Consider the following 72,089-nt stretch of genomic DNA (forward strand, 5'->3'; position numbering starts at 1 on the left):
ATTTATAAGTATCACTACGTAAATAAATTTGGGAATAAATAAATACCTAATGTCTTCAACAAGAACACAAAAACAAATAAAATCATCACCAGACCAGCCCCTACAAAACAACGCCCAGTGAAGGTGATCTCTTCCTGTGGTGGGCGAACCTTGTTCGCAAGACCAATCTAAAACGGATATTGTTTATCGACATATTTGCGACTGTTATGTTATTTGATCACTTACCCAGCCACCGTTTACGGAGATCCAAGTGACGAGTTCGTCTTCGATAACATCCGCCACTCCTTCAATCAGTTTAGGAAGATACTCAGGATGTCCTTGGCGAACACAATCTACCGATAACCCCCCGGCGATTGCGAACAGTGACACAATTTTGCCCCAGGTTATGTCAGGTTTGAATAAATCTCTTGCTATTGCACTGAGCAGGACGGGAGCTGTCTCGGGAGTCTTCAGTTCACCGCGACCTAAGCGGGTAAGTTGGCGTGCCACACCGTTGTACAGACGAGGGTACATTCGTTCGAGCTCTTCGCCGACCTGCGGTAGTGTTAATAGATATTATGTATATTATACTAGAACACGTTCGAGTTAGTACACTTAACAACGCCGGGAAGACTTCGCGAACCACGTGGATGGATGGGGTCCCAACGATACTCCGGATGCGCTGCAGTCCTAGCTTCCGGTTGAACACGCCGGACTTTTTCAGTCTACATCGAATGTACTGGCCACAGAGACACTTGCCTTGGGTTATGATGTCTTGCGAAGGAAGGGCAGGTTGTTTCCAGCCGATTGTGCTGGATAACTTTCGAGAGACCACATCGCTTACATTGCTAAGTCTTCGTCTAGCTGCTGATGCTGCCGTGCTCGTTGGATGTAACGATCCAGAGCTGATCGAACCAGGAGGATCTCCCAGCAGCGCAGTAGAGTGGAAACTGGCAGGAAAACTGAACTTCCGTCGCGGCAATACCGGAGGGTTTAGGCGTTCGGATAAAACATGACTGTTGTGAGTGGTTGCGGGTTCGGTGGTCAGCATGGTGAAAGATACTGAAATAATAAGAGAAAAAATATTGTTATTACAATATTCATTTTCAGGTATCAGATATCTGAATGCTAAATATGTTTTCAAAATGAATTTGTTTCTTTATCATCAATTGATACCAATTCTAACAAGTTCTAATGCATAAACTTCAAATCGCATCATCGCCATACTGTTCATGATGATGTTCAAACAATCATTAAGAAGATAATCGTTTAATTGAAAACAGCAGAATAAGCTGCATGAATATTGAATCATTTTCATTTTACTCGTTCATATCACTTCTGTTGATCTATAGTTGTTTTATCCTTTCGCTCCATGCATCCCACGCTAGTTCTTGTGAGGCGGAGCGAAAATTGAAATATCTCATACGCGATCTATCAGCAGAGAAGAGTTGCCGATGAATGGAAATAACGCTGGATGCTGTAAAGCGTGGGCACAAAACAATCATCATGTGGTGCATAAAGGGTACTTTGGATCGTGTGTTGCGGTAGATCGATGATTATCTACTCGCTCGCTTCTAGAGGGCGTGTGTTTAGGGTTGAACATCTGAGAATGGGCAGCGTGTTCTCCATGGCAACAGCTGCATTCATTAGGGTGCCATTGAAAATAGTGATTTTTCGGTTTCCAAAAAACTTGAATTTTGTCGTCTGCGACACTACCGTAAACAGAAAACAGATCTAAACTTTATGCACAGGTATTATTTGTTTGATATTTTCAATAAATTAGTTCATTTGTGCATTTAAGCTTTCTACTTTGGTACCTATTTGACTGGAAACATAAAAAAAATCATCGAATAAAATGCTTCTCGAATGAAGCGAATAAAAATCAAACTTCGGACACTAAATCAAATTTCGGACAGATTGAATTCAAATTTCGCGCACTTTATTTTGTATTTTTTTGTACGAAAATTACATTACACTTGATTATATTTTATAATAAACTGCGAAATACTTACCAAGCAAACACAGTAAACTGTTAACGATGATGAAAGCTAATGAAACACGGGAGAAATTTAAATATGAACGAATAAATTCTACGTTCTCACGCTAAGCAAACGTCAAACACAAACGATAATGAGTAGTGTTGTCAGATTTTTGCCGATAATGTTAAAATTTAAATGTAGTTATCATATGAAATGATAGTGAAACCAAGGGATTACTCTAAAGAAGCAATTGTGATATTAATTTCATAGTTTTGTCATCAGTGCATTAAGCATTTCAAGATATTAGAACAAAGTAACCGAAATATGATGTTGTTCGAAATATGATCGATCCAGAACGGTAGTAAATAACTAGTAATTTGAGCTAATATTTTGCATTGGGTATTTTATCGTGTAAGTTGACATTTTGCATGAACTTCCATATGAAAAAATCGAGATGACCATTTTCATTGGCACCCTAAACCGTACGTTTTGCCTTGTATTTCGAAAAGTCCCAGTGGGTCGATTTTTGACAAAAAAAATCGAGATGACAGTAGATGTTTCATGCAATTTAAAGACATTTGGCATCAATTTTTTGAAATCACGATTTTCCCCCTTTGGGTGTTTTTTCTATTTTCAAAAACCTTAAACTTTGATCGCTTTGCGCCACTTCCCATTAAGTTCGATTGAGCTGAACTTTTGCACAGGGTGATGAACGTGTCACGAGGTGATAAACATTTTTTATGGAGTAACTTTTTGAAATTTTAGGGTCGATTTTTTCCCATAAATTCATTGGCACCCTAATGTACATATTAGGCTGTCAAAAAAGTCCTGCGGTATTTTTTTTAAATTTTCATTTGTTCATAAAATTAGTTACAATCATCTGTTTTAAGTCAAATATGCGCCGTTTTGTTCGATGACTTGTTCCCAACGAGATGCCAACTTCATAATACCCCTGTTATAGAAGCTCGCTTCCTTATTGGCAAAAAACTCGGTTAGCCAATTTTCACAGGCCTCTTTTGTGGCTAACTTCTGACTACCTAGCTCGTTCGCCATGGACAAAAACAGGTGGTAAATAGTCACTTGGTGCAAGGTCCGGACTATACGGCGGATGCAAAAAAAACCTCCCATCCGAGCTCCCGGAGCTTCTGGCGCGTCACCAAAGAAGTGTGTGGCCTGGCGTTGTCCTGATGGAAGACAATGCGGCCTCTGTTTATCAAAGATGGCCTCTTCTTCATGAGTGCTACCTTCAAGCGGTCCAGTTGTTGGCAGTACAGGTCCGAATTGAGCGTTTGGCCATAGGGAAGCAGCTCATAATAGATTATTCCTTGACAATCCCACCAAACACACAGTAGAACCTTCCTGGCCGTTAATGAGGGCTTGGCCACCATCTGAGCCGCTTCAGCGGGCTTCGACCACGACCGTTTGCGCTTCACGTTGTCGTAAGTGACCCACTTTTCATCGCCAGTCACTATCCGCTTCAGAAACGGGTCGATTTTGTTGCAATTCAGCAGCGATTCACATGCGTCGATACGGTCAAAGATGTTTTTTTTGCGTCAACGTGTGTGGCACCCATACATCGAGCTTCTTTGTGAATCCAAGCTTCTTCAAATGGTTAATAACGGTTTGATGACTTATCCCCAGCTCTTGGCTGATACTACGGCTGCTACTATACCGGTCTTTCTCGGCTAATTCAGCGATTTTGTCGCAATTTTCGACGACAGGCCTTCCGGAGCGTGGTGCATCTTCGACGACCTCAACACCAGAACGAAACCGTTGAAACCATCGTTGTGCGGTGGAAATGGAAACTGTATCGGGTCCATAAACTGCACAAATTTTATTGGCAGCTTGAGATGCATTTTTGCCTTTGTTATAGTAGTACTGTAAAATATGTCGGATTTTCTCTTTATTTTACTCCATATTTGCGACACTATAACTCACGAACGACTTAACCAAACAAAACTGTCAAGGACTATATTATAGCGCGCAAAAATACCTTTCTAACAAGCTATAGTATGACTCGATACAATGAATAAAACTAGAACTACGCGCTTACAACGACACCTCGCGGAAATACCGCAGGACTTTTTTGACAGCCTAATATAAAAAGGTTCGTGCTAGTTGAACTTCTAGGCATGAATCCATGTTGTTCCTCGGCTATATAATGTTTACAAGTATGGGAGATAATTATCTCGAACAATTTAGATACGCACACATGCGATTTTTCTGTGGCTTCTGGCATCTTTTTTACTGCCTTTTTTTGAAAACAGGGAAAACGTATGATTGTTATTAAATTTACATATTTGTATTTTAAAAACGCAGTCATGGAGATATTTGAGTTACTTTCAAATAGAAATCTTCCAACAGTAATGCAAAAATAAAAATACTTCATTTGGTAACAAAAAGACGGGTGGGTAATGTCGGGGACATAACCGGAGTGACGTAGGACTATACAAAGGGGACAGCTTTTGTTAAATATATATTTTAAATATATTGTTTTATTTTCTTCTCCTACGTGAATACCTACCAATCTACCTTAAAAATGGATTAGTTTACTGTTTACTCTTCATGAATATGTTGATGGTTCCGAAAAGAACCTTTGGTGTTGTGTTTTTGTTATCACTCGATATTCCCATCTTGTTCGGTTAAACCTACCTGTTTAGCTATTGCGTTTGTCACTCGCCACAGCTTTCACAGTTGGAAAATTTCTTCCCATCCAGCTTGTGACATGTTGTTCAGTAAATTACATTTGATGCGACGTGCCGGAGAAACACTTTGCCACTCACTGAAACTAATTGTTGCCTTGATGAGCGCCGAACCGAAGCTGCTCTGTTCTTGATGCGGGTTTTCTGATTGTCGTGAGCAGCTTTGCAAGCCAATTCGAGCACTCCGACGGCCGAAACTCTATAATCGCTGTTAGGTATACTGGTGCTCCGGCACCAATCCGTTCGGCCTAGTTACCCTTGCGGAGCAATCAGTGAATGCGACCAACAGGGAACTGGAGACTTGCACGGTTCGAGTGAGACTTTGCCTTTCCCTTAACTTGTCATCCTTTGTTACGTCCACGATGCCGATGCCGTACAACCACACGGGTTTACGGTTTCAAAGAAAATAAGATATTTTTTTGGGGTCCGCGTGTTTTATACTCTAGCAGTACACACTCACAGGATAGAGACAAATCGGCAGACTCAGCCAGAGGGGCGAGTCCAACGAGACGAACGAATGAGCGTTAAAAGGGAGCGATGGCAAAAAAATACATTCATTACGATTTGTTCGCTCGTTGGATTCACATACAGGCTAAAAAGGGTCCTTTCCAGGATCACAAAATTATCTTCAATCTAAAGAGTTTATTGTTTTGTTATCACGCGATATCCCCATCTTGTTCGGCTAAACCTTGCTGTTTAGCGATTGCATTTGCCACTCGCCACAGCTTTCACAGTTGGAAAATTTCTTCCCATCCAGCTTGTGACATATTACAGTAAATTACATTCAATGGCACTTCGCATTACCACCACTCAGTATCGGATTGGAGGTAATTTTAACCTGTAATTGAACATTTGCGATGACAGTGGTACAGTGTCGACCTTCAATGTGGGGTCATAATTTGGACCCCGAACTCTATGTTTACAAAAAAGTCCAACTAAATATGTCGCATTACTGGTCCGTCCAATTAGCTAAATGTCGAGATAAGTGTAAATTACTGTACTTTCAATCTAGAAGCAATTTAAGAATTGGTGAAAATCAATAAGCTCAGAACAACTGCCAAATTCACATACTCATCATATCCTGGCAAACAAATTATGAAAAAATCAATTTGTGTTTTATTATTATTTTGGATATTGTCTTAGAAAGCATTGAACTGTATTTCCTGAACTCTTTTTTAGAAGGTTTAATGGCCCTGAAAAGCGCCTTGTTTTATGGAATGGTTCCAATTTAGAAAACTTAGTATACGTGGTCTTGAAAAAAACCATTTCGAAGGCCCTCGATGCCGCCTTGTTCTGGATTTGCCACCAAAGCAGTGTGTATAAAGAACAAACTTTTTTCTTCTGCTACCTGATGCCGTTTTGCGATTGCGTTTGCCACTCGCCACTCGCTGCAACTGCCTGTTGTCTTGATGTCCACAGAACCGAATGTGTTCTGTTCCGAATGCGGGTTTTCTTATCGTCGCGAGCAGCTTTACCAGCTAACTCGATCACTTCGGCGGCCGAAACTATATAACGCCGGCTAGGTGGACTGGTGCACTGGTACTAACGCGCTCGGCCTAGCTACCCTTGCGGGGAACTCCAGATCAACACGGTTCGAGCGGGATTTTGCCTTTCCCTTCACTTTTCCTCCTTTACCATGTCCAGACATGGCTGCTTGGGTTGGTTTGTTGATGTGTTGTGATGCGAACCGATGTGGTGTACGGTTTGAATGAGAATGATCGTTACGGAAGGAAGGAAGGAAGGTCTTGTATTATAGAGACTTTAAACTTTTGCAGTTCATTCGTCTCTATCCTGAGATAGGCCCTTTGAAAACTCTACTCTACTCTATTACTCTACTCCAGCGCTACCACCTCCGCCCTCCTGCCTTGAGAAAGGCACTCGATCCCTCGCCGTCCAGCTCGTCCAGCAACGATGTTGTCCAGTCGGTGTCCACACGAAGAATGATCGTTACGGCAGCGGAGCGGGGATTTATAAGCTGACTGGCTGGCTCGAGAATTACGCATGTATGAGACTGCGACCTGCGGTTTCGTTCATTTTTTTCTTTTTCCTTTCCAATCGTGGTTCATTCTATTTCGCTGCTGCTCTGGTTGCCCGTTTTGGTCGGTTCGATTTGAGGAGCACAAAACGGACCAATCAAAAATGGGCACATAGTGCATTTTGACAATGCTTGATATTTCACAATTATTCAATTATTTATCTCAAGAAAAATGAAATGTTATTCGTTATGATAGATGCGTAGATATATTTCCTATCAATTGATGCAAAAACCTTTGCGATCTATTGAGAAATGCTCGAGTTATAAGCGTTCCAAATCTTGCATTTTTTCCTACTTGTTCAGTGCCTAGATTTCCATTTCACCCCCTATATCTTCCGGTTAGACGTAGTCCTACGTCAAAATAATACCTTTCTCACGAGGGTTTCTCGGAAACTAGCATTTAATCAATTTTCTGGAAGCCGCTTCGAGAATCAAGGTGAATCCAAAAGGACAACTGTTAAGAAGTAACAAATAGTATACAGTGATCGGATCCACCATGCCGATCTCTTTTCCCTTCTTTTGAAAGTCGAAACAAAGCATTCGGATTATTCTATTTAGATAAAGTTATAGTGTCATATGAGAGTTAAAAGGTTTGCTTTCTGTTTTCAGAATAATGGTTTTTATTTCTCTAAAAATTGCGAATGTATGTGCTAATGTATGAAAATTGACTCAAACTCATAATCGTACGCTGGTTGAAATCTCTACTCGATTTCGAAGGCGTTGCCTAGGAATGTCCAATGGTGTATAGGATCAGAATGTTTCAAGCTTTGCCAAGACAATGACCCAGAGCTCAAGGCATATAAAGTTCGTACATAGTGTTGCGTTTAGAGGGAGAAACGACTGAAACACGTATTTACGTTATGACTTTCGGATATCTAAGCGATACTTATTATTCTGTCTGTGACATTTATTCGCGTTGTGTCGACATCTGGATACGAAATTAGTTTGTGTGAGGCCAACTATTCTCTATCAAATTAGTCGACCCTGAGGCAGTTTTAAATTGCTAAAATTTGTATGAAATTTTTTTCTTGCCGTTATTTACCTACTAGAAGTACGTTGTTCTGACCCCAATTTAAACTATTTTCTATGATTTTTCAGATATTCTCTCCAAAACTTACCATTATAATATAAAAATATCTATTATTCCAAAAGCTTGTTTTCGATTTTCAAAAGACGGGAGAAGATATCTGCATGGTGGAGTACGAATACGGGGTTGAGTCACTATAACTCGCCAGAAATCTAGTGTTGTCATTGAAAAAAAGAAAGAGCCCAGAGAAAATGAGCTGCAGCATGAAGATCTTGAGGACTGACAAGTCCCAGTTTGAGCTTTTGAACAAGAAAAGGTATGATGTAAACCGAGAGAGAAGATTCAGCGTGAAACTCTCGATGTTCCATTGATTAAAACCGATGTGAAAAACCAGTTTGTATTTCAGCAAGACAATAACCCAAAACACAAAGTGAAGAAAGCCAAGTTGTTCTTTTATTCATTCCCTGAAATGACCCCCAAAAAGTCTAGATAAAAACCCTATCGAGCAAGCAAACCATTTGTCATGACAATTGTCATGCGAAAATGCGAAAACAGAATAGAAACTGAGAGAGGTTGGCGTCGACATCATGCCTCATACTGTATGTTTCTATTCTGTTTTCGCATTTACGCATGACAATTGTCATGACAAATGGTTTGCTTGCTATCGAGATCTTTTTCGAGCCATTCTCGTTCTTGATATCCTCGTCGATAAAACAGGTGTCTCAGATAAATAATACGATTTGCAAGTGCAACAGTTTGTTCCAAGCGCTATTTGAGCTCCACCCAAATTCGAAACAATATATGATTAGCACTTAATCCGAGCCGCCGTCTACTTGTGAGTACTCAACCATTCACAAACGGTTTGAGTCCCGGGTAATCAATACCCACCGCGTTACACTATCATGTTGACCTGCCGTCGTCGAACGGGCAGAAAAAAAAACGATTGAAGCACAAAAAGCTAGACAGATTTTTAAAAATAACATTGCAATAATGGATTGAGGTTAATCATATTTTATCCCATTTTACCTATTTTATTCATATAGTGTTATGATAAATAAATAACATCGTTTATCTTTTTCTTCTTAAAGCACAGAAAATGTAAATTCCGAAAGTGTACTTACACTGTCGTGAAAATTAATTTCCTTTGGAAGTTTTCTTCAAATGAATTGAAAATGCACAGCTCAAAGCAAAAAGAAGGGATTAAATCAGTTCAGGAAATATTGGAGCCCGAACCATTGAAAATGCACCCGCTCTTTCTGGAATCCGTCGTTAAACATTACCTAGAGAGATTCAACGGTAACGGTATTGAATTAAAGAGACTTTAAACTCAGAGAGTTCATTCGTCTCTAGAGAGATTCAATGGTAATGGTAATGGTAATGAATTAGAGAGACTTTAAACTCTGAGAGTTCATTCGTCTCTAGAGAGATTCAATGGTAATGGTAATGAATTAGAGAGACTTTAAACTCTGAGAGTTCATTCGTCTCTAGGAGATTCAACTACGACCGAAATCCAATTCTACTGTTTTGAGCTACGTTTTGCTATCGATTGTTGAATTGAACGAAACAGACTGAAACACCTGAATTTACTTAGATTAATTCGGACACTAGAAAACTTTGTCCTACCAAGAATAATACATGAAATCTGATGTTCCAGGACCAGACTTTGGAGATCTAGAAAAACATCTGAAGATATCTACGTAGGTGTTTTTTTTCCAAAATATATATTTTTATCAAGGCTCATATGGCGTTAGCCTGACGGGGCCGGAGTTCAATATTTTGACAGTTTTTCTTATTATCTATGTTAGTAATATGTAACCGATTACTCGCGGTCGGCTCGAGGTTAGTATTACAAGTGTTCTCGTAATTGGGATGTTGCTGTCTCCAATGCTCTGTACGTGTGCCCGACACGGGATACTTCCTATTGGGATGCAGCTGACCATTAATCAGCAACGCCCCCCCCCTAGTATGTACCCCATATCTAGCGTGGTGCGTCTTCTCGACTCGAGGAATCCAGGATAGAATGGTCACTAACCGGCGCAATCATCAGCTCGTATAGAGTTGTCATGAGCGGTACAACCTTTGGCTTTTGTTGAATGATCAGTGGACTGCACAACCTTCGGCCCGTGCATCTGTAAAGAGTGTGTGTATACGTAGGTGTTGAAAATGCAGAAACAGAGGCTACTGAACTGGGCGAGAACAAAACAATAGTTTTTAGGACCATTTGCTGAACCATCAAATGGTTGGACGTTTATAGTTTGAATGAAAAATAGAAATAAAATAAAATCAAAACTTTGAGCGCTTTGAGGCACCCTCAACTCATGTCCGATTGAGATGAAACTTTGCACAGGTTATTTTTTTGGGCCAATAAACAAAATGTACATGGTCGGTTTTTGAAATTTGAAATGACCATTTTCACTGTCACCCCAATGTAGGTGTAGTGGGCGAGCTGCCTGAATTCGAGATTATTCAGTTTCAAGGAATATTCAAGCCAGTTATCATAATTAATGTGGACGGAGGACCAGACGAGAACCTGTTTCAAAAAGGTCATAGATATTTTCGATTTTTCATTCAAATCAATTGAATTTTGATCCAATACAGATGCACAAATGGACGCAAATGCTCCAGGACGCAGTGCTTTCAATCGTTGAACGTCGTATGGCTTCTCTTCTGTTCAAAAATCGCATTTTAGCGTTACGTAATTTTTAGCGTTACGTAATATTAACTCGTGAACAGGTTCACCAGACATTAGGATTCGTTAAGAAAAAGTCTAAATTGAAACATGGCTGAATAAAGTATAAGATCAGTACGATTCCTTGCTGTGGTGGCTGAGAGCAGCCAAACGACCAGAACGGTTAAAAAGGTATGGTGGCTGAGAGCAGGCAAGCGACCGCAAAGAGTTAATCTGCCGGACAGGTCCGTCCAGCGGGCCTTTTTTATGCATTGTGGTCTATCCTATGGCTACTTAGCTGCAGAAGCCATCGGCCACTAGAGGTACGTGCGGACCCCGCCATCTTTGTCCGGTTCCCCTATAGTATCTGCCATTACAAACAATCACTGGTAAAGACCTACAAAGACTTCGGAATAGCCACATCATTCAGCTTAGGACCTATAGCCACAGAGATACCCAGAGAAAAACCCACACAAGTATCATGGGACGGTATAATAAATTTGTCTAAACAATTTTATTTCTATTGTATTTTAGCTTAATGTATGTATTTATTCATTGCAGCGTAAAGATAATCCCATTAGGTTTCTTTTCTAATCAAAACCTAGAGGAAATTGTGGTTCGCCAATTCGGATTTTAGCTTCCTGAAGCTTTCTGTAGCTCTCCGATACCTATTGCCGCAGTACTTGAATTAAGCTATCAGAACCGGCCGAATCGCTAGGTTTCTCATTAGAGATGTTGATGGTGCTACTCCCGATTTCCTTTGACGGAATATCCCTCTTGGGATAGTCATGTTTATGTCAATCAGGACCTTTCGGCAAGCCTTCCGGATTTGATTTCCCGAGGCATGAGAATCGTAGGCCTTTCTGTCATTCAATTGATGCTGATTTTTCCTGATTTTTGTACTCTTTAAATTATTCGTAATAAATATACTGGTTTCGCGTTAAATTTATTCGTAATAAATATAATTTTTCTGTCATGATAGATCTCTGGTTCGCACTTGTATATATCTTACATTACGTTTAACTGTGTACTTAATTTTTGACGTGGGACTACGTGGAGGGTAAAATGAAAACCTAAACACAGAACATGCAGGAAAAAATGAAAGATTTCGAATGCTTATAGCTCGAACATTTCGTACTGGATAGGAGAGATGTTTGCATCACTTGATAGGGAATATTTCTACGCATCTATCGCAACTAACAAAATGTTGTTTTTCATTAGATACACAATTGAATAACTGTAAAATATTAGGCGTTATCTAAACGCCCTAACTGCATCGTTTTGATTGGCCCGATTTACGGTTTCCCTAACACATCAAAACCATCAAAACCAAGCAGCCTTGGGGAAATCGGCATTGCAAATACATGAAAGTAGGGGGACTTTTGTTCTCATCGAAAAATGTTCCCTAACACAGACTTTAAAACCAAGCAGCGAAATCGGCATTGCAAACACACGAAAGAGCCTAGAGGCGAGTGAACTGAAAAGTTTAAACCTTCTTAAAGCCAAAAAGAAGAAAAAGAACACACGAAAGTAGGGGGAGCTAATAGAGATTTCTAAACCAAGGTGCCTGGAGAAATCGGTATTTCAAATTTATGCAAGTCGGGGGTATTTTTGTTCCGACTGGAATGTGTTTCCCTAACACAGACTTCAAATCCATGAAGCGTGGGGAAATCGGCATTGCGAATTCATACAAATCGGGAGTATTTTTGTTCCGATTGAAATGTGTTTCCCTAACACAGACTTCAAACCCGAGGTTTCTGGGGAAATCGGGTCTGCAAATAAATGCAAACTGCGAGTACTTTTGTCCTCGCTTGCCTTTGTGCAGAGTGGAATATGTCTGTCCTAACATGATCTTCTAAACTTAGGAACCTGGGAAAATCGTGCAGCCACTAGAAGCGAATGAACTTCCCAGTTTCAAGCAAATTCGAGATTCGAGAAGTATGTACACTTCAGAGGGAAATGTAAAATAAAATAATCGTTTGATAATTTTTTTTTGTCTTTATTGGAAAGATTTTCAGCCTTAGGCTGGTTCATCAAACGTTTGATAATTCTTCCGTACATATATTTTGTTCTAGTCATCATACCAAACGTAAAAGGTCCGTCATTAAATTTACTTGTAACGAAGAACAATCAATCACAATAAATGAATTGACTTTACACGGCATTTGTTCATTTTTTTCACTCACAGAGCAAATATATTGAACTCAATTGAATTTGGAAACTGTTTCATTCAATCAAGAATTTAATCAATACAAACGAATGATTGCTAAGCTAAGGTAGTTCCACGTGAACCTTGCGGTTATATCATAGATATAACCCACTCATTTTTTTTTATCTCTACCGTCAATTGTTTCGTGGCTCCCCAAAGCAGTACTAGAAAATTTCATGAAACCAGATTGTCTGACGAATTTATGAAATTACAACGAGAATAAGTTTGAGGAACAACATTGCTTTATTGAAGATAATTTGTATGTAGATGTATTCTCAGAGTTATTAATATAGGAATACGTTTCAGAGTGTAAAATTATTCAAAAGAAATTTTTTGAATCCACAGTCAACATAAAAAGATTTTATTTGTAATTTGTTCGTTTGATTAAAACTTTAATGATGGGACCATGGAAAGTATATATATATATATATAACCGTACTGAATATCATAAAAATTAGGGCAAATTCAACAAGTCTTCCACTGCTGATATATTTTCCTCATTTGTTGAGTAAAGATTTATTCCAAAGAATGGATGATGAATTCAGTGAAAATTTGTATATTGATTTCTGTGCAATTGACTGTAGTGATGCTGTAGGTTTTCTGGAAAAAATATAAACGATCAAAAAGTCAGGCGAAACATTAGCATTTCCGCTTATGCGAGGATTTATACCATGCTTATTATTTTTTTTACATATCCGGTCTTCGCCCGCAGGAAGATACGAGGGTCATTCAAAAAATTAGTTTCAGTGCCTCAGACATCGCGGAGAAATAAAGTTAGAACAAAAAACAAGGTGATTTTCCTAATCTACGTTTTATTTTCTATTTTTCTACATAATCGTTCGAGGCATTTTTCATAGCGTGGCACGAGTTTTTCTATTCCGAGCGCGAAGTGCGTAGCGTCCAACTTTTTGAAGTACGATTAACTGCGTCACGAATTTCTTCAGTGTTATCGAATTGCAGACCGCCAAACTCCTGTTTCATCACCGTACTATTTTGAAGTTCTGCACCGAACGTTACGGTGATTATGTAGAAAAATAGAAAATAAAACGTAGATTACGAAAATCACCTTGTTTTTGTCCTAACTTTATTTTTCCGCGATTTCTGAAGCACTGAAACTTATTTTTTGAACGACCCTCGTATACTCTGTTTATGGTGGGATTTGGAATGGATTCTGTGTTATGAGCTACTACCAAGCAACCTGTTTCTCACATGTATGGCTCGCAGCAGTTTTCGATGAGGGAGCAAACATGTTCTGGGAGGATAGAATATTTAAGCTGTGTGAAAGTTGGCGAAAGATTGTGAAACAGAACTATGGATATAAAATATAACTATAATGTTTTTGTTTTCCCAAAAATCGACATTAACTTTTCGGAAAAACCCAATATGAGCTATCCTGATTTGTCGTGATTGTTATTTTCATTCTTCCTGATTCTTCCAAATTATAGTTGGGAACCCTGGTAGGAACAGCTAAAATAAACTATTTTATGCACTAATTGTATAACCTGGATTTGTTTAAATTTCACACAGAACACGCGGAAGGCGACAGGACACAACACTTATGTTTTCTGCAACGAATCTTGAACGGTTTTTTTCTGATATGTATTTTCCATTACAATAATGATATTTTGTGTATATATTGAAATTATTTTGATACTGGCCAAGTAAAAGTAAGTACTACGAATTCAAATAAGCAGAAAACCTCAATCAATTATTTTCATTCAAGAATAAAAGAACTAAGAACTGTCTTTAGGGATAATAAACCTGTATGTCTTACCTATTTGACGACACAACAGTGGTACTTTGTGAAGCAGTGCATTAGGCTTCTTTAGGCATCTTAGTAAAAATACAAGTTCTGGATTCTTATGTATATCCGAGGTAATTTAGCATATTGCTGTATGAAAAAAAGATTTTGGAAAAGGATGAAGCTGCGCATAGAACACCAACATTATCTCGCATGGAAGCATCTCCAAACGCTGGAGGGAAATTATCTGGCGGAGTGGTAACATCCGTACCTTTCAAAGTGACGAACCAGCCAAAGGTGTTGAATATAATATAGAAATAAAATTATAGGAGGTTGTGTTCAAGACACGACCGCATTGTTGACGTAGAACTACGCTGTAGTTTAATTCATGTCACTTGTTTATAACTGCGGATATTATTTTAAAATACTACGAAAATTTTGTAATAACCATTCTATCAGTTTGGTCGCCCTGAAATGTTTTTTTTATTGTAGAATCAATTCACGATAATTGTTTGATGATTCATTCTTGTGCTCGCAGAACAATACATGCTCGAGATAAGCGCAGCTATCATCTTTAGTGGAGAAAGTTTTGCTACTGGCAAGCGAAACCAAATCACATGCAACATTTCAGAACGACATTTATTTTCTTTGTGACTAAATAAACGCAATAAACTCTATCTGTTAATCTCTACAACCTCGAAAAGAGTAGCACTACTTCATTATGATCAAGATTAGCGCAAATGCAATCCTAGTTGAAAGCAGTTTCGCGACTGGCACGTGAGCGCAAATAAATTAATGACTTAATATAACTTATTGAATAACTTGGTACTGCCCCGAATAATTTTTTGATGCATTTATTTTCTTGATGAGCTGACGATAGCCTAGCTTGATGATTACCCACACAATTGTGCAGCAATGGCGTCAGTTTGATGCAATGATTGCAATGCCAGAGACACCTGCGAGTGAGTAATTGGATCGCGTCCACAGTCCAATCAGAAACGAAGACATGTTATCTATCGCCGTCCAGATCGCCCAGCAACGATGTTGCTCAGTCGATTTCCTCACGAAGAATGAAAGTTTGCCAGTTTAGGTCAGGTTTTGTATCATAGAGACTTTAAACTTCTTCAGTGCATTCGTCTTTAGTCTTGAGAAAGGCCCTTGGAAAATTTTACCCTACTCCTGCACTACATCTCCACCCTCATTGCTTTGAGAAAGGCACTCGATCCCTCGTCGTCCAGCTCGTCCAGCAACGATGTTGTCCAGTCGGACAACCCACACAAAGAATGAAAAGTTTGCCCCAGCGAGATCCACTGTTTATACTCTAGGCAAATATTCCCCTTCGTTCTTCTTTTTTTCCTTTGTTCACGGAGACTTTACATCTTACGATTTCCCCTTCGTTGCTCGTCGATAAGTTGCTCGTTATTGACAGCTCTGTTCGGGAAGCCACACAAATGGACAGAACAAATGTATGAGGAAATGGGAATGCTTCCAATTTTAATTAATTTAAACCATATACAGACTATGGGATTAGAATATATAGCATATCAAATAAATCATAGGGAATTTACGATTCGTTTGGTATGTAAATCGCCAAAATCCGTTCGCACGAAAAAATAGTGGCACGAAGCGAGATCCGGCCAGAAGATGGTCGGGCCCTCGTGCTGCTTCAATAGTGGTAGTAAGCGCTTCTGTAGGCACTCCTTAAGGTAAACCTGCCCGTTTACCGTGCCGGTCATCACGAAGGGGGCGCTCCGCTTTCCGCAAGAGCAGATCGCTTGTCACACCATGTACTTTTTGGCAAACTTGGATAGTTTCTGCTTGCGAATCTCCTCCGGAACGCTGAATTTGTCCTCTGCGGAGAAGAACAACAGGCCCGGCAGCTGACGAAAGTCCGCTTTGACGTAGGCTTCGTCGTCCATTACCAGGCAATGCGGCTTCGTCAGCATTTCGGTGTACAGCTCCCGGGCTCGCGTCTTCCCCACCATGTTTTGCCTTTCGTCGCGGTTAGGAGCCTTCTGAACCTTGTATGTACGCAGGCCCTCCCGCTGCTTGGTCCGCTGGACGAATGAACTTGGCAAATTCAGCTTATTGGCGACATCCCGGACCGAACTTCTCGGATCACGTCTAAACTGTTTAACTACGCGCTTGTGATCTTTTTCACTGACGGAGCATCCATTTTTGCCGTTCTTCACCTTCCGGTCGATGGTTAGGTTCTCGAAGTATCGTTTTAGTACTCTGCTGACCGTGGATTGGACGATTCCCAGCATCTTACCGATGTCCCGATGTGACAACTCCGGATTCTCGAAATGAGTGCACAGGATTAATTCACGACGCTCTTTTTCGTTCGACGACATTTTTCCAAATTTACGAAAAATTGACAGTGAAGCATGGCCAACGAGATCTATACACACTTATCTGATTATAAGCGAAAGCTGAAGATATAATTCCTAAAAATTAAATTTCTACAGCGTCTGTATTAATGGGTCAATGTCAATGAAAGAGAAACAGATGAAGAAAGTATTATTTTGAATCATTCATCATGTACTATGGATAGACCTGTATTCGATGATTGCAGTCATCTGTTATCTATTCCTAGATATCACATTGGAAGTAAAAATATTATTAAAACATAACTCATACAGGTGTGATAAATTCACGGAATTATACTGTCAGCAGTATTTTTTCTCTCGCTCGTCGTTTAGCAGGTCCCAATTCGGTCTCCAACAGGTTCATGTCTATCCATTGCACATTATTTCATCGCCAAGATGCAACGACGATAGCGCTCTACCAGTTACATTACATGCTGGTTTTAAGCCTCGTGTATAATTATAATATGATTAAGATTTTATCTCATTTTAATGCTGTATTTTATCTTTTTATTAATCTCGCAAAGAGGACGACCGTGTGTTTTCCCTCCCTCTCCTGTCGAGTCGATTTAAATATATATATTTTGTGTGTACCGCAGCTGTGCGTGGCCAATCAGTGTAGCCGCGCCCACCAAACGTTTTTATTAAATGTTCCGTGACGTCTAGACAAGGAGGCAACAGTTTGTACCGCGCGGCTTGCAATAAACTCGCGAATTATCGATACCGGCTCTGATTTGCCTTAAGCTAAGCTCCGCTCCGCCAACAATTGCCATGTGGTAGATAATCAAATAGAGCGACTTGTTTTCTGAAGTGTAAAACTTGTAAATGGTTGTTAGTCCGCTCTTATCATATGTGTTCCAAGTGATTGGAGCTTATAATGGAATTGAAAAATAATCATGTGTTCTGATCGAATCTAAATGTCAATAATTTGTCACTATCGTAAGTTTCTTTATATGAATGTTATGTTAAGCCGGGGCGAAATTCCAATAGATCAGCATATTGTTTAAAAATATTGCTTTTTGTTACTTTAAATGTTTTTTAAATTGTTCCTATATGTGTGATTCTTTATCCCTAGGCGAACAATTCGTGTGCCATCGAACATCTATATTTAAACAAACAAGACATTTGAACATTCCGCTCAACGAATATGTATTGTATGATCTCGTGTAGTATTTGATGTTATTGTAACCATATAAGGATGAGAGCAATGCTATACGCGGGGTCATTTATTATTTCATGAAATGTCAGTATATTCTGTGAATTGATGATTTCAGAATAACATCTTCTTCAGAATCCGAAATTCAAAGAAAAATATACACGTACAACCTCATGGCTGCATTCATTCAAGCGTCCCGAGAGGAATTCTGAAGCACACTCAAAGCAAACCGCTCAATTATATGCTTGAAATACCACGAAAGATCAATCAAAACTGTCATGTGTACATAAATTTGATTACCTTCCGATAACATTACTTGTTTCCTTTTTCAATGAATGACATGAAAACACGGACACCAATTGGCTGCCGCCAGCACCCTGGAGAGAAAGAGGCGCAACCCAACAAGCCCGTCCTATATGGGCATTCCGGGCCCATGTAAGCGGACTACGCGCCCAGATCGCAACGGCTCGAAAGCGTGTGAAAAAAGCAATAAATTAGGACTGTGCGAATGTGGCGGACCTCTTACGTGTGTGTAATGACGCTCGTCAGTGGTATGTTGAGATGAATCTTGATATTTTTGGGCTACCGTATTTTACAGCCGATTCTGTGTAAGTACGCCTGTACGGTAGATCTTGTTTGAGGTGCGTATTCCAAATCTATCCGCACGGTAAGATGACGGCGTGGCTGATCATGCCAAGATACATTAAATGAAAACAAATGTCTTTACCCTTACCCGTAGCGCTATCGACATGGATCCATTTGGTAGATCGATCGAATAGAGGAAGCTGGGATTCGAATGATATTTAAAATCTGAAAGTATTGCGCGATCAAGTTCAAAATTCAGTATTACTACACTTGGTATAGTGTGTTTCCAACATTTCCCTTTTTATAGCACGAAACATCTAAGTCTCCGAAATATGCCTTAGTGCCACTTTGCAGACTGCCTATTGGACTTAGGAGTGTGGTAATGGATCCACGTTTCATCCATTGTCACAAAACATTGAAAGAAATACACTCGATCACGCTTCAACAACGCCAAACCGGCTGTTGAATCATCAACGAGCCGATGTTTTTGGTCGACGGCCAGCAAACGCGGCACTCATCGCGCGGATAGCTTTTTCATGTCCAAAATGTCATGCAAAATGTATCTCACTCGTTCTTTTGAAATGCCTATGGCGTCGGCTAACTCGCATAACTTCACTTTACGATTGTTCAAAACGAGTCGATGCACTTGTTTTACGATTTCTGGATTCGTAGCATCTTTTGGCATTCCATAGCGAGGTACATATTCTGTACTTGCACGACCCATTTTAAATTCACTAAACCATCGATAAATTGTTGTTCTGGAAGGAGCAGAAGTGGAATAACATTTCGTCAACCACTGCATTGATTGTTCAGGAGTTTTTCCCATCAAAAACAATGTTTGATCAAAATACGATATTCCTCTTTTTCCATTTTCTATACGAATGCTCAGGTAGTGACACTTGAACAACTGTAGTGGCAGATGAACCTCTTGAAATGAATCTTGTTCATTTTTAGTGGCGCCATATGTTGAAAAATCCCGGGTCTTTTCAGCCCATGCTAGTTTGCTCGTTCGAAAAGTGTATCAGAAGACTTGTTGTATTTCACTGATTGGGATTCTGTCGATTCAATCCTCAACGACGTCCGTCCAATGTCCCTTCAATAATCAACCGCTATTTAGCCATTATATTTTTTTTTGTCAATTTATGGTCATCCTTAGTTCATGTGAAGTTTATTTCAATAAATATAAACAGAGAATACATTGCGCAACTGTGAATTCAATTTATTGAGTTTAAAAATGATAATTGACTTGATAAAATATTTATTTCTTGCATTCCAAAACTCTTTGAAGCCATAATAAACCAAAAACATTTTCAACAACTAAAGACACGAATTACGAACAAGCAACACGGTTTTTCCAAAGGACGATCACCAACAACAAATTTGCTGGAATTTGTCACATTCACTTTGAATGCAATGGATAATGGTAATCAAGTTGAAGCTCTATACACTGATTTTAGTAAGGCTTTCGATCGTGTTTATATACCCTTACTCCTTCTAAAACTTCAAAAAATAGGGACAGAAGTCAAGCTATTGAAATGGCTAGAATCATATTTGACTGACCGCACGCAATTGGTAAGATATAATGGGAAAATTTCAAAACCAATATTTGTTACATCCGGAGTTCCTCAAGGCTCTCATTTGGGGCCACTTTTGTTCATTTTATTTGTTAATGACGTTTGCGTTTTTCTTAACAATTTTAAGGCACTTATCTACGCAGATGATATGAAGTTTTATATGGAAATAAAGAATGAGCAAGACTCTCAAACATTCAAAAATGAAGTTGATATATTTCATAATTGGTGCACTAAGGTTTTATTACAGCTCAATGTTAAGAAATGCACTTTGATGACTTTTACAAGAAGAAGAACACACTTGAACAATGATGTTAAGCTGGGAAATCAACCCATCAATAGATGTCAACGAGTAGGAGACTTAGGCGTGGTCTTAGATTCGAAACTAACCTTCATTGATCATTATAATACATTCATCCATAGAGCAAATAATATGTTGAGCTTCATCAAACGCTTTAGTTACAATTTCCATTGTATATTACATCTTCTTCTTCTTCTTCAATGGCACTTACGTTCCTAGAGGAACTTCGCCGTCTCAACGTAGTATTACTTGCGTCATTTTTATTAGTACTTGGTTGAGATTTCTATGCCAAATAACACGCCTTGAATGCATTCTGAGTGGCAAGCTCTAGAATACGCGTGATCACAGTGCAAGTCGGAGGAAATTTCTTTGACGAAAAAATCCCCCGACCAGAACGGGAATCGAACCCGAACACCCGGCATGTTAGTTATGACGCTAACCACTCGGCCAAGGGAGCACATTGTATATTACATACGTCAGATCAATTCTCGAATACTGTAGTATTGTATGGTCCCCCTATATAACTTCATACGAAGACATAATTGAATCTGTACAAAAACAATTTTTATTATTTGCACTTTGTAAAATAGGCTGGTCTTCATAGCATCTCCCTCCATATGAAGCACGCTGTATGCTATCCAATATTAAAAGTCTAAAAGAACGTCGGAACCCTGCCATGATTCTATTTATTATTGACATCATATCACAACGAGTGGAAGTCAGAAGAAATATAAGGAAACCTACCGATTAGGCACCTGAGAAACCCTAACATATTCTACATAGATTACCGAGGAACGAGTTATGCCAAATATGGTCCTATTAATCATATGATGAGCCTCTGTAATGAACACAGTGAAATAATTGATGTAACCATGTCAAGGTCAATGCTTGAAGACTATCTGAATAGAATAAGATATCGTTAAAATTCACTGTAATATTTGGGCAGCATATTTAGTCTAAGCTGATTTGACGAAATAAATATAGAGTTGGGGAAAAAGAAATGTCGTATTTCTGATCGAAATTTGACGCTTTATTTAACATACTTAAAATTATCCAATTTAAGTCAAATAGGCGCCGTTTTGTTCGCAAACTTGTTTCCATTTGGAAGGCAACTTCATTATCCCCCCCCCCCCCTTATATAACCCCCCCCCCCCCCTCCTTATTTGCAAAAAACTCAGACAGCCAGTTTTCGCAAGCCTCTTTTGAGGCCAACTTAGTATCACCAAGAGCGTTTTGCATGGACCGGAAAAGATGATAATCACTTGGAGCTAGGTCCAGACTATACGGTGGGTGTAATAGGACATCCCATCCGAGCTCCCGTAGCTTCTGGCGAGTCATCAAAGATGTGTGAGGCCGAGCGTTGTCCTGGTGGAAAACAACACCATTCCTATTGATCATTTCTGGCCACTTCTGGTCAATCGCCTGCTTCAAACGGTCAAGCTTCTCACAGTAGCAACCGAGTTGAGGGTCTGGTCATAGTTGAGCAGCTCATAGTGGATGATTCCCTTCCAATCCCCAAACACACAGCAAAACCTTCCTGGCCGTCAATCCGGACTTGGCGATGGTTTGGGCCGGCTCACCGCGCTTCGACCACGACTTTTTTCGCTTTAGGTTGTCGTACGTGATCCACTTTTCATCACCAGTCACACTCTTCTTCAAAAATGGGTCGAGTTCGTTCCGTTTCAGCAGTGCATCGCAGGCGTTGATTCGGTCTAAAAGATTTCTTTGCGTCAACTCGTGTGGCACCCATACATCCAGCTTTTTTTGGAATCCAATCTTCTGCAAATGGTTCCAAACGGTTTTATGGTCTATAACCAGTTCCTGGCCAATCGAGCGAGTGGCTCACATGCCGGGCTACTTGGATGATTTCAACGGTTTTATCGGTTTCCACGACGATTGGCCTACCAGTACGGGGTGTATCTTCGACAGCCTCTACACCAGAACGAAATCGATCAAACCAACGCTGTGCTGTGCGAATCAATACAGTATCGGGTCCATAAACTACACGAATTTTTTCGGCCGCCTTCGTTGCAGTTTTACCTCGCAGGTAGTAAAAACGTAAAATATGGCGAATTTCTTGCTTGGTGGGCTCCATCCTTGACGCGCTATAACTTGATACTGAAAAGGACAATCACAACACAAGATATGTTTGAGTGTTGCCATATATTGACAATATACGACATTTCTTTTTCCCCAACCTAATAAATAAATATATATATTTTTTTGATTATGTAACTTGTTTTTTTAATTAAACAGATAAATTATCCAGCCAGCTCTCTTTAGTTTCTTTTTGACGTAGGACTACGTCTTACATAAGGGTGCCAAATCAGAAAACAGGTCACGTTTTTATGAAATAAAGTTAACGTGAATAACTATTTTTGCTACAAACGGATTTTAACGATTTGCATACTAACCGAATCGGAAATTTTCTAAAATTTGTTTGATATGCTGACATTTCAATCCAATAGTCTGTATATGGTTTGAATTGATGAAAATTGGAAGCAACCCCATTTCCCCATATTCTGTTCTGTCTATTTGTGTGCTTTCCCGAACAGAGCTGACAATAACGGGCAACTTATGCAGCCGCTAGAATATAAACAACGAAGGAGGATAGCGAAAAGTGAATATTTGCGATGTGAACATTCTATTCTTTTTTTGGTTTCCGCCTCTAGCGCTGAGAAGGGTTCTTGTGGAAACAAACTCTAATCCCTCCTCCTCCTTCACCCGTTAAGAAAAAAAATCCTCCCCCGCTCTACGCTCTGCGGCTACCATGTTGCTTCGATGACCACCACACGAGAAGTGGTGTGGCTTCAAATGATGATGATATTGAATTAGAGAGACTTTAATCATTTTCAGTTCATTTGTCTCTAGCCTTGAGAAAGGCCCTTGAAAAAACTTTATTCTACTCCTGCATTATACCTCCACCTTCATAACCTTCCCTCGTTGTTCAGCTCGACCAGCAACAACGATGTTGTCCAGTCGATGTCCACACAAAAAATGATGGCTTCAAATCACGGATGGCTTATTGAAACCAAATATGTTAAAAACGGACAGAAACGAATGTATCGGTTGCTAGTTATTGTAGCTCTGTTCGGGAATGCACACAAATCGGTAGAGCAAATGTATGGGACAATGAGAATGCCTCCAGTTTTTATTAATTTAAACTGGTTAGGCATTGGTGGATTGTACTGTATAGTATATCAAACAAATCTTAGAGAATTTCCGATTCCATTGGTGGGCAACTTATCAAAATGTGTTCGTTGTGAAAATAGTTATTAACGTTAACTTTATTTCACAAAAAACGTGACCTGTTTTCTGATTTGGCACCCTTCCTGAAAGACGTAGTTCTACGTCAAAAAGAGAAGAACACAAACAATTATAGGTTGCTTCTAGCCATCAGTGTTTGGTTTTGGTGTGTTAGCATCCCCTTCGATACTTTTAGGTGCCATTCGCATTTGCTCTCGTGCGCATCGGCTCTGTTCTGATGCAACAAGCTTCTAGCTTTGTTGACGGTTTTCACCGAGAGTCGAGAAACGATTTTCCATAATTAGTCATTCTAGCGATGTTTCATTTTTCATGCATCTGTTAGACGCGTGTTTGATGCTTGTTGAATGGTACGGAAAATGCCTCTCGTCAAACACTCAGTGCAATGCGTGCATTGATATAAAGAAACAAATTGCGACATATGACCAATTAGCGTATTGTTCTCGCAATGGCAAGAAAGAATGGTTGCTTCTCGAAATGATTCTACAAAACCACGCAAACCATTAAACCTTTTCAGGGTCCCCGGAACCTAAACTAAAGAGTTATTTATGAAATTTCGACGTATTCGCAAATAATATACGAAATGATATTGGTTTATCATTTCGTATATTATTTGCGAATAATTAAAAAATAAAGATTGTGTAGTTCTACGTCCTAAGCGGTAGTGCCTCGGATACAACCCCTCGTTTTTTTAATTTTAAGTAGTATTAAGAATGTATCAGTCTACAGTTTTGATTGACGACAATAAATAAATAAATAAATAAATAAATAAATAAATAAATAAATAAATAAATTAATTAATTAATTAATAAATAAATAGATAAATAAATAAATAAATAAATGAAACATTGATTGAGTGAGTATCAATATCAATTCTTCGCAAAAACGGAGCTGTGAAAAGTGTTCTATTAGGGTGGGTTGTACGAAAATTCTAAATGTAAAAAAATAGAATGAATGACTCTCATTTGTCCAGGAAAAATTTATGAATAACTCAATTTTTCAACTTATTTCAGCTTTGAAGTTTTGGTTGTAACTCAAACCATATCATTAAAACTAATGATTGAAACGGTATGTAACCGGGAAATCTTCGATTTGTAGATTTGAAGATAGATGTTTTTTTCATTTGATTTTTGTTTTATATAGGACAAACTTTTTGTAAATTTGTTTTATAGTATACATCGGTTTTAAACTCACCAAAGACCGCCTGACAAACTTTATAAACATAAGGGCAACGTTTGGCCACTTTGAAGCACTTTATTTGGCTTGCTAACAAAGTAAGTTTGATCCTATTTCGATTTAATTCCGTACAAATTCTGACACGATCAGAACTAGCGACAGCTAATGAGGAGCGCGATCTACTGCAACCAGTGACTCATACGATCACTGCACTGAAAGGAGAAGCGCCTTTTCTCTCAGTGAAGATGAACACAATGTTAAAAAATCTAAAGAAAGTAAGGTGGAGGTTTATTCTTTAGGATAATATTGCTCAAGTTGGTATGATTGATATCATGGTATCATAAAATTGATACTAGTTGTTGAGTTTCTAATGATGCTTTTTCAAATTATTCATTTAATTAAATGATTCCATAATGGTACAAGATGAATGCTCTGGAAATCATTTTTTTCTGAGATTAAAATTTTTTGTGGCCTTCATATTGCGAAGCTTTTTAAACAGAATCATGAAATTTTTATTCCATGTTTAACACGATGAGTCCCGCGTCGGTCCCTATGGGCTTTTTGGTAGGAAAGCGCTGACTGACTGGGACTGACAGATACCGAATAAAAAAGAATATATGATTTGTTTTCGGATATTTTAATGTGACTACTTTCTAGTCGAATTTCTGCCTATTTTTTATTTATACAATAAGTATCTTTGGGAGCTGGGACCTATACTGATATTGTGCAAACGCTCTTGATGCGTATTGAATGGAAAGTGCAGCAATAAAAATTCGGGAATCAGCGTGTTAAAGAAAAGGCAAAAATTTCTTCCTATTTTTAAAGATCGATTCGGCAAAGATTTATTCTTTAGTACCGATTCAATCGGTGAATCGATCCCTACGCCGTTTAGAAAATAGATTCGTCAAGATCGATCTTTTTATAAAGATCGCCCAATCCTACTGCCAATAATTGGAATTTTGACGTAGAACTACGTCTTTCAGGAAGGGTGCCAAATAAGACAGGTCACGTTATCATGGAATACAGTTAACGTTAATAACTATTTTCATTTCACTGCGAACGAATTCTCATGACTTGCATACCAATCGAATAAGAAATTTTCTAAGATTTGTTTGAAATGCCAGCAGCGTATAGACATTCTTTACACCAGTGCGGATATGGAAGAGTATCCAAGATTTTTAAATATGGACATACGCTGCATTCATTTAGATTCACGTATCTTTCATGAAAGTATGCTTTCAAATCCTAGTAGGAAACCTTACTGTTACATGTCCGATCCCACAAATTGTTCTGAGTGGGATGGAGAAAGTTTGGTGCAAGTTGATAAGGCAGTTCAATCGTAAAGTGGGGACGGAACCAAATAAAAAAAGCGCTGATAGTGAACAATGAAAAGTAATTGGAGGCTGTATAAAATCGAGTCCGTCCTGTAATTCCGTTGTTCTTAGTCAAAAATTGTGGTGTCCTAGACCCTTACATTTTTCTATGGAAATAATATTTCCCAAAACTGCAATGTTTTCACATACGTACACTGCAATGTTCTTACATACAAGGATTCACCTCTAATTTGACATCTAGCTAATTGGACAGACCTGAAATGCGACACGAATAATTGGACATTTTCGCCTCTAATTGAACGTTTTTGTAAACATCCTTTCTGCAAATTTCTATAACACGATAAATTCTTAGGAGTGTTTTCAACCATTCTCCAACTATTTTACGAGATTATGTATTTTGCACACTTTACTAATGGTCGTTTGTTAGATTTTCAATGATTTTCCTAGTTTTATTTGTTTTTCACATTGTGTTGTATTTGTTTATATGTCCAATTACTGGTCGCAATCGCCTCTAAAGGGTTAAAAAAATCGCACACACTCAAATTGCTTTTACTTGGGGAACCGTTGGTTAAAATTAATTGGAATTTTGCGTAGACATAGTTTAATGTGTATTGTTTACACTCCGTGAGTTGATTCCATCGGGTGCGCAAAAGTTTTCAAAATGGCGATGAAAGAACAGTGCGTGTGCCCAAAAAGTTTTGTACGAGTACTTCGAGAATAAGGATCTGTCGCATCGTGCCATTGGAAAAAAAAAAGTTGGAAATCGAGAATTCCAAGGTGTCTGGTATCATAAAACGGTTTGAAGAACGTCTGACTGTTGATCGAAAGCGAAGATCTGGAAAAATAGTCTGGTCAACGAGAACTATCTCAAACGCGTGGTTGGGACCTTTAACCCTTTTAAGGGTAGTGGCAACTATATTGCCACCAACAAAAAATATTCATTTCCTCGCACTTATTTATATTATTTCAATATTTTACTTAACTAAAATCTTCTAAAGGTATCTGGCAATACTATTTATGCAAAAAATGTACCATATTGATTTGGGAGTCATTTTAATGTAACAAAACCACAATTTGAGAGCGCCGACGCCGGCAGGTTGAACCATTTTTGTGTGAATTCTAAACGGATAATCCCATGGTGCCATTTTTGTACAACAATGTGAGTCAAATTATTAGAAGTATATTGGGAAGATTGATATTCTTTAGCTAATCGTTCTTTTTAAATCAGGTACATTTAATTTCTTGTGGATAATTCATTTGATCAAATGATTGATCTAATAGAAATCATGTTGCTATTTGAATAAAATTTTCGGTTTTTATTTATTCCAGATAATAATAGAAGATATTAACTCTTTGTGGTCGTTTGTCTGCTCTCAGCCACCACAACAAGAAACCATGCTAATCTTATATTTTACACAACCAAGTGTCAGTTTATGCTTTTCCTAAACGAAGATTGATGTCTAATGAACATGTTCACGAATCAATACGGTGCTCTTGTGAGTAATAGATAACGGTACTCAGTATCAAACAAAGCGGTCACCCACACAAGATAACGCACAATGCGTCGAACGCATAAAAATGTGGGACAAAAAATCATAACAGCAGCATTTAGCCATTGAAATACTTTGGTGTGATGGAACAGATTATTCATAAATATCAGAACTACTGTTTGCATAAATGTCTCATGTTATTTGAATAATCGTGTAAGTGTCTCAAGCGACAAAATCTTTGTTCATCTAAAGTGAAAAGTTCTGCTCATTTCGGATAGGCTGAAATCGGTATTTGAGTAATAAGTAGTTTGAATTATATTGAAGAAGTTGTTTTCAAAGAGCAAAATAATGGTTTGCATAAGTGTTTTATGTCATCTGAATAATCAGTAAAAAATCTTTGTTAAAATTGAAAAGTGCTAATATTTTCGGATACACATTGCTGGCATTAATTATACATTTATTGCATTAATGGCAAATGTGTTTCATATTCAACGGATAAGAAAAATAAAATTATCTATTGATTATACTTCATATGATTTACTCTATTTTGAAAGATTTCGCCCAAAATAAAGTTCACAAAATGTAAATTTTTCATAATCTTGCATATTATACTGCTTTTTCAAGGAAAAATAATTTCGATCAGTACGATACCCATGCCCAAATTCAATACGACCGCAAAGGGTTAATGGAGCCAAGAATCATTTGCCAACAAAAGGCATTGTATTGGGATTCGACACTAGACCAACTTTGCTAATTCAACGAGTTCAACATTCTCATTCTTTTGTCTAGAAGACAAGATATGCCGGAAGAAAAAAAGATCTCGCGTCAAATGAATTGAAGTTTTAAAACGGCAAGCAGAAGCGAAATCTCTCAAGATAAAAAGAAGTAAAATTTTGGAAGATGTACAGAGGGAAGCCGAAAGTTTGCAAAAAAAAAAATCGCTTTGTTGAAATCATAACAGTTCCGTGAAACTGATCCGAATCAAAATTAATATGAACTGTTTTGTATTAGTATTTAAGCATCTTGCATGAACTGTGTTGATAAATCATATATTTTTATCTCTTACGCCGTTTCTCAGTCGTTATTCAAGTCAAGCAAAATAGAACAAACAATTCATTTATTGGAAGATATCGACAAATCTTCACAAATTTACTTGTTCTAGCTAATTAAATGTTCCGAGTCTTTACAGATACTCTCTAGTTGCTAATAAACAGAACTTATAGAAAATTTAATTAATAGTCTATATCTGGAAAACCAGGCATCTCAACATCATACCAAAAGTATCGATTTAAAAAGTGGCTTGATCGTGGAACCGTTCTACAAAGTACATGATGTAATGGTTCGAGAACTTTTCGCAAACTGGAAGCAAATCGTCTACGTGGCATTCGATACGTCTTTGTCCAAAAAAATATTAATAAATATCATAACTGAACATCACAAAACGATTTTTTTTTATTTTCTCTATCAACTTAGACAACGGGTCTGATAATATTGCACAAAAAACAGAGCTAGGTATTCATCCAGAAAAAACGTGATTCTCTCAGCTAGTTACCGATTAAAATGTATTTGGAGACAGTCCCCGTAACATAAAGCTGATCAACGATTTCGTCAAGAATCTTGGACGCTTGTAGAGATACTCCAAGAGACGTGTGCCATCTGGGAAACCTCGACATCACACCGAATCAAGTGAAATTCGCCATAAACAAATTGAGATGTTCAATATCCAGTCCTGATGGAATACCTACCTACATCCTTAAAAAATGTTGTGACGAGTTGGTTTCTCCACTCACGTCCATCTTTAATCTGTCATTAAGGCAACGCTGTTTTCCCACAAGCTGGAAGACGTCTATCATGTTTCCTGTGTTTAAAAAAGGGAATCGGCAGAATGTTGAGAACTACAGAGGAATAACTTCGCTTTGCGCCTGTTCCAAGGTTTTCGAAATTCTTATGAACGACCTACTTTTCGACTCTTGCAAGAATTACATTGCCATGGATCAGCACGGGTTTTATTCGAAAAGGTCAACTACCACGAACCTAGTTCAGTTCGCCTCTTTTTGTATAAAAAACATTGATGCTGGTGCCCAAGTCGACACCGTCTACACAGACTTGAAATCTGCCTTCGATAGAGTTGATCATGGAATACTGTTGGAACGATTAGGGAGAATCGGTATCTCCGCGGATATTATCAGCTGGTTCAAATCATACCTCTTAAATCGTAGGCTCACTGTTAGCATTGGGTCGGTAACTTCGGAACATTTCTCGAATTTATCTGGCGTGCCACAAGGGAGCAATCTGGGCCCCTTGCTATTTTCAATATTTATTAATGAGCTATCTGTCATACTACCACCCGGCTATCGACTGCTTTACGCTGACGACGTCAAAATCTACATGGTCATGAGGAGTATTGAGGACTGTTACGCTTTACAACGGCTGCTGAATCGTTTCACTGAATGGTGTACACGGAACATGCTTACGCTAAGCATTCATAAATGCAACGTTATCACGTTCCACCGCAAGCTCAATCCGACAGAGTACGATTACGTAATTGACGGACAGTCTCTCGATCGTGTATATCAAGTTCATGATCTCGGGATCATCCTAGACTCAGCATTCACCTTCCGATCACACTACAACGACATTATTTCTAGAGCTAACCGCCAGCTGGGATTCATGTTTAAAATATCCCAAGAGTTTAACGACCCACTTTGCCTCCGGTCTCTATACTGCACTCTGGTGCGATCGATTCTGGAATTTAACTCTGTAGTTTGGTGCCCATACCAGTCAACATGGACCGCAAGAGTCGAAGCAATACAGAGGAAATTCGTTAGATATGCCCTCCGACGTCTTCCGTGGCGAGATGCATTGAACCTTCCCCGATACGAAGATCGATGCAGATTGCTGGGACTGCAGACATTGGAACAGAGAAGGAGTATTGACCAAGCTGTGTTTGTTGCAAAAATTTTCAACGGAGAAGCTGACGCACCGGAATTATTAGGACAGCTTAACATCTACGCTCCTGAACGACTGCTTCGCCAACGAAACTTTCTGCTTCTTGAGCCCCGAAATACTTTGTATGGCCTCCATGACCCTGTGCGATTCATGTCGGCAAGTTTCAATGAAGTTTTCGCTCACTTTGATTTTGGCTCTACTGCGTCCGCATTCAAACACAGACTCACAGAACTGAATAGGATGAACCACTGACAACGACATTAACTATGGACAAGGGCCCAGTTCCCAATTAGTTTTTTGTTATTTTTTTTTATGATTTGACCACAGTTGACGCCTATTATTATTTACTTTTTTATATTTGTTGTGTTCAAAATGTGCTACTTTTTTTTTTATACTTATATATGTTTTGCATGTGAATGAAAAGATATGGGGTTTTGGCCTCCTCTATTTGGTTTTTCCCCATCTTAGTTCATTAAGACTACAAAAAGTCAGATGAATAAATAATAAATAATAAATAACTCCAGATTGGTTCGTCAACTAATAAAAGAACGGACAGTTAGTGAGTTGACATCACTGTTTGCACTAAATACTAGGGATTTGGATAAGTCATCAAGTGAAAAGCAGAGCGTAGGAAAAGTTACTTAGCTTCTATCTCACGCAACAGCTACGGCTTTGAGTGAGCGCTTCAAGGCCATAAATGATGAAGTCTGCAGCAATGAACTTCGTTCATCGATTAAGTATCATAATTCTCGACAAGAATTCTGGCATCACACAAAGAAACGTGAATATCGTTGATCCAGGAATATATTAGGATGATAAGTTACAGCGCAACTGTTTCGCAAGATAGAAGCTGATCACAAGGAAAGTATTGGTTATAATAATCTATATCAGAATTACCTGGACGACCCGGTGAATCGACAAATTGAAGAGACGATGAGACGTTCTAATAAAAATGCTAATACTAATCTGATCGAATCGCTATCAGTGTCGTCTGATATTTTAGAAGACTACCCAGGAGAAGGATGGCTTCGGGTACATTTTGGGATAGATTGCTTACAAATTGAAGAAAACACATCCGGATATTGGCAATAGAGCAACGGAATTGATATATTCTCAAAATCCACACTGTACACTGTACCTTCAGCGGAATTCTAAACGTTGGGCAAAACTATGGAACCAACTTTTAGGATGTATCAAGACACTTATGTTGAAACGCTTTTTGCCCATGTACTGGGAGAGTGCCCGAACTGGGACACAATGTGGTGTAAGAATATATTAAAATTAGAACGATCGTAAGAATGCGGTACTGTAATATGCGAGATCAGGGTTTACTGGACTCTGAATGTTTGGGAGAAGCTCATAAAATCGTCATATCCACAAATGAAAGATTAGTTGAACACAACAGTCATCAGAGTAGAAAATACAAAAATACAAAGTACAACTATTTGTTAGCCCTGATAGTAACAAGTTAGTACATTGGTAGTCCTGAAAATGGTGTTCTTGGCCATTCCTTGCTGCAAAAATGCAAGCGAGTATAAAAAAGTACCCACAGCTTACATGTATCTGCAATGATAATTTCCCTAGGCTCCTTGATTTTGCGTCTGTGTTAGGGAAACACATTCCGGTGTGCAAATATGCATACGAATACAAGTTTAGTCTTTTTTTATGGCCGATTGGTTACGAAGAATAAAGTATGATTGATGAGTATTCAATTTCTAACACGGTGCAAAAGAAAAGCATTGATTTTCATTAAGTATTCAATAAGTAGTGAATTTAGTGAAAAGGCTGCTAAACGCGCCTGAGAATTTTCGATAGCATAAGAAATAAGGTGCAAACGTAAAGCGCTGTCCATTGCTGTGTTCATTGCACTTAAAGCTGTTGAAGCAAGCTGTTTACCACAGATCTGTAGAGTTTATTGTTCATCAGTGTATGGAGGGGAAGAAAGACTGTTGACAAACAATGATGCGTAAGATAAGCAGGGACGTGTAAGCAGAACGAAAGAAAGGCATCACAAAGCACCTTGCTCTGATGCAGGCGCTACTGACGATTTCCTCAAAACTTCGACAATTTTGTTGTCAACCTTACGTCCGCACAGTTCACTAGAACTGAGCTGGATCTGTTGAACAAGGGATTGAATTTTTTCATCTCCCCCTGGTATCCCATCCCATCGCCAACATACTAGACAATATTGAAAGCGCAATACGGAACAACACCTTCTCGTCGAATTCAGCCACACGTTACGACCTGAGAGAGAGGAGCCAGCTGAATGATAGATAGTTTGTTTTCTTCTTATTCTTTTTACGCATTCTTATCAAGAAAATTCAAATTGGACAATTGCAATCAAGCAAGTTGTTGTCATTCGTTTACGGGAAAAGTCTTCAAACTTGACGTGAACCTTTGTTTGTGAGTACATTTGTGCGTTTTTAATCCCGATTCGATTTTTGACGTAGGACTACGTCTAACAGGAATATATGGGGGGTAAAAAATTTGAACATTGATCATGTAGGAAATAATAAAAGATGTACCAGGTCAGCCCATTCAAACAAGTTTTTTTTACTTTTGATTATTTCGATAGTTGTCCTAAAGAATTATTTCGATGATTTCTAAAACAGTATCCGGAATGATAAGCAAACTGATTTTTATTATTTGTTTGCCGGTGGAGATCTTGTGTTAATTTATAGGTGTTTTGGGCTCATTTTTGACATTTCTGATCGTTCATTCAGTTTTCGCGAATTCTTTCATTCTTTCATTCATTCTGTCACTGGTTCCAGGTTGATTTATTGCTGCGATCTCAGTGAATGTTTTTTTTTGCAATGTAATGATTGTATAGTCTCCGATGCAATTTGAATATGCAGCGTATGTGGAATATATAAAATGAGTGCCAATGAAAAGAGTTAACATAGGTGTATTTTGAGGGAATTTTGTTTGTGTCCGATGGAAATAATAATAGGTTGACTAAAAAGGATGCTGTGTCTGCATTTTTAATAGGCAGTGATCATGATTCGGATGAAGGTGAGAGTTACACTACCAGTCTCTCGGCGTCTTTGCCGTTATATTCTAGCCTATCGTTGGTGGACCATTCATATCCAAATTTTTAATTTGACATGCAGATCGCTAATCAAGGCAGTAGTATCCAACTGTCTTGTCCACAAAACTAAAAGGGTCAAGAGGTATTATTGCTCAAAATCCTGTATCTCCAATGTAGCAATCTCGTTCTCGAAGCTTTCAACTTACATCCCAGCATAGAAATGAAAGATGTAGTCGAACGTCAACATTATTTTCACATAAAATGTTTTGCAAAACATGTCATGTTAAAATTTTCAACATATTTCAATACTTCCCCTTGGTTCACCGTGACTGGTTCGCGCTGACATAAGGGTGAATCACAACAAACGCGAGCTGGCTCCTCTCTCTCGGGTTACGACGTTGAGTAAAGTTTATCGAAAAAAGTGCCCGAGCAGGGTTACCATAAAAAAATCTGTGTTTTTATATGAAAAAATATTTTCATTTTCGATTTTCCCAGAAAATCTGTATTGAAATCCGTATAACACTTCTATAATTATAAGTCCAATTTAAAACATATTATTGGATTTATTATAATTTATTGGTGTAGTTATTATTGATTTGACGATGTAGATGGTAGTATACACGTAGGCGCTAGCAAGTATAAAGTGTGTGATAACTATACAATTACCAAGGCATGCTTGTCTACATTGTACTAAGTAAATACACTTATTATGGTGTGTGTCACATCAAATTGCATCACGGAAAAAACGCTGTAGAATTTTAATTTTTAGGAATTATATCTTCAGCTTTCGCTTATAATCAGATAAGAGTGTATAGATCACGTTGGCCATGCTTCACTATCAATTTTTCGTAAATTTGGAAAAATGTCGTCGAACGAAAAAGAGCGTCGTGAATTAATCCTGCGCACTCATTTCGAGAATCCGGAGTTCTCACATCGGGACATCGGTAAGATGCTGGGAATCGTCCAATCCACGGTCAGCAGAGTACTAAAACGATACTTCGAGAACCTAACCATCGACCGGAAGGTGAAGAACGGCAAAAATGGATGCTCCGTCAGTGAAAAAGATCACAAGCGCGTAGTTAAGCAGTTTAGACGTGATCCGAGAAGTTCGGTCCGGGATGTCGCCAATAAGCTGAATTTGTCAAGTTCATTCGTCCAGCGGACCAAGCAGCGGGAGGGCCTGCGTACATACAAGGTTCAGAAGGCTCCTAACCGCGACGAAAGGCAAAACATGGTGGGGAAGACGCGAGCCCGGAAGCTGTACATCGAAATGCTGACGAAGCCGCATTGCCTGGTAATGGACGACGAAACCTACGTCAAAGCGGACTTTCGTCAGCTGCCGGGCCTGTTGTTCTTCTCCGCAGAGGACAAATTCAGCGTTCCGGAGGAGATTCGCAAGCAGAAACTTTCCAAGTTTGCCAAAAAGTACATGGTGTGGCAAGCGATCTGCTCTTGCGGAAAGCGGAGCGCCCCCTTCGTGATGACCGGCACGGTAAACGGGCAGGTTTACCTTAAGGAGTGCCTACAGAAGCGCTTACTACCACTATTGAAGCAGCACGAGGGCCCGACCATCTTCTGGCCGGATCTCGCTTCGTGCCACTATTCAAAGGACGTGTTGGAGTGGTACGTAGCCAACGGGGTCACCTTCGTGCCAAAGGAAATGAACCCGCCCAACGCGCCGGAGCTTCGCCCAATAGAGAAATATTGGGCGATTATGAAGCAGGCCCTCCGGAAGAACCCAAAAGTTGTCAAATCGGAGGCGGACTTCAAGAGAAAATGGATTTCTGTTCAAAAAAACTACAACCTGACGTTGTACAGAACCTTATGGACGGGGTAAAGAGGAAGGTGCGAGCATACGGGCTTGGGTTCGAAGTATGAATAAAAAGAAAATGCCAAAAGTTGTTTAATAGATTTTATTTTACTGTCTAAAATTTTCAAAAGGATCGGTCTACTGGGCGAATTTCTACAGCGTTTTTTCCGTGATGCAATTTGATGTGACACACCCTTTACATTACTGCTACACACAGTATAATTGTTGCAATAATTTAACAGGTAGTATATTAAGTTAAATCAAGAACTGGATAACGCGTGGAAAAGGGACATAAAGTTGTTATGAAGACAGGTGAATATGATACGGAAAGTTTCTGAAATCTGTAGGGGCCGACGCGGTGATCAACGTGTTAAATCGCAGAAGTTCCTCTCTCCTCGCTCAATGCCCGTACAACGAACGCTGCATTTGATTCGTGTACCACGTATATGTCAGTGAATGTGAACGAAATTGCAAAATCTTCTATTTATTTCATTAATGTATGTGTATTAGGGTGCCGATGAATGTATAGGAAAAAATAGACCCTATAATTTCAAAAAGTTACCCTATACAAAATGTTTACCACCTCGAAAAAACACTCTATGCCAAATATCAGCTCAATTGGACTTAAGGGAGAATGGCGCAAAGCGGTCAAAGTTTGAATTTTTTAAAAATCGAAAAATCACCCAAAGGGAGAGTAAAAGAAAACAGGGTTTTCGGAAAAAAATGTTCGATACCAAATGTCTTAAAATTGCATGAAACGAGATCAAGTGTCATCTCGAAATTTTTTGACGTAGGACTACGTCTAACCGGAAGATATAGCAGGTGATATGGAAATCTAGGCACTAAACAAGTAGGAAAAAATGCAAGATTTGGAACGCTTATAACTCGAGCATTTCTCAATAGATCGCAAAGGTTTTTGCATCAATTGATAGGAAATATATCTACGCATCTATCATAACGAATAACATTTAATTTTTCTTGAGATAAATAATTGAATGAATGTGAAATATCAAGCATTGTCAAAATGCACTATGTGCCCATTTTTGATTGGTCCATTTCGTGCTCCTCAAATCGTACCGACCAAAACGGGCAACCAGAGCAGCAGCGAAATAGAATGAAACACGATTGGAAAGGAAAAAGAAAAAATGAACGAAACATTGGTCGCAGTCTCACACATGCGTAATTCTCGAGCCAGCCAGTCAGCTTAAAAATCCCCGCTCCGCTGCCGTAACGATCATTCTCATTCAAACCGTACACCACATCGGTTCGCATCACAACACATCAACAAACCAACCCAAGCAGCCATGTCTGGACATGGTAAAGGAGGAAAAGAAAAGGGAAAGGCAAAATCCCGCTCGAACCGTGTTGATCTGGAGTTCCCCGCAAGGGTAGCTAGGCCGAGCGCGTTAGTACCAGTGCACCAGTCCACCTAGCCGGCGTTATATAGTTTCGGCCGCCGAAGTGATCGAGTTAGCTGGCAAAGCTGCTCGCGACGATAAGAAAACCCGCATTCGGAACAGAACACATTCGGTTCGGTGGACATCAAGACAACAGGCAGTTGCAGCGAGTGGCGAGTGGCCAACGCAATCGCAAAACGGCATCAGGTAGCAGAAGAAAAAAAGTTTGTTCTTTATACAAACTGCTTTGGTGGCAAATCCAGAACAAGGCGGCATCGAGGGCGTTCGAAATGGTTTTTTTCAAAACCACGAGTACTAATTTCTCTAAATTGGAACCATTCCATAAAACAAGGCGCTTTTCAGGGCCATTAAACCTTCCAAAAAAGAGTTTAGGAAATACAGTTCAATGCTTTCTAAAACAATATCCAAAATAATAATAAAACACAAATTGATTTTTTCATAATTTGTTTGCCAGGATCTGATGATTATGTGAATTTGGCAGTTGTTCTGAGCTTATTGATAGTTGGGGACTTTCTTGATTATTCAATTTTCACCAATTCTTAAAATGTTTCCAGATTGAAAGTACAGTAATTTACAATTAGTTCAACATTTAGCAAATTGGACGGACATGTAATGCGACTTATTTAGTTGGACATTTTTGTTAACATAGAGATCCAAACTATGACCCCACATTGAAAGTCGACACTGTACCACTGTCATCGCAAATGTTCAATTACAGGTTAAAATCGCCTCCAATGCGACATTGAGTGGTGCTTCGGCACGTCGCATTGAATGTAATTTACTGTACAACATATCACAAAGCTGGATGGGAAGAAATTTGCCAACTGTGAAACCTTTGGCGAGTGGCAAACGCAATCGCTAAACAGGAAGGTTTAGCCGAACAAGATGGGGATATCGAGTGATAACAAAACAATAAACTCTTTAGATTGAAGATAATTCTGTGATCCTGAAAAGGACCCTTTTTAGCCTGCATGTGAATCCAACGAGCGAACAAATCGTAATGAATGTATTTTTTGCCATCGCTCTCTTTTAACGCTCATTCGTTCGTCTCGTTGGACTCGCCCCTCTGGCTGAGTCTGCCGATTTGTCTCTATCCTGTGAGTGTGTACCGCTAGAGTATAAAACACGCGGCAATAGCTAAACAGGAAGGTTTAACCGAACTAGATGGGAATATCGAGTGATAACAAAAACACAACACCAAAGGTTCTTTTCAGAACCATCAACATATTCATAAAGAGTAAACAGTAAACTAATTCATTCTTCATGTAGATAGGTAGGTATTCACGTAGGAGAAGAAAATAAAACAATATATTTAAAATATATATTTAACAAAAGCTGTCCCCTTTGTATAGTCCTACGTCACTCCGGTTATGTCCCCGACATTACCCACCCGTCTTTTTTTTAATCGAAAATCGACACTCTGGGACTTCGGAGTACTTCGGAGTACGATACGAAACATATGGTTTTAAGTGTCAATGAAAATAATTATCTCGATTTTTCATTCGAAACTTGTTACAAAATGTTGATTTGTACGATAAAAAACCCTATGCAAAATATTAGCTCATTCGAACTTCATTAATTAGTGTTGCAGACGTTCAAATTTGAATTTTTCGAAAACCAAAAAATCACCGAAAATCGGGGTTTTAAAATTTTTTTTTAATAATTGATTATGTATTGGCCGATACGCAAAGGATTTGCAGTATTTTTAGCGCAAAACACCCTATTCATCGTTTACTTAGTCAAAAAAAAAAAATAAAGTTACAATACTTATAACAAGCCATTCCTCGTAATATACATAGCACATTGTAAAATTATGATTTTCTAACCTTTTCAGCGTGGAAAGAATACATGAAACCGGGAAATTTGAAGATAAATTCTGATTTTTCTAGGAAATTTGAACGAATTTCATACCAAAAAACAAAACATCCTCATTTTACTCGCTGCGCCTTCTGGTTGCAATTCTAACGTAAATTCGTCAATTGTGTTCCACACTTTGATACAGTGGGCTTTTTCTTCTCAAAAACTTCGTTACCGCAAACATCAAATGGACTAAAAACGTTTGTCAATATGTAATTGTAGAACATATGCGAATAAAAATTTTCTGAATTTTCCCATTTTCCTTCAGAGTTTTCCGAAAATATTTAATTGTCATGTTTGGTTGGAATATGTTTGGTTGAATATGCTGAAATATGTGTATTTTTTTTCAAGGAACCCCCTCTCCATTCCAAAGAAGGAGGGAGGGGTGTCATACCATCGTAGAAAAATTTCTCGTACATAAAATTAGATTCTCGAGTAATACTTTGGGAGGGGGGAGTACCAGATCACCGCAGAAACATTTATTGCCTCCTGAAACCTCGTTATACCAAATTTGGTTCTTTTTGCTTGATTAGCTCTTGAGTTGTGCAGAAATTTGTGTTTCATTGGATGGTAGTCACCCCTTAGAGAGGGGTGGGAGGAGTGTCGAATCGCCATAGAAACGTTTATCGATCTCTAAAACCTCTCTATGCCAAGTTTGATTCCATTTGCTTGATTAGTTCTAGAGTTATTCAGACCCCCCCCCCCTTCTGTACAGAGGAAGAGGAGCGTCAAACCACCTTAGAAACATTTATTGCCTCCTAAAACTTCCATGTGCCAAATTTGGTTCTGTTCGCTTGATTAGTTCTTGAGTTATGCAGAAATTTGTGTTTCATTCTTATGACAGAAACCGCCCCCCGTGTCTATTTACCATAGAAACGTTTTTTGCTTCCTAAAACTTTCATATGCTAAATTTGGCTCTGTTTGCTTTATTAGTTCTTGAGTTATGCAGAAGTTTATGCTTCATTTGCATGGCAGAACTTCACTTCCTCGAGTGCACTTACCCATTCTCATTTCCCTTTCCTATACATAAGCAGAATTTAGCACTCAATGAGATCAGTTCATTTTAGTAGAGAGTACTCATGGCCATAGGAAACTCAATATATATTACATTGCTTTGAAAATTATGAAATTATGATGTGAATGAAAATTAACTATTCTGTATTAAATATGTATTCTATGTGTCAGGAACATATTTTTTTCGTAAGTGTAAAAAAATAACTTAAAATTATGGCACAATCCATCTTTGCAATTGTGTGGTTTATATTCAGATGCCGATTGTTTCTCAAAAGGTCAACAGTGTTCCGTTTTAATAAATTATTTAGCCTTTATATCTTCGCAGAAACTGCAACGAAACAAAAATCATTTTATACTGACAAGTATTGTAAGAATAAATATACAGTAAGTTACATCTAATTATTACCTCAAATTGGACATTTTTCCCAAATCATGGCCTCACTTTAAGTGTCACCATCAGACGCCGACACTATACCACTGTCATCGTGAATAGCCAATTATAGGTACAGGCCTCCAATGCGACACTGAGTGGTGGTTCGGCATGTCGAATTAGATGTAACTTACTGTATATGACACATATGCAACCACAATGCGCCACAGCAGAGCGTGGCAGGGTACCGCTAGTACAGCCAGCAAAAAATTATTTTTGAACACAATTGCCTTCGACAACAACAAAGACACTTGACGACCCCAGTATCTCCTATCCAAGAGATGCTCATCTGCGCCTACCCTTTGGCAGTGCTCTGTGTGTACTTTTACTGCACGCGAAGCGGCAAGAAAAATAAAACGCAGCGATTACCCGATTGCAATTTATGTACGCTGTTTTACCCATATTGGGTGCTGATGAACATGATATGAGTATGTTACTGTTAATATTACAATTTATCGCTTCATGCTGTTTTCTTCCGCCCATATGCTCACGGCATTTTACGATGAAACCGACTGCTCAATGGTGTGCCCGACAGATTTGTTTCTGTATCCCGGTATCAATGTATTGAAAGCAAAAATACATTGTTATGACAGCTTTTTGTTATTTAAAAATCCGATAGTGTCGGTCATTGTGCGAGTGTGCAGAGATAAATAGAAGTGTCATTCTCATTGTTTTATGTGGTAATTATTCCATCACAAAAAATATCCATTCTCTGTTATATAATTTAAAATTATGACATGGCTTGAGTGTATTTCATGTGATTTGTAATGTCATAAAATATACGGTGAAATTGATATCAACAATAGTTTTAATTATTCAGTTTATTAACAAAACACAAAACAGCTGAACTAAATTCATTGTAAAACTTAATGGCGGTTAAATTTTATACAAATACATATATAGCTGATTGAGTATTCTGCTTGGATTGAATTAGAGAAATCTTGGATCCAAATTCTGCATCGAATTCGAAAACGGCAATAATGAAATTATATTGAAAACGATTGATCCGTGATGTTTGCCTTATTCATAAACATATTGTGGGCTTGGCTTCATTGATCCGACTGGACGATGAGGTAATGCTATTCCCAATTGATTTCATTGATCCTAAGTACCCCAGCTCCATGCCACAGTAAAATAATTACTTTTTTCATTAATAGACCCCGACTGCAACGACCGCGAGTCTCATGAATAGCTTCTTGTTTTTCTTTCGGGTTGACGCTTTTTTCCGCCTAATGCGTTTCGATCTGATGCATAACTTTGATAAATTGCGAACAGTTGAAACATTGCTTTCCTGGCACTCCGTACAATGTGCTACGGGACCAATCCCCATTAATGCATTTATTCGTGACATACGATACATTCAATTCTAAAGTACAAAGTAAAAAAATATAAATAAATATTTATGTTATTAAAATACTTGGTATGAAACCCACATAGAGGCACTCGTGAACTCAATGCGGTTTTTGTCTCATTCTTAAATGTACTGTGAGTTCGGCTTTATTGGCACGACTCGACGGTGAGGTAATAACATTCCAATGGTTTTTTATAAAGCTAAACTACCCGAGCCCCATACCCCAAAGCAGAGAAATAATAACTTATTTAGCCGCTTGACTAACTGCATCGACCGCGCATCTCATGAATACTGCTTTTTATTTTCCGATCGGGTTGACTGTTTTTTTTTGTGCCCAATGCATTTTTCAGTGAGGCAAAGCGATGCACACGCGTGACAATTAGCTGACAGTTTTTCTTAATAGCGATGGCATGCGCGAAAAGCTACTGTAATTCTCATCACGTTCACTTTCGTTGGGGGAGGGTGGGATGAGGCTCGAAAGGGATCGTGTATATAATTTTGTTGTTATGTTGAGACGCCTAATCCGATCGATACTCGTCGTAGGTAAGTTTTCTGGTGCGGTATAGTTTTATGATGCTCCCTAAGATGATCAGTGCTATAACCATTATCAACGAAATTGCCACCGCTGAGAGCGTGAGAATTGATGATGATTGTGGAGCCGGTTGGATGCTGACGGTTGAATTTGATGGTATCATGATTCGGAACGATATCGAAGCTACTTCCGACGGAAGTTCGTGTTCCTGTGGATCAACTGTCGTTTCTTCTATGGTGGCGTTGCTGGCAGTGTTCCGTTTAGATCTGATGGATGCACAATTTTCCTGTAATAAGATTAAAATAAATTATTCTTCAACAGTCTTAAGTTTAGTTTAAATTGATGAAAATTAGAAGAATTTTCATTTTCCCATTCATTTGTTCTGCTTATTTGAGTGCTTATCTACGCATACCGTAAGAAACAACTGCGAATCAGTCACTTGAAATGCCGCCACATGTGAAGAGAGGATATATTGTAATTTAAGCTCCGTCCGATGGTAACTTGCACACACGATTAGGGTAGAAGTACCTATCATCGCAATAGTACCAATTATGGTAATACGAGTGAGTTTTTCGTTAGTTTAGGAAGCATATCCTATTTTTAAAGCCTCCAATACGATTTTTAAACATCAGAAATCTCTTCTTTGTCGATTCTGGTACCTGATTCCATGCGAAACATTGTTCTTTCGTTGAAAAATTTAGTTTGAAAATAGTGTGTCCCATTGATGCTTGCTTCTTAGCATTTTACAAAGGAATATGCGATCAAAATAATGAGATTTTTATCCTGTGAATGCAAACACAGTGTTGAAGCATACATTACAACCTTCTTGATGTTGTGATTCGACCAATTTATAAACATGTATTTTTGTATTACCATAATTGGTACAATTTCACATCTATGTGCTAATTATCGCAATATCGAAAGATGCCTGTTCCGATTATGGTTGTAGGAAATCACTGCAATGCTGAAAAGCAGAGTTGCAATATGTTCCTATTATGGTTGTACGTTGCTATGTTATGGTTGTTATGCTATTATGGTTGTACCTTACGTTTTCACGCTGTGCAATTGCATATTATAGGGCGCTTCTAAACGCTCAGTAGTGTTGTGAAATAGCACTATGCGTGTCCGACAAAAGCATATTTGTTTAATCCACTCTGTTGAAAATTAAATCTTAGGTGAATGTGTCAATATCCTTTCAGTTCCTGAAGAGAAGCGAAAATTGCATCACAACCCTCACGCCTTTGTGATTCTCTTGTCAGCTAGCAGAAAGGCTAGGCAACGAGGAGCCGGCAGTTTTTTTACAACCGGGAAGCACATAACAACAGTCTAATCTAGAGATGAAACGGATATTCGGTATCCTGCCTATACGATCAATATTTGGTATCCGGTCGGATACCGGATATTTAAAAAAAAACACTAATTTTTCATTAACAGAAGATAAATCATAACCAGAACTTGTAATGCTTGTTAATTCTTTTTTGACTTGTAATTAATTAAGTGCACTCTCTCTCTCAGATTATCATCCCGGAAGTTCTTAGTTTTTTTTTCTAATTTTGAATACAAATAATTGGTTGATGTCCCTTGCATATTGAAATTATGTGGCATAAAATATGTCTGGAAAACCATGGTTATCGTAATATCGTAATATTGTAATAATAATAAGCTTTGTACAGAATTTGTTGAATTTTCAAAACTGCATTCTGATTTGGGAATAATCGTATTATTGAAAAAGTATTCATTAGAAAAAGGGAAATTTTTCATTCTAACAAAACTTTTCTCTGTAGTAAAACAACCTACAGGAGTTCTTGGAATCAAATGAATGCTTGAATGAATAAGGTTAATTTGTCTATTGACTTGGTTAATAAAACACTGCATTAATCTACATAATTTAAAAAAAAACAGAAAAAACCGATTTTTTTCCAGTATTGTTATCCACTACACCTACACACAAAAAGAAAGAAGCATTCAAGTATCACACTTCAAAACTTGAAGCTTAAAATGATGTATATCCCATCTTCATGTGTTGGTTTTTCCCAAAGTTACAGCGTTTCTAGAATCACTTAAAAACTTCGACTTCGCGCTCCGTTCCCATAATTTTTGTCGAGTGTAAAATCAACGACATAGTATTACATACTAGGAATAAGATTTTTCCATGTGACACCGACTATTACCATAATAGGTAAACTTATTACGAAACTCAAGGAACACTATTACCATAATGGGTACATGGAAGCGGAATTTTCAAACATGTTTTTTATACAATTCTAATCATCAAAATATCAGTGAGAATCTTCAAGAACAGAGTTCAGACTAATAGAAAAAATATACTTTTGTATACTTTTAAATTAAAATAGAGTATTTATTCGCAAATTTCTGCAAGTTGGTGACATATCTCCTCCATAATTGGGTCACTTACCCTAGATTGTAAAAGCACAATATTTGCAATTTATATTAACCAAACTTGCTCTTGCCAGCGAGTGATCAACATAACTTTAGAGGATTGATATTGTGTCGTGTTATGATATAAAGCGAGGTGCGTTTTTTATTTTGTTCCTATTTAGGTTTTGTTCCTATGTTCCTATCTTCAAATTCAAGGTGGAACTCGATGAAATCATACGGAGCGTCGGTTTTCATACCGTCTGGTGGAGAGCACTTGTGTGTTTTTGTGCGTTGTTGAATGTAGATTAAAATGGCTAACATAAGGCGATTTTAATGATTTGTTTATATTGATTATGAAATGTGGATTAGTTATTTTTATATGTGTGCTTCAGTTAAAATAAATTCATAATGTATAAATATTGTCCCTCCCTCCACCTTCTATCCCAATACCTATCTGATCTGTGATCTGTTGGAATGGTATGATTAATTAATGGTTTTTTTTACCATTTTATGAAGTACATATAAATACTACATGACACTTCGAAGGAAATTCAATTTCTCAAGCATAGGATTGGATAAAAAATGAATCTAGATGAATGAAAGCCGTTCTACTCGCAATAAAATGGCCTTTACAGGATCCAGTTTTCTCCCACTTTTTCAAGGACTCTTCCAGTTTACTGAAAAATGTTATTGGAAACCATGCATGGAGGTGTACAAGTTGATGATTCCATTTAGGATCCATTATAATGTTGTCCTGAAACCGCAGGACTATGAATATCACAGCCACCACATAGAGGTTGATAAACCATTCAAGGTGGTACTGCATGGACTTTATGGATGTCGAAAACCTATTGGAGGAACAGAAGAAAAATGAACTCAAACCGAACCAGATACACAAAATTATGTGAAATGATCCATTCCGGGTGTATCGAGATCAACTCTAGTCCTTTTAGAGAGGCACTAAACATACCTTAAGGCCGTTCGGGAGCGTTCGCATCAGTTGGATCGCTAAAAGCTGGTACTTTGGGAAGTCGGTCAGTTCGCGAAGCGTTTCGAGGTCGAGCATGGTGTAGAAAACTGTGGCGAGCGCTGCTATATCCACAAAAAATGCCTGCAATTTGATCGAAATCGTTGACCTCATCCACGCAAGTTTTGGAGTTATACACAAGGGCAAATAAGGCACGTTCGAATGTTCTGAGTATGCCGAGATCCGGAAAAAAGCAATTAACCCAGTCGAAAATGCGAACTAGTGGTGAAAAACATTTAACTTAAAAACATTGATTTCTGATGACAGCAGGATAATAACACTGCGTTAATCTACAAAATTTTTAAAAACAGGCCTTTTTAACCCCTAACCCTAACCTGCCGATCACAGACTCGATCAAACCCAGCATGGTGGTGTCAATCCCATAGCCTTTGAGAGGTTTTGAGTTAAAAAATTGCCTGGGCGGGATCTAAGACTTTTTAAGTTGGAGCTGGATTTGCCCAATGTTCCCATCATCATCATCAAAAATACGGACTGTACATCCGCTTTCCTTAAACAGAGCAACCTGAGCCTAACTCATCAGAGGGGGAAGCTTATCCTCGCCGGCGATTAATGGAGCGGTGCTGGTCGACGAGTTCCCATCCATACGTTCTCGCCAGCAAACCGTTACCATACAAATGAAACACAAATTTCGGCATAACTCGAAAACTAATCAAGCAAATGGAGCCAAATTTGGCATGCGAAGGTTTTAAGGGTACACGAAACGTTTCTATGGTTAATAGACAATCCTCCCCCCTCTCTGAGGGGGAGCTGCCATACAAAGGAAAAACAAATTTCTGCATAACTCGAGAACTAATCAAGCAAATGGAACCAAATTTGGCACATGTAGGTTTTAGGTAGCAATAAATGTTTTATGGTGGTTTGACATTCGTTTCTTCTTTCTAAAGAGGATGGGGGTGAGTGTGCTGAACAACTCGAGAACTAATCAAACAAATGAAATCAAACTTAGCATAGAGAGGTTCTAGGGATCGCTGATTTCCGCTATTTCGGTGTTTTAGTGTTATTCTAGACAACAGAAGAGCATGTTAAAAGGGTATTCTAGAGACACGAATGTTAGAGGTTTTTTCAAGATCCGTAAAAATAAAACAAAGAATAATTTTAGTGTCCATTATACCATTATTTGTTTATCCATCTTTTAGCAATAAAACAAAAATTGAACGGGAAAACAATGTTCATAACTAGAATATTTACAAGCTGATGAAGTAATGGGGTTCAAAAAAAGTTGTGCCATGACGTACATGATTCCAGCTTTTCTGGTTATTGGAAACAAAAAAATCGAACAGATTGTGTTACAGTAAAGATGCAGCTATCGCATGAACCTCGGACAAGTCTAAAATCTGTTTTGTGACAAAATGGCAGCCGTTTGAAGAATAAAAATGTTCAAAAAATATCATTTTTTTATTGATTCAAGCGATAAAGAAATGCTTACAATAAGGGGGTGGGAGGGTGTTGTGGTGTGGGTACCAAAATCCGGATTTTTAGCGTTACGAAATTTGTTTACGACGCCCAAACCCAAAAGTTGCCATAGGTAAAGCCATAACGCTATTACTGTCGACTATGTGCTTTATCGTCAGACCTTGTGTGAATTAAATGATTCTTATGTGATAATTACAATATAAGGTTGACAAGAGGTTAAAGGTTAAACGAAAAGCAATACTCCGTACTATAGAAAATATTGAAAATAACACAAAATCCTCTACTTACCACAGTACATTCGCGGCGATCAACGCAGCCTACAATGCGCACTCGCATCACCATTTCATCTCCGCTATGCATTCCCTGGAACATCGCCGCCCGGAACGATAACCGGTAACTAAGTGGTGACTCTAGCACCGGATTCCCAGGGCAAATCGTCTTCATTGCTGGGTTCAAGCAACCATTGGTCGCAATAAGAATGGCCGAGTTTAGGACACTTCCTGTCGGCGACAATCGTTGCATTATCACGTCTGATAACCTGGTGAAATTCCAGCCTGAAATGGGAAAGTCTGTAGAACATGATCTGAATCCGAAAGGAATTCCTCCAAAAATGTTTCGGCTAACTCACCGTCTCCACTCCGCACCTGTGTTCGTAGGATCACTTCCTCTCCCAACATTACTGCACCTCCGGGTTCAAGAGATCGAGTAAACGCACCACCATCGGCCTTCCGACGAAAAAGTCCCAGTTGCGAACGAAATGGTCTCTGCGACCCACCATATGCAAACGTTCCTGAAGCACTCCTCCCCTGTACATCATCACTAACACCCAGTCGAACTGCGTGAGTTTTCGCAACAATCCGTTGCTGTATTTTGCATTGCAGGGTAAGAATTGCATCAGAAGCCGTTCGCATACCAGATATTCGCGGGAATCGCAACCGCAGACAGAGCTCTCGGGCATTACTTCCACACTGTTGAACGCCACATCTCGTAAAATCACTAAAACCAACGTTCACTAAGAGCCTGGTCTGTTGCACACGCACATCACAACCACTAATATCATCGGCACTATCAACATCAACGAGCGGAGCACTATCAATGGCACTTTGGACAGTTAATGTCGATCTGAAGAAACCGCCATCGTTCTGAAGGCAAGTTAATTCATTCAGCTGCAGTCTAATGGGGAAACGCGCACTATTTGGAACTTCATCACGTAGTGCTCTTCCAACCGGTGGAAGGTAACCGTTCACAGGAGGGTCATAATTATATCCGTTATCATCATTAGGATTCAAGAAGCCTTCGTCCGCGAGAGGAGGTGTCGCCGAAGTTGGTGGGTTATACTGGTATCCCGAATCCGGAGTAACAAGCAAAATTTCATCGCGTTGCGGTTGTTGTTGCTGAGGTGGCGGGAGATAATCGTTAGCAGGAGGGTCACCAAGAATGGGATCATCTTGCAATGGATTATCTTCATTCGGCGGCAAATATTGGTTGTCTACCGACGGATATTCATCGGCGAAGGAAGGTGGCAATGGTTCGTCTGCGAATGATGTATCCGGGGGAATGTATCCGTTGTTTGGGGGGTCATAGAAATATCCTGGTGAATCACGTTGCGGAGCTTCCGTGGTAGTGGAAGTTGTAGTTTGAGGTTCGTAAAAATACCCCTGGGAATCACGTTGTGGGACTAGCGTGGTTGTTCTTCTATTGATTATCACTTGAGGCAGAGCAGTGGATGTTGAAAGCATGTTTCGATACTCGTTATCTCTTCTTGGCGGAACTAATGCTCTCGTTATACTTTTTCCGGCGAAAAAATCAGCGCGCGATAAATTGGTTAAAATGCAAAAGAGGTACAATAAAATTCCAATCATTTTAGTAAATAAATAGCTCGTACTTTGCTCATGCTCGAAGGAAACCGTTAACAGTACTGAAAGGTCACCATCAAATGGTCTCACTTTTATAAGCCAATATGGAATGAGAAGCACTTCCCCGATCAAATTTATTGAAAATCTGCATATTACCAACCGCAACGATCACGCAGTGACAATTTCGAAACAATTTAATATTATTACCCCACAATGAAGCCTCTGGGGAGGTACTATTTTGAAAGACTTCGGCCACGTCCAGCGACGAACCGACGCTCGTGCACGCAGAACTCCCGAGTTGTTGACTGGCAAGCAAATTAAGTCACATTTCTCACCTTCCGCAACAATGTCGCTCGTGATTGGCAGATTGTACCAGTTGCCCCCTATTGATGGCCGCTTCTTCCGTCCTGCTGGAAGAACTCGATTTTGGCTTTCTCCATAAAAACAACAAAACTGCACGCGGCGCCTGTTTCACGATTCCGATCTGACCGGCCTTCGTAGAAATCACACCAAAAATAAAACACAATTGCCAAGTATAGGGAGAAACTTGCTGTGATCCGCCGTGGACCCGTTTGACACCTACCGTCCGGCAGAAGAACGCCGCAAAAGTCGTGACCTGTTCGCGCGAATATCGTCGTGGTCCGGCTGAAAGTGCGTCTCGTAGCCGCGGACACAATGATGACACATTGTACATGTTTGGGAACTGCGAAGCAAAATAGTACGTGGTGCTTTCAGGCCTAATTGATGACAGCTTTCGGTTTCGTTCGAGCTGTACGATTGTCATGGACGAAATGGAAATTACTCGTATTATTGATTTATTACTGTCGTATATGGTTTCGGGTTTTTATCTGGTTGAATGAATGTTGGTAGAATATAATGGATATATATGAAAGCATGAGCTTATTTTTGTTATTAGGGATAGTATCTGGAAATGATCCACTTTTTTTGTAGTTATCAATTAATGGATGGTTCTGCGAGATCGCTAATTTGTATTTGCAAAAACATTTAGCAAAAATATATGTTCAGCGTTTGGAAATTGATGTTTCCACATCAAGCCGGATATTTTCGGGGAAAACTCAAATCGTAACTAATCTCAACAATGTTTGATCATCCGTATAGTCCGAAGGAATTACAGTCGAAACAGTAGAGAGTATTACAAAACGCACTTAGAAGACAAACATATTGTTAATATAACATTGTACAGGGTTTTCCAACTTTAAATTCCGAAAGTAAATTGAAATAAAACACACTTAGAATTCGAATTTCAATGAAACTTTTATTTCAAATTAAAGTTTGGTTTATGCCATTATGTGTGAAATACAACATCATTCAAATGTCCACCTAGGGCTTCCTCGCACACCTTGATCCGGAACAGGGTATTTTCGATGACTTTTCGGCACATATGGGGCGGTATCTCGGTCATAACTTCACGAATGTTGTCTTTCAAATGTTCAAGAGTCTGCGGAGAGTTGGCATAGACACGGTCTTCCGTATAACCCCACAAAAAAAAGTCTAGCGGGTTCAAATCGCATGATCTGGACGGCAAATTGGCATCACCAAAACGCGAAATTATGCGTCCCTCAAATTTCGTTCGCAATATGGCCATGTTCGGACGTGTTGTGTGGCACGTGGCGCCGTCCTGCTGAAACCACATGTCATCCGTATCCATATCTTCAATTTGTGGCAAAACAAAAATCGGCTAACATGCGGCCATAGCGCTCACCATTCACAGTTATCGTCTCGCCGTCCTCATTTTCAAAGAAATACGGCCCCATGACTCCACCAGACCATAATGCGCACCAAACAGTGACTTTTGGCAGATGCAATGGCCTCTCAACAATCACGTATGGATTTTCTGAGCCCTATATACGGAAATTTTGGGTGTTCACATAGCCACCGAGCTCGAAATGTGCCTCATCGCTGAAGAAAATTTGATGCGAAAATTCAGCATTTTGCTGCTGTTGTTCGTTCACCCAATCGACGTATGCCCGACGCATTCCATGGTCACCACGCTCTAATTTTTGTACCAGTTGGACTTTATATGGATGTAGGTGCAAGTCCAAATGCAAAATTCGCCACAATGATGTGTTTGACAAGCCCAATTGCTCAGCACGCCGTGGAATCGAAACATTCGGGTCATCCTCCACACTGGCAGCAACAGCAGCAATATTTTCGGCCGAACGCACATTACGATGATGCACAGGTTTCACAATATCCGCTACGGATCCAGTTTGTTCGAATTTACGCACTACATTAGCGATTGTGTGCTTTGTAGGCCGTCATGACGACCAAAATCCGTCCGTAATGCTCGAAAAACATTTGCCGGTTTTTCATCATTTTTATAGTATAATTTAACAAAATTAACACGTTGTGCGATGCTAAAACGATCCATATTGTAAAATGGCAGACATTCAACTAACGATATGACGCTTTGGTTGACAGCTATGTCAAACGGTTGTCAGCGCAGGGCTGTATACTTTCGGAAGCCCGAAATGGAAAACCCTGTACATATGTGTAAAGTCCAAAACATAACCCTCCACCGCCCAAGTTTTTTATTTATCTAAAAAAAACCTATTCCACTTTTATCTCGAATTTCCGACTCTCAACATAAAATACTCCTAGCAGAAAGCTGCCAGCATAAAAATAATATGTTTGTGTGATAGATGAAAATATTCTAAAGACGTTCTAGTGGGGGTGAACATTGGAAATAATGTCTGAATAATTTGAAAAGAAAATCCGCGAAGCCCGTCTAAAGGCGGGCTTGGGCTATAGAGGGATAATAGACTTGATTGTTTCGATCAACAAAATTAAAGCTATTAACTTTTTGTGGTCGTTTGTCTGCTCTCAGCCACCACAACAAGAAACCATGCTAATCTCATATTCTACCTAACTCAGTATCAGTTTTTGCTTTTCCTAAACGAAGTTTGATGTCTAATGAACCTGTTCACGAATGAATACGGTGCTCCTATGAGTAATAAATAACGGTATTCAGTATCAAACAAAGTGGTCACCCACACAAGATAACGCACAGTGCGTTGAATGCATTAGAATGTGGAAAAAAAAACTATAACAGCAGAATTTGGTCATTTGGCGCGATGAAAAAGATTGTTCATAAACATCAGAACTGCTGTTTGAATAAATGTCTCATGTTGTTTGAATAATCGTATGAGTGTCTAAAGCGACGAAATCTTTGTTCATTTGAAGTGAAAAGGAAACCACTGAACCGATCAACTTGAAAATTGGTATGTAGGGGTTTTTGGGGCCGGGGGAGGTTTTCGTGATAGTTTGAGATCCCTCACCCCTCTCAAAGGTGGGGGGGGGTCTGCCATACAAATAAAACACAAATTTCTGCATTACTCGAAAACTAATCAAGCAAATGAAACCAAATTAGGCATATTGAGGTTTTAGGGTGCAATAAATGTTTCTATGATAATTAGATCATCCACTCCCCTCTCTAAGGGGGGGGGGGGCTGCCATACAACCGAAACACAAGTTCCTACATTACTCGAGAATTAGTCAAGCAAATGAAACCAAATTAGGCATATGGAAATTTTAGGGTGCAATAAATGTTTTTATGGTGGTTAGACTCTCCCCCTCCTCTCTAAGGGGGGGGGGGGCTGCCACACTAATGAAACACACATTTCTGCATTACTCGAAAACTAATCAAGCAAATGAAACCAAATTAGGCATATTGAGGTTTTAGGGTGCAATAAATGTTTCTATGATAGTTAGATCATCCACTCCCCTCTCTAAGGGGGGGGGGGGCTGCCATACAAACGAAACACAAGTTTCTACATTATTCGAGAATTAATCAAGCAAATGAAACCAAATTTGGCATATGGAACTTTTAGGGTGCAATAAACCTTTTTACGGTGGTTGGATACTCCTCCCTCCTTTTTAGGGGAGGCTGCCATACAAATGAAACACAAATTTCTGAATTACTCAAGCAAATTAAACCAAATTTTGGCATGTGAAGGTTTTAGGGTGCAATAAATGTTTTTATTGTGGTTAGACTCTCCCCCCCCCTCTCTGAGGGGACGGCTGCCACACAAATGAAACACAAATTTCTACATTACTCGAGAATTAATCAAGTGAACGGAACCAAAATTTGTAGGTTTAAGGGTGCAATAAAATGGAGAATCTGGGATGGAGGGGTAATATTACACATATAATATTTCAACCAAAAATATTCCAACCACACATGACAATTGAAAATTTTCGGAAAACTCTGAAGAAAAAGGGTGAAAATTCGGAAAATTAAATTCCCATATGTTCTACAATTACATAGGAAGTGCTGTTAGTGCTGTTATTCCATTTGATGTTTGCGCTAGCGAAATTGACCTTTGTTCGAACCTGGAAATGGTTTTTAATGTGATGAAATGCACTCCTATATATTCTTCTATCTATACCAACAAAAAAGTATCGCCGAATGTGTTTATAAGAGCAGAACTCGAGGAAGAAATTGTCCGATTTAGGGCTGTCTTTATTCTATCATATTTTCTGTATAAAACATTTATTCCATGCAACGGAGAAACATGTTATTTGCAAGTGGTTAAAAAACCTTGAACGAGAATTGTGTCTGAAAATAATCTGATATTATAATGATGAGTTTTGTTAGAAATACTAGGAATTTTATAGTAAAAGGTAAATTCAACGGGATCGATTAGAAGATCAATCAATGAACAGTTCTGCGATTGGACCCATTAACTTGCTCATAGTAAGAAAACGTGAATGTTTTAAGGTATTGATAACAAAAAACAAATTTTGGGCGGGACGAAGTTTGCCGGGTCAGCTAGTTGTTTATATAGAACATCACATTGAAAATACATTGGTAAGTTAATACATGTATATAGTTCACGAAATAATTAAAAAAAAAGTTTATTTTTTCATAATCTTGCATGTATTACTGCTTTTTCAAGAAAAATAATTCCGACCAGTACGATACCAGTAGAAACAACCAAACTTTTTATGCATTTTTGGGAGAAAATCAATGAAACCCCTAAAAACATAAAGTTTTACGTATTTCACTTCTTCAATGGTACATGATTTCTCTAATTGAAATGTTTTACCATTTCATTCTATACGAAATTTTGTTTTCTCTGAAATGGACGACACAACCGTAAGTAGCGTTTTTTTTTGCATGAGAGCCAGTTTAAGGTAAACAGTTTGTCTGAAAAAAAAATAAAAAATTAGAAATTACGTAATTGATACCATATTGAAACGGCATAGTTCTTTTTAGAACGTTAGTATTATTGAAGGAAAATGAGACCACATATCTTTTTGCTCCATGGCGTTTGTAAGACAAAACATTTTTTGTCACCACGTAACATAAGGTAAATGTTCTTGGTTTGTCTAATTTAGGGTGTTTTCACGCAGCTAGTAAATGCAAATAGATTTTTCTTCATCAAAATCACATATAATCAAGACGAGTTTGGGATTGTTGAAAAACCCTAAGTATCTATATAATCTATTCTACTATAAGGCGTTGAAATTATTCAAATATTTATGTTTTTTAACGATTTTCCTCGAAAAGAAATTATGATCATGATTTGTCCACCTCTGATCATGGTTTGTCCGAAAAATGATCATGGTTTGTCCAGTTTTAGTGTAACCAAACGTTGGGTTACAATGCAAAATTTGGTGGGAAGACCAACCGTCTGTTTGGACCTTAGCAACATTGTAAATACATTTTGTAAAATATTTGTTTGTGCTGTCTTGTCACTTGAGAAATTTACAGTTCATGTCCACATCTTGTGTTTGACCTCATGTTATTTCTCATATGACAATAAAAAAACGTAGTATTGGTAGTCTGTGATTAACTGTCGTAGAAAAGATGACGTATGAGTCCAATTTTTGCAATAAACCAAATAAACAGTTAATCGCAGACCCTCAGGTTGGTGTATCACAAAGAGTTATTTTTTTTCGTAGTCTAGTTTTGTTGTATTTATTTAGTAGTAGGAAAAAAAAATTATTTACATATTTATTTATTTACTCAGTTATTTATTTATTTATTCATTTATTTATTTATTTATTTATTTATTCTAATATTTATTTACTTATTTATTCAATTTAAAGTTTATTTGCCATTGCTTGTTTTGTTTGTTCAAAGGTTTCTTATTCATTCATTTATTTATTTTCGCGGAAAGCAAGTGTTAGGTTTAGTTGTCCAGGTATAGCATGCTACCTTAAATGTTTAGATGATAGTCGTGACACCAACCGAAACCAATATATTTAAGTACGTGTGAGGCTGTTGCCTACTCGCTAGCTGAAGCGGGAATGGAGTACAAATCTCGAGTGGAATTACTTTTATACAAAAAAAAAGTGCAAAGACGAGGCTTACGGTGCAATATTTTCCTTCTCCTGTACTATTTTTTAAAGCTACTGGTGAAGTTTAGTACGATTTGTTTTATGCGTTTTTTTGTGTGGTCCCTATCCCCGCATAAAAACAGGTTGGCCTGTTGCGAGTGTTGGACTTTTTTGGTTCTGCAATTCATGACAGAGAAAAGACAATAATGAAAGCTCTATGTGAGCTGTTAATACCGACGGATTCAATGGATACTTGGCTCGGAGTCTATGGGGAGAATCTCCGCAAGATTAACACGACAATTTACGGCAAACAAATGCGAAACGAACCAACACATCAATCAACCTTCTTGCATGACCTGAATCGTCTCCCCCTCGATGACACTCCATAGGATCGTATTAATCGTTCGAGATCCTGCTGTGAAACGTTGTTTTTTGAATTTATTGACGAAATAAATTGCACAATAGCTCAACCAACGGAAAAGTTTACGATCGGTCCCAACAAGCGGGTGCGGATGTTATAAAACATCAACTGTTCCGTTGCATGAGAGCAATAATCCATCAAGTATTCACGTTTCGAGCCAATCCACCCCAACTCATCGTTTCAATCGTACCGTTGACAATATTGCCTCTCATGATGATCGGCCCCGCATCGAGCCTCTCGTTGATAATACTCGTGTTGAAGCTGGTTGCAGCACAAGGCCGAACATAGCTTCTCTGAAGGTTGCCAGAAAGGATCAGACTGACAACGACATGGTATCTATCTACGTGACCCCGGAACAAAACGAAAACGATTTGAAGCGACACGTTCATGACATCGTTGATATTGATTCGACACCAATTGTTGGTGCTCTACTGAAAACAACCAAACTAGTACAACGTGGGAAGAGTCTGTAAAATCTCTCTTTCGTCTCCTTCAAAGTTATCGTATCCAAAGTGGTCGGCGATGCATGGGATTGGCCTGATGGGATCACTGTTCGCATGTTCGAGACAAATAAAAAAAACGGGCCGGTGACAATTTGCCTAACTTCAACATAGTTAGTAGATGGGGGGTCTCCGTAGCCACGTTGGTTGCGCGTTCGCTTAGTAAGCGATCGATCGTGAGTTCAAAACTCAGGGCACTCATTGACCATCTTTGTGTTGTTACAGAATAGCTACGTCCACGCAACAATCATCAGCGATGGAGATCGATCCACGGTCAAATAAAGATCGATTCGTCCATACAACTGCTCTGCTCTGCAAGAAACATCGGGCTGCTGTTCTATAAATAACTCAACAATGATCAACAACTGTCTCCGCTGTCCGGTCTAACTGGATAATGGAAGAACAGATAGAAAACTCTTACGCCTAAATGGCTACTGTGTAAATGTGTACCATTTGCAATGGTATAGTAGGGAATAGTCTAACGTCGAAAAATGGCAACTGTGTAATGTGCTAATTATAGATATGATAAACATGTGACATGTACACGATTAAAATTCGGCTCTGTTACAGCTAAAATGCTAATGAGCCTAAAATAAACAAAAGGGATAAAAAAAACATAGTTAGTCATCATTATGAACTCGATCGCAATGCACAAGTTACTGAGCTTTTTTTCTTAGGTAATTGCTGGAATCGTATATGTCCTGCCGAAGCAGGAAATGATCACTGCACCGTCGTACAAAGTTCCCCCCACCTTTTCAGCCGCTTCTCTCCACGACGGAAACATTTGCATCGCATCTTTGATCCAGGAGGAGGAAGTATTGCTCTACTACCAAAACGTCGGAGGCATAAACACAACAGTAGCTCAGCACAAACTAGCTTGCTCTGATGCCTGCTACGATATATACGCCTTCACTGAAACCTGGCTCAATGACAATAAGCTTTCTAAGCAAATCTTCGGTACGGATTACATGATTTATCGAACTGATCGTTCTCGGTCTACCAGTACTAAAACTACTGGAGGTGTAGTTTTGCTAGCAGTTCGTTCGACATTTACCTCTCGTTTAATCCACCCTCCCAATTGTACGGGTGTTGAGCAACTGTGGGTGGCTGTTACCCTACCAACAAAAAAAAAAAGTTTATCTGTGTGTTATATCTTCCTCCGGATCGACTTCGGGATACTGAGTTGGTTAATCAACACATCGATTACATTTTTTGGGTCTTGTCGACAATGAATCCTAACGACGATATATTTGTAGTCGGTGATTTTAACCTGACTTCAATCAATTGAACCAAAAACTATACAACTACGTCTCAAAAATTCTATCTCCGTTGGACCAGACGGAATATCTTCGCTCGTTATTAAGAAATGCATTGATGTTCTGTTCGCACCATTAGCAACCATCTTCAACATTTCGTTGAATTCTGGAATTTTTCCCGAGATCTGGAAGTTCTCGTTCGTTTTTCCAATCTTCAAGAAAGGCGATAAACAGTCGGTTTCGAACTATCGCGGCATCGCTGCTTTATATGCAGTCTCCAAACTAATTGAACTGTTGGTGCTGGCTTACACAAGTACAATTGTTCCAGCTACATTGCCTCCGAACAGCATGGTTTTATGCCGAAGAGATCTCGTACAATACACCTCATCAATTATACGCGAGATGGTGAAAAGAAATCAAGCCGACGCTATTTACACCGATCTTTCGGCTGCGTTTGAAAAAATTAAATACTGCTTGCAGAATCATATCCTCAGCCGCGAGTCGAATAGCAAAGACTTGGGGGTCAAACTTGACTCTAAACTGACCTACAAGGATCAGGTTGTTTACGTTTCCACTAAGGCGTCAAAACAACTCGGCTTCATATTTCGGTTCGCCAGAGAATTCAGAGATGTTTCTTGCTTGAAGGCACTCTACTCGTCTTTGGTTCGATCAACTTTAGTATACTGTTCTGTAGTATGGGCACCTTTCTACAGCAACGGTGTGCTGTTCGTTGGTTACCATGGAGGGATCGTTTCAATCTGCCAGAATACAAATGTAGATGCATCTTGATGAACCTACAATTATTAAGTGTTCGCCGCGACGTTTTCAAAACGATATTTATTGTTGATCTGTTGCAATCTGATATCGATTGCTTACGTTCTTACGTTCTCACTATTTTACGTGAGCTTACGTTCTCACTATTTTTTACCGTCCCGGCCTCTCGAACGAACTACGGCGCAAATGAGCCGTTATTTAGCATGTGCAGAACGTTCAATAGATGTTATCGTTGTTTTGATTCCAATGTGTCCCGTGTGAGACTTAAGAATTTGTTTTATGATAATCTTCTAGTTACTTGATTGTTTCTGTTATGTTCTAAACCAGTTTGAATGTGTTCATGTGTATGTTTAGATTAGTTTAGATATATATGTATCTGTAGGATTTAATGTAATCTGTTTGATATTTAAAAGATGAGGTTTTGCGCCCACTTGTGTGGGATTTTCCCTCCAAATAAATAAATTAATTAATACCGAAATCATGGAAGTCGGCTTACTTAGACATTAACCTACTCCATCATCCTCAACGAGAGCTCTCCTCTTTGGCCTATATTCACCATAGTTCTAGATAAGTGCGAGCGCAAGATGATGAAGGATCAGATTTTTTTCTTCACTCAACACTCGGTCGCACTAGACTGTGGAAAGAGAGCGCGCAAACTCACTACAGTGCAACGGATAAATTCACAGGAGAATATATAGGGTTGGCGAAAAAGAAATGTCGTATTTCTCATCGAAATTTGACGCTTTATTTAACATATTTAAAATTATCCAATTTAAGTCAAATATGCGCCGTTTTGTTCGCAAACTTGTTACCATTTAGAAGGCAAGTTCATTATCCTTCCCTTATAAACCACCCCCCCCCCCCCCACCTTATTTGCAAAACACTCAGACAGCCAGTTTTCGCAAGCCTCTTTTGAGGCCAACTTAGTATCACCAAGAGCGTTTTGCATGGATCGGAAGAGATGATAATCACTTGGAGCCAGGTCCGGACTGTACGGTGGGTGCAATAGGACATCCCATCCGAGCTCCCGTAGCTTCTGGAGGGTCATCAAAGATGTGTGATGCCGAGCGTTGTCTTGGTGGAAAACAACACCACTCCTATTGATCATTTTTGGCCGCTTCTGGTCAATCGCCTGCTTCAAGCGGTCAAGCTGCTCACAGTAGAGAACCGAGTTGAGGGTCTGGCTATAGTTGAGCAGCTCATAGTGGATGATTCCCTTCCAATCCCACCAAACACACAGCAAAACCTTCCTGGCCGTCAATCCGGGCTTGGCGATGGTTTGGGCCGGCTCATCGCGCTACGACCACGACTTTTTTCGCTTCAGGTTGTCGTACGTGATCCACTTTTCATCACCAGTCACCATCTTCTTCAAAAATGGGTCGAGTTCGTTCCGTTTCAGCAGTGCATCGTAGGCGTTGATTCGGTCTAAAAGATTTTTTTGCGTCAACTCGTGTGGCACCCATACATCCAGTTTTTTTTTGGAATCCAATCTTCTGCAAATGGTTCCAAATGGTTTTATGGTATATAACCAGTTCCTGGCTAATCGAGCGAGTACTCACATGCCGGTCTACTTGGATGATTTCAACGATTTTATCGGTTTCCACGACGTTTGGCCTACCAGTACGGGGTGTATCTTCGACAGCCACTACACCAGAACGAAATCGATCAAACCAACGCTGTGATGTGCGAATCGTTACAGTATCGGGTCCATAAACTACACGAAATTTTTCGGTCGTTGCAGTTTCACCTCGCAGGTAGTAAAAACGTAGAATATGGCGAATTTCTTGCTTGGTGGACTCCATCTTTGACGCGCTATAACTTGAGACTGAAAAGGATAATCACAACACTGTCAAAACGACACTTGTAGCACAGATTGTCGTCTTTAAATAGCCGTATAGTATGACCCGATGCGATAAGTACAACACAAGATATGTTTAAGTGTTTCCATATATTGACAATATACGACAATTTCTTTTTCCCCAACCCGATACTTTGGTGTGTGCTCTGGCTGGCGCTCTGGTGGATGCGCACAGTTAAAAGAGCAGAAGTGGCTAAATTAGCGCTGTGGTTCGCTGAAAAAAGTGCACCGAAGTGAAACATGCGTGTGGATTATATGTCGAATGAGACTGCACTCTTCAGTTTACACTTCAGTGCACTTTTCAGTGTACTCCTCAGTGTGGCAGAGTGTGAATCAGCGCGCATCAGTGCTGGACACAGGTTTTCGCACATTCGAACTCTCAAGAGTAATGAGAGTGTAAGAGAATGTGATTCACTCGCACCAAGATTTCTCCCAACTAGCGCACCCTTGCTCTTTCTATATTCGCCGGTGAAAGGGAAAAGCGCATGGTTTCTGTTTGATGAATAGTGACTGTATCCTCAGTTTAGGCATGAAACTCGCGAGCATTTGTGTCATTTCAGTGAAAATGCTATCACTGCAACTGGGGAAGCACTTGAATCCAAGATAAGTGAAGTGGAAGGTAAAACGTAATGTCAGAATTGCCGTTCGGACGTATCCCGTAAGTTTGAACTTATTTACATAGATGGTATCCAATCACCACTAAACATTGACTACAGTTTCGCTGGCACGGTTGATTGCCGTTATGAACCAGCACATAAAAAACAAAGCTGCAAATTATACGCCAGTGGCGGTACCACGATCAAAGCATTCCTTGAATCCAAGCCAAGCCAGCTGGCGGAAGCATATGCATAAAGGTTACTAGGTTACAATTTTCAACGACAACTGTTTATTTATTATACTGCTTCAAATACCTCCGACGAAATCAAATGTAACCATATCAACGTAAGTAATAACATAAACAAATCCAAACTTTTCGTCTTGCCATTCCTCATACGTCTTTTCTAAATAGTGTAAATTACGAGCCACCTGTTAACTCCACCATCTTGCTTGAATCTAGTATTGGTCAATGAGCTATATGTACCTCATTGACCAATACTAGATTGGGCAGTAGGCGAAGTGTATCTGTATTGGCAAACAAAATATTATGTCGTAATTATTTGCATTCAATATGGAATGTATATGGAAGAAACAAAACAATGTTGAAAGTACTCACGGTTGCATGATAATTTGAGCCAAAATTCTCATGAGATCATTCAATTGGTTGTTTTTTAACCGATGGCAATTATATCGTGGCTTATTTCGATTATTCATGTGGTTAAAGGTCCAGAGAGCAGTCGTATGCTTAGTTCTCGAAAACAGTAACATTTTCGGTGAAATTTTGATTAATTGGCCCTTATTATCTAACAACATACACACCGACACAGAGAGCCTTCGAAAAATCAACTACATAACGGTAAAATAATGAAACTTGGGGGAGTGGGGGAGTGAAAATGCCGCATGGAAATATCACTTTTATCCGTCTTTTTCGGCGTGATTTCACTAATATTCACTCCACGATAACACTTTAGAGCCTCATAGTCAGCGGGAGCTCTACAAAAAATAAGTTTTTAATTGATAAATTACTTCCTGAAAATAGCGTTTTCACATGGATGCGGTGGGCAATCGAAGATAAACACAACGACTGACGTCACTATTTGCGAAATAGTTATGGCAGCGCATGCTATGTCGCTCGAAACTCGACCATCTTCATTACCTTTTTTCCAGAACATTGAGTATTGGTAGAAAAGATATCATCTTTGGCAGAAAATATGCTTGAAACAAGGTAGACTGGGTTGTAGTACTGTCACACCAATGCACGAAAATAGTACACCACATTATAATATTAAATTGGATCTTATAAGTATACACGGAAAGTGTTTTCTGAGAGTAAAACGGAGAGCGTTAACAACGTAAAACCTTTGATGCATGCTTATTTTGCTCACTGATATTTTTTTTTATCCAAAATATATATTTTTATTAAGGCTCATATGGCGTCAGCCTAACGGGGCCGGGAGTTCAATATTTCGACAATGTTTGCTTACAACTATGTTAGTAATATGTAACCGATTACTCGCGGTTGGCTCGAGGTTAGTATTACAAGTGTTCTCATAATTGGTATGTTGCAGTCTTCGATGCTTTGTACGTGTGCCCGACACGGGATACCTCCTATTGGGATGCAGCTGACCATTAATCAGCAACGCCCCCCTAGTCTGTACCCCATATCTAGCGTGGTGCGTCTTTCTCGACTCGAGGAATCCAGGATAGAATGGCCACTAGCCGGCGCAATTATCAGCTCGTGTAGAGGTGTCATAAGCGGTACAACCTTTGGCTCTTGTTGAATGATCAGTGGACTGCACAACCTTTGGCCCGTATACTGTATTGCTGCGACTAAGTAAAAGTTTATCGTTTGGATAGGAGGGATATGAAACGGGGACACAACGAAGGAAACATCATTAAACGTTGACATCGGCGTTTCTGAGGAACAGGTATAGATGAAGCAGAAGATCAGGATCACGGCTACCTAAGATATCCCGGACGGGGATATCCGATTGTCTGCCTTGTGCTCTCAGTGCTCTAGAGAGCTGAGAGCGAGCATCATGGAACCGGATACACGACCAGACAACATGCTCGATGTCGTGGTAGCCATCGCCACAATCACAAAGATTGTTTGCTGCTAGCCCAATGCGATAGAGATGCGCGTTTAGGTTGTAGTGATTTGACATAAGCCGAGATATCACGCGAATGAAATCACGACCTACATTCAATCCCTTGAACCATGCACTCGTCGAGACCTTGGGGATAATCGTGTGTAACCAACGACCGAACTCATCTTCACTCCACATGCGCTGCCAACTTACGAGCGTATACTGACGAGGAATGTGGAAAAATTCATTATAAGCAATTTGCCTTTCAAAAAGTGTGCCTTCTAAAGCGCCCACCTTAGCTAGCGAGTCCGCTTTCTCATTCCCCGGAATCGAGCAATGAGAGGGAACCCATGCTAAGGTAATCTTGAATAATTTTTCGACCAAAACACTCAATAGTTGTCTTATTCTTGTTAGGAAATAAGATGAGCATTTATCAACTTTCATTGAGCGGATTGCCTCTATTGAGTTGAGACTGTCTGAAAAAATAAAATAGTGGTCGATGGGCAATGTTTCAATGATCCCTAATGCGTAATATATCGCACCCAGTTCAGCGACATACATGGAACAAGGATCTTTGAGTTTGAAAGAGGCACTGGAATTGTCATTGAAGATGCCGAAGCCAGTGGACCCGTTTATGAATGAACCGTCAGTAAAGAACATTTTATCAGATCTAACTTTCCCATATTCTGCCGAAAATATCGGCGGAATAGAATCGGAGCGTAGGTGATCTGGGATTCCATGGATTTTTTGTCGCATGGACAGATCAAAAATGACAGAGGAATTGCAGAAGTATGGGAAGCAAACTTGGTTGGAGATGCCTGGTGAAGGGTGCACGTCGTGGGTAAGGTACTCATGGTATAAAGACATAAAACTTGACTGAGGAGTCAGTTGGAGTAGATTTTCGAAGTTATCAATCACCAATGGATTCATGATCTTGCAACGGATGAGAAATCTGTAGGATAATTCTGTGAACCGAAGAGTAAGCGGGGGTACTCCTGCCAAAACTTCGAGACTCATCGTATGTGTCGAATGCAAACACCCCATGGCTATACGCAAGCAACGATATTGTATCCTCTCCAGCTTGAGAATATGAATCCTGGCAGCTGATCGGAAGCAAAAACTGCCATATTCTAACACTGATAATATCGTTGTTTTGTACAACTGAATGAGGTCTCCTGGATGGGCACCCCACCATGTTCCGGTAATTGTTTGGAGAAAATTGATTCTTTGCTGGCATTTCTGTTTCAAATACGCAATGTGTCTCCCCCAGGTACACTTAGAATCAAAATATACATCCAGGTATTTGAAAAACATAGAGTGTTGGATCGTTTTGCCGGATAGGTGAAGCTGGAATTGGGCGGGTTCGTGCTTCCTAGAAAAAACGACCATTTCAGTTTTCTCCGTAAAGAATTCGATACCCAGCTTGAGGGCCCACGTGAACAGATTGTTCAGGGTATCTTGCAACGACTTTTGCAGAACGACGGGATTAGTACCCGTGATGGAAATAACTCCATCGTCTGCAAGTTGTCTCAGCGTGCAGTCTCTAGTTAGACAATCATCCATATCATTGACGTAAAAACTGTATAAGAGGGGCTGTAGGCAGGAGCTTTGTGGTAGGCCCATAAAACTGTAACGAGAAGATTTCGAGCTGCCATGAGAGAAAATCATGTGCTTTTCTGACAGTAAATTGTACAGGAAATTATTGAGAATTGGTGAAAGTCCACGATTATGAAGCTTCTCTGAGAGAATTTCCATGGAAACTGAATCAAATGCCCCTTTGATATCGAGAAAAACGGAAGCCATTTGTTCTTTACGAGCAAATGCGATTTGGATTTCAGAAGATAGCAGCGCGAGACAATCATTTGTTCCTTTACCTCGGCGGAAGCCAAACTGCGTATTTGACAGCAAATTGTTCGTTTCGACCCACTTGTCCAAACGAAGTAGAATCATTTTCTCTAACAATTTGCGAATACAGGATAACATTGCAATCGGCCTATACGAGTGCCTACGAAGAAAAAGATTATTTTTGCTCGGCATTTTACAATAATTCAATAATCAGCGGCCGATCAATTTCGTGTAGACTTGCTATATAAGATGGTCAACTTGCTTCCAGAACACTTAACTGCAATGTTTTGATGCGTAAAATCTCAATAAGACAGGTCGCTAAAGGGGTGATAATGTCGAAGAATACGTAGAGGAAAAATTGTCAAAAAAGTTGAATATAACTGAAGCACGGGACACCCGTGTTGTTGGATTAAATATTTGAACTTAGAAATTTCAGTAAAAATGAAATTACCTATTAACAATTAGCAGCTGACATTTTTACAAAAAGAAAATGTAATCCGCCTTCAAATTCCACGTCGCACGTCAATTTTGCACGTTTTTAAAATACATTTCTCATGATTGGTGTAAAATCTATCTAATGGTTTATTTTGCAACACATATGTTTTCACATCTTAAATTGGACATTGCATCACAGCGAAACATACTCTGCATTATCACAATGCACGAGAATTGCTTTCGGCATGATATCCAAATGAATAATTTATGTTATACAATTGACTAACTGACTAGTCGCTGCTGTCCGTGGTAATTTACGAGTACATCTTTTCGGTAAATGATACAGATAAGTACTGCTACCAGTTTGGCTTACTCCCGGCAATGGAAAAAATAGCGTGACGCGCTTTTTTTAAATTTATTTACTCTGTTGTCGCTCAAATGTGCGCAAAGTGTCCGCAAAAGAAGTTTCAGGTTTGGTTCTGTTTTATGAATTAAACATGAAAAAATCACATAAATTAAACGATCCATGATACGTAGCCGCGTTCGCGAGAGCGGCAGCGCAAATGATCTTGCGGTGGAGCTTGCGTTTCAAAAAATACACACACACGCCTTGGTTCTGCAAAAGTAACGCGGGAGGCGTGTAATTGCATTTAATGGTCCCTCTTGCGATGACAACTTTGTCGGTGAAATGCTCGCCGGCCGATAGCCCTGGATCGAACCGTTTGATTTATGTCCACTGCACAGGTTTTGACATATAATTTGAAACGGTAGTTCGCTGACACGCTGACTGAAGGCAGCCGGTTTAATTATATCTGCGTTAGCATTCCTGTGCGTTCTGGGTGTAGCTGGTACCCCTTCTCACGATGTTCGTTAATGAAATAATAATCATCAACAAATCATTATCGCTTTTATGATTTTGCAGAACGAGGTAGATTTATCAATTAACGTTCTACGAGATGTGTATGGATGTATCGCGCAGAAGACCTCTCTATCTGACATGTCCATTGAGTAACACATGTAATTAGCATCCATCGCCTGGTTAGACGTTTTCTGTCTGACCAAGTTCACAAAAGTCATAACTGTTGCTTTGCGTTGAGACGATGCACTTCAATGCTGGAACTGTGCTGGAAATACACCTCAGCGGCGTGAAGCATTTGTTTTCACGTAGTTTCTTTTAACGAGATGAAAATTGCTCTCAACCCAGCAATAATAATCCAATTTTCCATTTGAGAATAATTACATAAGTGTTGATCTGTCCCCTCATTAGGTTGACTGAGTGAGAACGGTGTTCACTAAGCAGCTAGACATCGTTTCGTACTCGTGACATAAGACCATATCGATGTACACTATCCAAAGGCAACAGATGACGGTCCTCCTAAAGATCTGTCCGTGGTATAATTCTACCACCCGCTTTTTCGCACTTTATAATGGTAGCTTTAATTCAGTCTTTAAAAAGCTATAAAATCTATTGAACTATAATCAAGCAATCTGATTACAGACACTTAGGACGAATTATCAGCACATTTTGTGTGAATTGCAGTTAATTATCTACCACTGCTGCTGCTGCAATGGCGTTTGTTGAGAACCTTCACTGCAAAGCTGACCTGCCCCAGGGATCTGGATCGTCACGTGGTAGAAGTGAAAACGTTTGCATGCGAGTTTTCAACCACCCGTATTAATGTCAATTACGAACGACCGGAGAACGATTGTCTTGAAGAAACCATGCGATAGAAAAGATCTACCTGATAAGTTTTTGCCTCATTTGTTTCTTGGCGGCATGGAATTAAAAGTTCACTTATAGAAATGAATGCGAAGAATTTTGATTGGATGCTAGCGATTGTTGCTGCATCGTGGCTAGTACAGTGCGGCCTAATAAGGTAACATAAATGAACACTTGGCTCCCTGCTAAGGGTATGCTGGATACGGTGAAACATATCCATTGGGTAATATTTTGGTATGATTTGTACAGTTATAGACAGTTAGATAAACGTTTGAACTGACATTGATATATTGCATAAAAGTCATGTTATGAGATCAGCAAACTCTGGCCGTTTTCGTTAGTCCGCAACGACATAAACGGTAGCTAAGAATGTTGTTTACATCTCTGCGCAGTTGACTAAACATCACTCATTCTATTTGTCAGGCTGCCGTGTCAACTGTATGGTATTGTACATAATTTTTTTTCATCCAGGTCAGCTATACGAAAATATTGTCTTGTATTGTTTGATTTTATTATTTGTGTTTGAATTTAAGCACCTCTCGTACACTCGAATCCCGTCGTTATATTAATGTAAACACAGCAGCTGAATGGATAATTAGATTGTTCAGTAAATACAGAGTTTTTCAATATCTTGTTTGCTCTTTTTTAATTGATTGAACTTGTACAAATGAGACACCAAATTTATAATCATACATAATGATGCATATGTAAATACACGAGGTGTGTCAATAATTAATTCTGGAAATCTATGGATAAAACACAAACAAATAAAGTTAATAACGAAATAGCAATAGTCCCCACCGAACTCAAAACATAGATTTCTGTGTACGGTCCACCGGTGAGTGGAGTGGAATGAAAGGAATACTCACACGAATATTTAGATGAGAAGCTTTCTTTCTTCTTTGTACAGTTAGTTGCAAAGAATCTTCAATTGATGTTTTGAAATAAATCTTATCGACCATTGCGATGAGTTTTATTTAAAAATATAAAGCGTGAGTAACGTGAACACGTTTTCAAAGAGGTCAAATAACCCTTTGCACTCCAGCTACGATACTGCGACGCCCGACCGATTTGAAGTGGCAGCTCGAGCAGCGCGCAGTTGATTTCTAGTGTCAGCTAATTACAGAAAGTATTATTTATCAAAAATTTTTTGCAATTTAAGCTTCACCAGTTTTCAATTTATTGAGTATAAACAAGCTATCGGCGATTTCACAGCACTCACGATTCATACATTTCCAAATGGTCTTTCTCAAATCCGAAAGCTTATAAATGCTTATAAAGCCAAGAGCTGATAAATGTTAAAGCCACTAAAATACAAACCATGATCATCATTATTCATGTCACCGTCTCGCTTCATCGAGAGCTGTCTTCCTCAGTGCTGATGTCAGACACAACTGTTTTGATTGATGTAAAGGAAGAATGGATCTATCTATCACACACAGTGGAAAACAAGTGGAAAGTGCTTCTGTATTTTTGCACCAGATCAATTCGGCATCTGTTTAGGGGTGTAAACTCAAAATCTCTACTTCAAATCTCTAAACGAGAGCATTACCTTTGGTGTGCGAAGATTTGAGTGTTAATACCTCTTTGTTGGCTGAACGAACCCACTTTCGAAAGATAAAAGGTGCATGAGTGCTGCTTGTTATCCATTGACCCTAGAACTTCTTTTCCGTAGCTTAAAAAAATCGAGAAGTTGTATCCGAGACACGACCGCTTAGGGCGTAGGACTACGCAATTTCTTTTTTTTTTAATTTGTTGGTTTATCATTTCGGGTATTATTTGCGAATACGTCGGCATTTCATAAATAACTCTTTAGTAAAAAGTTCCGGGGACTCTGAAAAGGTTTAATGGCTTGCGTGGTTTTGTAGAGTCATTTCGAGAAGCAACGATTCTTCCTTGCATTTGCGAGAACAATATACTGATCGGTCATATGTCGCAATTTATTTCTTTATATCAATGCACGCATTGCACTGAGTATTTAACGAGAGGCATTTTCCGTGCATCGCCATTCAATAAGCATCAGACACGCGTCTAACAGATGCACACAGTTGCAGCGATAAAAAATGAAACATCGCGAATATTCGCTAGCGTTCACAGCTCGAGGGGAAACATAAAACACAAAAAGAGCAGAATAAGCGATCTTTGTTGTTTCGGGCACAGAAAGATTCTGAGAATTTTCCCCAGAGGAGATGCAATACTTAAACGCTAGCGACAATTTACTTACTATGCAAGGGTGGAGTTTACTTCGCCGATATTCTCTTTTCGCTATCCCTCTTCGTTGTTTCTATTCTAGCTACTGCAGAAGTTACCCGTTATTGACAGCTCTGTTTGGGGAAGCACACAAACAAATGTATGGGGAAATGGGAATGCTTCCAATTTTCACTAATTTAAACCCTATACAGACTATGGGATTGTAATGTATAGCATTTCAAACAAATCTTAGAAAATTTCCGATTCGATTGGTATGCAAATCGTTAAAATCCGTTCGCAGCAAAAATAAGTATTAACGTTAACTTTATTTCATAAAAACGTGACCTGTTTTCTGATTTCGCTCCCTAAAGTAAGACGTAGTCCTACGTCAAAACTGCTTTGAAAGAAAACTATTGAAATCACAAATCTATAATGAAAGCGGGTGATGCAGTCGTCGGATGGCCATGAAAGCATTATACATATTGTGCTCGCTTTGGCCAACCTGATTTCTTATTCCTACCATTGCTACCGTGTTCAAAGTATGTGTAAATGTTTTCGTCTCAAAATGCATTCTCAAAATATGCGCAAATTCAGCATAGCGCAGAGCACGCACTGAAGGACAGAAGTAAAGCCGAAGAGAAATATCAAATAGGACGTACCACGTCGGGTTTCAAACCTATATGATTGAATCACATGTACGAGGGTCGTTCAAAAAATAAGTTTCAGTGCCTCAGAAATCGCGGAAAAATAAAGTTAGGACAAAAAACAAGGTGCTCTTCTGGATGCAAAGCTTACATACAAGGATGCAAAACTTACATACAAGGATCACATCGCATATATTGTTAACAAGGCATCGAGACAATTAGGCTTTATGCTTCGAACGACGAAAGCATTCACAGACATTTACTGTCTGAAGGTTATTTACTGTGGCCTCGTTCGTTCCATATTGGAGTATTGCTCTGCCGTCTGGAACATGTAGGGGAAAAGGGGGGGATTTGTACCATCTAAGCAAATTGCCTAATATTTCCAAACCAATACGGTCTAAATAAAAAAAGTCACATTGTATACTGAGCTACATTTGTTTTCTCTCAATAAATAATGTTTAATCATTATATTAGGCTGTCAAAAAAGTCCTGCGGTATTTCCGCGAGGTGTCGTTGTAAGCGCGTATTTCTTGTTGTATTCATTGTATTGAGTCATACTATAGCTTGTTGGAAAGGCGCTATAATATAGACAGTGTTTTGTTTGGTTAAGTCGTTCGTGAGTTATAGTGTCGCAAATATGGAGCAAAATAAAGAGAAAATCCGACATATTTTACAGTACTACTATGACAAAGGCAAAAATGCATCTCAAGCTGCCAATAAAATTTGTGCAGTTTATGGACCCGATACAGTTTCCATTTCCACCGCACAACGATGGTTTCAACGTTTTCGTTCTGGTGTAGAGGTCGTCTTAGATGCGCCACGCTCCGGAAGGCCTGTCGTCGAAAATTGCGACAAAATCGCGGTATTAGCCGATAAAGACCGGCATAATAGCAGCCGTAGCATCGGCCAAGAGCTGGGGATAAGTCATCAACCCGTTATTAACCATTTGAAGAAGCTTGGATTCACAAAGAAGCTCGATGTATGGGTGCCACACACGTTGACGCAAAAAAACATCTTTGACCGTATCGACGCATGTGAATCGCTGCTGAATCGCAACAAAATCGACCCGTTTCTGAAGCGGATGGTGACTGGCGATGAAAAGTGGGTCACTTACGACGACGTGAAGCGCAAACGGTCGTGGTCGAAGCCCGCTGAAGCGGCTCAGATGGTGGCCAAGCCCTCATTAACGGCCAGGAAGGTTTTGCTGTGTGTTTGGTGGGATTGTCAAGGAATAATCTATTATGAGCTGCTTCCCTATGGCCAAAAGCTCAATTCGGACCTGTACTGCCAATAACTGGACCGCTTGAAGTTAGCACTCATGAAGAAGAGGCCATCTTTGATAAACAGAGGCAGAGCTGCAATCCATCACCGTCAATGTCACAAAAAAGCTGACCATAGTCACTCAATTCCTCTCACGGCACGTGAGATCCAAATATTCAGTAGTGATACTCACTTTTTTGTTTCTGACACCTAACCAAATGACGGTTGGTTCCAATGCCTCTCACTGCCGATCGCTCTGTTTACAACTTTACGTTACGAGAGCGGTGGTTGTGGCGTATGATGGTAGTAGAAATGTGAGTGATCAGACAGTTCCAATCATTTTTGACAATCGCGATGGTTGTTTATATTCGTTTGTTAAAGTAGAAGTTGTTGTTGTTGTTGTTAGAGATGTCTAAATTTTTCGTTTATTCGATTATCGATTAATCGTGGGCCAATATTCGATTCATTCGAACAATTGTCCTTCAGCATTCTATTAATCGAGCGAATATTTATTTCTTGTAGTTAAAATGAACAGACATATATAATAAAAAATATTATGGTGTCATGATTTTAAAAGTTACATTAAATATAATTTTCAAATGAACATGGTGCAGCATAATGGTTTTTGAATGAAATGGTATTTAAGTATATTGATAAATTTACCATTTCATAATTATTTGCGGATCATGAAAACGATCGGATTGAAAACCGACAAGGCGTGTTTTTTTAAATTTTGAGTTAATCATTACCAGAACTATTGAAGTTTAGTTAATAAACGTGAGATGAACACAAAAATTTTATTTTTTCATAAAACGAAAGAAAATTGCGATCTCAAAGAATCGCTCAAAAATCATTCACTTGCATTGAGGCTTTATTGAGAAACTTCTTATACCGTGCCATTAACTGCGCCACGAACAATTCCAGATGGAATATATGTTTGCTTCCTTGCTGCATCCGGTGTTCATAGTACCCGGCAAAATTCAACGTTTGCGTCTTCAGACTCATATCGCAATTTTTAACCAGATTCGGTACCAATCCACAGATTATAACATTCGATAGAACGCCTTGGGATAACAGGTCGTATAGCTGTTTCCTCACCACTTCCAGCAATCTTACAATTTTACATTAAAAATTTTAAGAATAAACTCCTAAGATAGAGCCGGCACTCTTATTCCCAAGCAACGACTCCTAACCGCGGGAATAACCCGCGAAGTAGAATTGGCGCACAAAATCAATCTGCACGTAGACAAATACTTTTCAATGGTTCTTCTCAGCGCATCCTGGGTATCTTTGGTCAGCTTATCCACTTAGGATAAGACGAGTCTCATATTCCCTCTACCCACTGGGATCAATTTGCCTGATCAAATTCGACACGACCACCCTGCTATATATCACGGCAACCGATGAATTCAACTCGATGTGGTAATTACTGCTGATGGTCCTGATTTCCACCTTCCGGTTCGAGGGGGTTGTGAAATTGATTATCTCATTGCGTAGCCGTTCCGCGCCCGGTTGGTAAAGTTTCCGC

The 72,089-nt window shown here is 39.2% G+C and overlaps 1 protein-coding gene and 1 pseudogene across 3 annotated transcripts; both read right to left on the minus strand.

Annotated features, from left to right (window-relative positions):
* Positions 1-877: 877 nt before the first annotated feature.
* On the minus strand, positions 878-49,835 carry LOC129769839 (uncharacterized). Of its 3 annotated transcripts, XM_055772332.1 has the most exons (4): positions 48,698-49,835; positions 47,441-48,600; positions 47,101-47,366; positions 40,965-42,258 (listed from the first exon to the last, which is right to left on the minus strand). In XM_055772332.1, exons 2-4 carry the CDS (start codon positions 48,549-48,551, stop codon positions 41,959-41,961), a joined length of 1,677 nt encoding a protein of 558 aa, XP_055628307.1. In that variant the 5' UTR covers positions 48,552-48,600; positions 48,698-49,835; the 3' UTR covers positions 40,965-41,958. The 3 variants fall into 3 exon arrangements, with proteins under 3 accessions (XP_055628308.1, XP_055628307.1, XP_055628306.1); XM_055772333.1 differs by lacking the exon at positions 40,965-42,258 and adding an exon at positions 878-1,041 and having other exon boundaries at positions 47,441-49,835; XM_055772331.1 differs by having other exon boundaries at positions 47,441-49,835.
* Positions 49,836-71,724: 21,889 nt separating this feature from the next.
* The window catches only part of LOC129769840 (replication factor C subunit 3-like), a 526-nt pseudogene continuing 161 nt past the window's right edge, over positions 71,725-72,089 (minus strand).

The sequence above is a fragment of the Toxorhynchites rutilus genome, chromosome 2, assembly GCF_029784135.1.
Source record: "Toxorhynchites rutilus septentrionalis strain SRP chromosome 2, ASM2978413v1, whole genome shotgun sequence".
Lineage (NCBI taxonomy): Eukaryota > Metazoa > Arthropoda > Insecta > Diptera > Culicidae > Toxorhynchites > Toxorhynchites rutilus.

Coding starts and splice junctions, on each gene's coding strand:
- LOC129769839 (XM_055772331.1), bottom strand. CDS start 48,674: ATGATTGGAATTTTATTGTACCTCTTTTGCATTTTAACCAATTTATCG. Junction 47,367..47,440: donor ACAGGTGCGGAGTGGAGACG/GTGAGTTAGCCG, acceptor TTCCCATTTCAG/GCTGGAATTTCACCAGGTTA. Junction 42,259..47,100: donor ATCGCCGCGAATGTACTGTG/GTAAGTAGAGGA, acceptor ATCTTATTACAG/GAAAATTGTGCATCCATCAG.